At 40.6% G+C, this 69218-nt stretch overlaps 1 protein-coding gene across 1 annotated transcript; it reads right to left on the bottom strand.

The window, feature by feature from the left end:
* Positions 1-14292: 14292 nt before the first annotated feature.
* CRLF3 (cytokine receptor like factor 3) lies at positions 14293-58609 on the bottom strand. The gene is made up of 8 exons (XM_055337950.1): positions 58400-58609; positions 44057-44264; positions 41091-41178; positions 40426-40603; positions 37136-37358; positions 36160-36292; positions 17238-17350; positions 14293-15764 (listed from the first exon to the last, which is right to left on the bottom strand). Exons 1-8 carry the CDS (start codon positions 58514-58516, stop codon positions 15508-15510), a joined length of 1317 nt encoding a protein of 438 aa, XP_055193925.1. The 5' UTR covers positions 58517-58609; the 3' UTR covers positions 14293-15507.
* Positions 58610-69218: the final 10609 nt, after the last annotated feature.

The following is a 69218-nucleotide window of genomic DNA, read 5'->3' as shown; positions in this document are numbered from 1 at the left end:
ATAAAAAAATTCTGGGGAGAGTGGATGGGAGGATTGAGCATGACCTCAGACTAAGAAGCCAAAGTTATCAAAAAGGAATGAGCAAGAACACCCATGGATTCAGCTTGCTGTCAATAGAAAGAGGTTTCACTACTGGCATATTAACAAGCACTCAAGACCCTTCTGGTGGCAAAATTGGTACAATATTTGTTTTTATTTTTTTAATTATTTATGATAGACATAGAGAGGAGGGGGTGCAGAGAGACAGGAGGAGGGAGAAGCAGTCTCCATGCCGGGAGCCCGACGCGGGACTTGATCCCGGGACTCCAGGATCGCGCCCTGGGCCAAAGGCAGGTGCCAAAACGCTGAGCCACCCAGGGATCCCCTGGTACAATGTTTAGAGAGCAATCTGGTACTTTCTATCAAAATCACAATGCATTCAGCCTTTGTCCTAACAATAACATCATTAGGTAGTTATCCTACAGAAAACCAGAACATATACCAAATGACAAATTGTCATCACTGTTGAAAACATTAGATACAAGTCATCGGTTGGGAATTGGATACATTTTTCATACAATCCATTTAAGTGGAATACTATGCAGCAATAAAGGATTAAGAAAGTTTGTTTTGTTGTTTTGGTGAAACAATGTGGACCAGATGCCAAAATAAAAGGTACACAATTGTTTCTAGTATGCTCCAAATTTAATTGAAAAATTATGTGCCTATATTTGCTTGGGTTATAGAGTATGTCTAAAGGATACAGAGCGCAGCTGGGTGGTTCAGCAGTTTAGCGCTGCCTTTGGCCCAGGGCTTGATCCTGGAGACCTGGGATCGAGTCCCACGTGGGGCTCCCTGCATGGAGCCTGCTTCTCCCTCTGCCTGTGTCTCAACCTCTGTGTGTGTGTGTGTGTGTCTCTCATGAATAAATGAATGAATGAATAAAATAATACACAAAAACAGCTGATTTTAGGGAGAATATCTGGAGAAAACAGACGAGAGGTAGGCTTTTCACTTTGCCATTTTTGAGATCTCAATTTACTACCTATAAGAATTTTAAATTCTTAAAGTTTTTATATTTAAAAATTTAATATAAAAAATTAATACAGGGCAGCCCCTGTGGCGTAACAGTTTAGCGCCGCCTGCAGCCCAGGGTGTGATCCTGGAAACCTGGGATCAAGTCCCACGTCAGGCTCCCTGCATGGAACCTGTTTCTCCCTCTGCCTGTGTCTCTGCCTCTCAGTCTCTCTCTCTCTCTCTCTGAATAAATAAAAAATCTTTAAAAAATAAAAAAATAAAATAAAAAATTAATCCAGAAAATAGAAAAGAGTTAAGAAAGATGATGTCCTCACTGTGAAAAAGGCAAAAGGGATAAGTGCCTGGCACAGAACTTGCAGCACAGTAAATTTCTATTAAGTAAAGCAAGAAGTTCATTGTCAAAAATAGTTTCTAAAAATTCAATTTATATAGTTAAGTAACATAACATTATGCCACTCCTAGAAAAGTGAAACACATGAGGTTCTATTGATTACACCAAGTACCATATTAAAGCAGAGATCTTACCATTAATGGTTTCTGGGTTGTTGTAAGAATAAAAAAAAAATATTCTTGCTGACCTGATTTCATTTATCTTTCCAACCTTATCTCATGTACACAGTCCCCCCTCCAACCAGGTGGAGTACCAAGTCACAGTGGAATTCAAGTACAACATTCACTCTGGTGTCCTCAGTATGGAGCCTGTGGTCCAACTCCTGGACAGTCTTCTGTTCCTACGTCCTAGCTCCTAAGAGGGTAAGGTCGAGTTTTAGGAATAAACATCCACTCAAGTACATTCTGAGACAAATAGGAAATTGTTACTTAAGTGTCACATGGGATTGCGCTATAAAGCTGATTCTAGAGAGCAGGATTGATACTTCTCAGACTACTGCATTTTACCATCTTTTCCCATTTTGGACTGCCATCCTACCCACAAGCAGGTGCCCCATCTATTTGTTTTTTTTTGTTGTTGTTGTTGTTTTGTTTGTTTTGTTTTGTTTTGTTTTTAAAGATTTTATTTATTTATTCATGAGAGACACACAGAGAGAGGCAGAGGCACAGGCAAAGGGAGAAGCAGGCTCCATGCAGGGAGCCCGACGTGGGACTCGATCCCAGGACTCCAGGATCATGCCCTGGGCCAAAGGCAGATGCTCAACCACCGAGCCACCCCAGGATCCTGCCCAATCTATTTGTGTCCAAGATACTCCGTCCTTTCTCAGGAGCCAAAGAGCTTCTATCTGCTCTTCCAGCATGCTGCCCCCTGCAGCCATTCTCCGTCTATTAAATGTATACCAACACTTTGTCCCAAGCACTGGGAATGAGGTGTTGAATAAAAAAGTCTCAGAACATGTTTCAAGAATTCTCCCAGGGCCTCATGGGGTCAAAACCAGGGTCACTTTACTCCTTCCTTCTGTCTCTGATTGAGCAGATATTTGCTTACAACTGCAGAGAATGGGTGAAGTTATAAAGGTGTCAGAACAAAACCTTTTTATATTTTGACACTTAAATTTATGAATCACCTGGTACACTCCCCAAACTACAGCAGGGATCCAATCAATCAGCCCCTTTCTGTGCTAATCCAACTAAAATTTTCTTTTAGGTGGATTCTGTCTATAATCCTTACTTCTCTTATTTGTGGGATTGGTTCTTCTGTGAGGCTTTGTAAGAGGACCACAGTTACCTAATTAGGTAATTAGGTAACCCTAATTAGGGTTATGGAGACTTATTTTTCAAAGGACTTCCTGAGGTCTTACTATCTTACTATGGCTTTTGCCTTAGCTAGGCATAAAGATGAATAAGCCAGACACTGTTCCTGTCCTCATGAATCTTAAATTCTAGAGAGGGAAACAGTCAATTATTTTTCAATAAGCCTTGTTCCAAAGTATCTAATCTCCAGTTTGTGTCCTGGGGGACAAGGGATGGTATGGACACTACCCTCTGAGTGGTGGAAGAACTGAGACTTGACAGGCTTGGATGTGAATGCCAACTTTGGTGCTTTCACAGAGTCAAAATGCAGAAAGTTAAATACACAGAGTTGTTTTCCTCAACTATAAAATGAGATTAAAATGCCTCCTTCATAAAGATATCTAGCGCAGTAAACTGCTCTTGGTTAACATCCCCATTTCCTTTCCTACAACCATACAGTGTTGCCAACTTCAATTCTCCATTCTCACGTCCAGAGAGAATCACATGCTGCACTGTATAAGCTTGCTTCTTCTGCAGCTATTTTAAGAACACAGAAGAGAGAGTCTCCGGATATTATATAGACAGAGTCTAATTCTACAAAACAAGTTTTCTAACGTTGCCTTATGTAAGATTAATGAATAGAAGCGGCATAGAAAGGTCAATTTTGTTTTAATCAGTATTCAATTCCATGAGATTAAAAGCTTTTATGAGAGGTTTGTTTTATTTTACTGAATACAGGTTTTGTCTTTTAAAAAAGACTGGTCTTCGTTGAAAAGAGTTTATCAGGGGACCGCCTGGGTGGCTCCGTTGGTTGAGTGTCCAACTCTTGATTTTGGCTTAGGTCGTGACCATCAGAGATTGAGCCCCATGCTGGGCTCCATGCTGAGCGCAGATTTGGCTTGTCTCTCTCCCTCTGCCCCCCTCGCACCCCACTCGCACACACGCGTACGTAAACTCTTTCAAATAAAAATCTTAAAAAAATTTTTTTTTCTAGATTTTATTTATTTATTCATGAGAGACACACACAGAGAGAGAGAGGCAGAGACACAGGCAGAGGGAGAAGCAGGCTCCACGCAGGGAGCCCGACATGGGACTCAATCCCAGGTCTCCAGGATCACACCCTGGGCTGTAGGCGGCACCAAACCACTGAGCCACCCGGGCTGCCCAAAAAATTTATTTTTAATTTTTAAAAAGTATTTTTCAGATGGCCCTATATCAGGCAACGTAGGTAGGGTGTTGAGTCGACCTAAGAGTTGTATACTTCACAGACCAGTAATACACATTTTTCACATTTCTGACTTTTTTGTTCTGCCTGGTAAGAGGATTTGCAAACAAAACAGTCAAACCTGATTGACATCTACTGGCATTCTCATTTTATGAAAGTACCAAAAAAAGCAAGAAAGTTTATTATTTCAGAATAAAGGACAGTCTTTTCAGTAGAACACATTTAGATTTGCAGAAAAATCATGATGGGGGCTGACTCTGAGTTACTGTGGAGCAGTTACTCCCAAATCTGCTTTGGTTAAAAAAAAAAAAATCATTTTGTTTCTTTTTTTTTTAATTGACTTTTATTATTTATTTATTTATTTTTTATTTTTTTAATTTTAATTTTTAATTTTTTATTTATTTATGATAGTCACACACAGAGATAGAGAGAGGCAAGGCAGAGACACAGGCAGAGGGAGAAGCAGGCTCCATGCACCGGGAGCCCGATGTGGGATTCGATCCCGGGTCTCCAGGATCGCGCCCTGGACCAAAGGCAGGCGCTAAACCGCTGCGCCACGCAGGGTTCCCTCATTTTGTTTCTTAAAACACACACACACCCCAAAAAAAGAGTGAGCTCCACCGATCCCAATTACATTAGAATTTTTGCTATTTTTAAAAGCTCTTAAAATAAAATAAAATAAAATAAAATAAAATAAAATAAATAAAATAAAATAAAATAAAATAAAATACGGGATCCCTGGGTGGCAGCGATTTGGCCCCTGCCTTTGGCCCAGGGCGCGATCCTGAAGACCCGGGATCGAATCCCACGTCGGGCTCCCGGTGCATGGAGCCTGCTTCTCCCTCTGCCTGTGTCTCTGCCTTTCTCTCTCTCTCTGTGACTATCATAAATGAATAAAAATAAAAAAAATAAAAAATAAAATAAAATAAAAGCTCTCCAGGCATTGGTAATGTGCAGCCAGGGCTGTGAACAACTGCCATGGAAGATACTGGACCTCAAGGAGCTTCTAACCTGGCAAGTTGAAATCCGGTATCACAAACTGAAATACCCACAAGGTCAGCAGGGAAGTGGGTTATGCAGCTGAGTGTTACACCAGCTCGGGAAGACCGGGAATCGATGTTTTCCAGGGACAAAAAAATGTACAACATACAAATGAAGAGGCAGCGTCAGCCTCGGCCGCGCCGCAGCAAGGACACGACAGGGCACTGGCTTCCAATCCTAGGGACAGGGATCTCCCACCCAGGTTCTTAGCCAGTCACCACCAATCAAGGGGACATAAAAGTTAGCAGTTTCCAGGTCTCCACTTCTCAAAACTTTCGCCCCTTGGGGACTGATTCCCAGGCAACGGAGGAAGTGCTTCACTGAAACGCTGGAATAAGCCAACAAAGCAGCCCTGGACTAGTTGGGACCCAGAGGTGCAGCCGGGGGAGCCGGCGGGGCGACTGCAGTCCGGGCACCGCCTGAGGTGTAACGTGTGGCTGGTGCAGCCCGTGGAGGAGACGCGTAAATGACGGTGTTTCTGTCAGTCACAGTTGTCACAATAGCTAGCTGTTACCAATAACTGCTTATATTTCACTTCTTTTTTAAAAAAAGAAGTTTTGGGGGATCCCTGGGTGGCGAAGCGGTTTGGCGCCTGCCTTTGGCCGGGGGCGCAATCCTGGAGACCCGGGATCGAATCCCACGTCGGGCTCCCGGTGCATGGAGCCTGCTTCTCCCTCTGCCTGTGTCTCTGCCTCTCTCTCTCTCTCTCTCTGTGACTATCATAAATAAATAAAAATTTAAAAAAAATAAAAAATAAAAAAAGAAGTTTTTATTTATTTGAGAAAGAGCCCAAGCAGGGGAGCAGGAGAGGGAGAAGCAGGTTCCCCGCTGAGCAGGCAGCCGGAGGCAGGGCTCCATCCCAGGGCCCTGAGATCATGACCTGAGCCGAAGGCAGACGCTTAACCCACTGAGCCACCCTGGAGCCCGTGTTTTATTTCTTGATCTTGGACTAATCCTTCACATATAACAGAGGCCCTCGGATGCTTACTTTTTAACGTCTCTACAGAGAAACCCCTCACAAGGACTGTATTTACTGTTTGTCTCTACTTACTGTTCTATTTTTGTATTTTTGATATTAAAATCTGTTATATAGCTTCAAAATTTATGCTTCTCTGAGAAAATAGAGTACAGCATGCTTTCTCTTTTCCTCTTGCTATGCATAACTAAAAACCGTGGAAAGGGGCGCATGGGTGGCTCAGTCAGTTGAGCATCCAACTCTTGGGTTTTGGCCCAGGTCATGATCTCAGGGTCCTGGGATCAAGCCCCACACTGGTGCTGTTTAAGTCACAAAGATTGTGGAAGTTTGTGTTGGAAGCCCTAGTAAACTGTAACAACTACAGAAAAGATTGTGTCCTTGGCCTGTCCCATTCTGGCAAGGGCCAAGTGGAGAGCCTAGACTTCTACACTCATGATGCTATAATGAGATACCCCAACACCTCTGCCAGATAGTGTCAGCAAAGACCAAAGAGGCAAAAACTTTCACCCACTGGGCACCAATGAAGCCACCCACTTCCATGGTGAGAGAGGAGCCTGGACCTCCACCCCCACCAGTAATAAAGGTTATCTCTCACTTTTTCTGATATGAAGGCCAGAAGAAACCTAGTGGAGAGTCTAGACTTTTACCGCTGCCTAGAGTAATGGGGCCACCCCACTGCATCGTCAGTGGAGATCACACAAGGAATTGAACTCTCATGCTCATGCAACCAGTAACAAGACATCTCCTCTTGGCTGTCAATGGAGGCCAAGGGGAAGCTACCCTTCCAACTCCACATGGTAGTAATGAGGCAGTGCCCTTCCCCCTCAATCTTTTCATGTCGGACTAGTGTCAGAAAGCCAGCTGAAAGAGACTTTTTTTTTTTAAGATTTTATTTATTTATTCATCAGCGACACAGAGAGAGAGGCAAAGACACAGGCAGAGGGAGAAGCAGGCTCCATGCAGGGAGCCCGATGTGGGACTCGGCCCCGGGTCTCCAGGATCATGCCCTGGGCTGCAGGTGGTGCCAAACCGCTGTGCCACCAGGGCTGCCCCGAAACAGAAGGTTTAAATATGATCCAAAGTCTTAGAACATTACACAGAATGTCCAAGCTTCAATAGAAAATCAATCACTTGCCATACCAAGAACCAGAAAAATCTCAAACCTAATAAAGACAGATAATAGATGCCAATGCCAGGCTGACAAAGATATTTGAATTATCTGACAAAGATTTAAAAGCACTGCGTTAGAGTTCTCCAGAAAAACAGGACAAATAAGTGAATATAGAAGTGGAGAAGTCCCAAGATCTGCTGTCTGTAAGCTGGGAACCCAGGAAAGTAGCTGATGTAGTTCAAAGGCCTGAGAGCCAATGGTGTAGATTCCCGTCCAGATATGAAGGCCCTAGAACCAGGAGCACTAAGGCAGAGATCCAAGTCCTGGCCTAATAGGCAGAGAGCAAATTCAACTTTCCTTCACCTTTTTGTTTTATTTAAGCCATAGCAGACTGGATGAGGCCCAACACATTGGGGAGAGCCACCTGCCTTACTAAGTCCATCAATTCAAATGCTAATCCTTTCCAGAAACACCCTCACAGAACACTCAGAATGATGTTTTAATTAGCTATCTAAACATCCCTTGGCCCAGTGGAACGGATGCAGAAGACTAACCATCCCCAAAGTCATGATTACAATGTTTCAACAAGCAATTTATGCACAAGCTTGAAACAGATGAAAAAAGAACCGCCTCAGCAAAGAATATAAAAAGTCTAGCCCAGAAATAGAACATGCAAAGACAATCCAAACGAACATCTTAGAAGTGAAAAATACAATAACCAAAACAAAAAACAAAACAAAACAAAACAAAAAAACAATAACCAAAACAAATAACAAAATTTAACAAAAAATCGGTAGATGGGCCCAACAGTAGAATGAATGTGACAGAAGACAGACTCAGTGGACTGGAAGTAGAACAGGAAGTAGAACAACAGGAATCACCTAATACAAACGAGAGAAAACCAACTTCAAACAAACAAACAAAACTTCAGGAATCAGTGGGAATATATAAGAGATGTAAAATTTGTGTCACTGGAATCCTAGAAGGAAAGAAAAAGGACAGGGCTGAAAAAAGTACTTGAAATAATGGCTGAACACTTTCTAAATTTGGCAAGTTACATAAACCTAACAATTCAAGAAGTGGAAGAATCCAAACAGGATAACCTCAAAGAAACCCATACATACAAAGATACATCATAATTAAACTTCTAAAAACTGAAGGCAAAAATATATATATTGAGGGATCCCTGGGGGCGCAGTGGTTTGGCGCCTGCCTTTGGCCCAGGGCGCGATCCTGGAGACCCGGGATCGAATCCCACGTCGGGCTCCCGGTGCATGGAGCCTGCTTCTCCCTCTGCCTGTGTCTCTGCCTCTCTCTCTGTGTGTGACTATCATAAAATATATATATATATATATAAAGCAACTACAGAAAAATGACACTTTATCTACAAGGAAAAACAATTAAAATGACACTGGATTTTCATCAGAGGACATGGGAGGTAGCATAGTATTTCTCAAGTATTGAGATAAAAGAATTGTTGGGGCACCTGGGTGGCTAAGTGTCTGACCCTTTTTTTTTATTTTTAAAGATTTTATTTATTTATTCATGACACACACACACACACACAGAGGCAGAGACACAGGCAGAGGGAGAAGCAGGTTCCGTGCAGGGAGCCTGAGGTAGGACTCGATCCGGGGTCTCCAAGATCACACCCTGGGCTGAAGGCGGGGCTAAACCGCTGAGGCCCACCCGCCCCCCCCAACCCCGCCTGCCCTGACTCTTGATTATCAGCTCAGGTCTGGATCTCATGGTCATGAGTTCAAGGCCCACCCCCACCCTTCACCCAAATAATTGTCAACCTTTGATCTCTACTCAGTGAAATATCCTCCAGGAATTAAGGGAAAATCAAGATATTCTCATATAAAAGAAATCTGAGGATTTTTCACCAGCTGCCTTATAAAAGAATGGCTACAGGAAGTTCTTGAAAAAGAAAGGAAATGGAACAGAATGAAACTTGGAATACCATGAAGGAAGAAAGAACGCAGTGAGCAGAAATACATGTATATACGATAGTCATTTCTTCTCTTGAGTTTTCTGAAATATTTTTTATGGTTATGCAACATTTTCTGATATGGTTCTAAATGTATATAGAGAAAATATTCAAGAAAGAAAATTGTGCTGTAAATGGGGAAGGATAAAGAATGTAAGGATCATTTCATCTGATCTGATAAAATGATGACACCAATCAACTGTTTTATAATCCCTGCTATCCAAAAGTGGACCATTCCTATGAAATTTTTCACAAGCTGAAAGGGTGTAAAGTTAACAATATCCCCTGCTTTCTGAAAGTTCACTTTAGACCATTTCACTTTACAAAAGACCTACATTAGTACCTGTTTTCACAAATGCAAAGAAACCAAAGAGGACTTCTGCATTTATGAAAAAAGCCATTAGTATACTAATGTAGATATATGTATACCTACATATATATCTGTATAAATACACACACACAACATAAATATGTAATATATAAAATACATATATATCCATTCATGAATATACATGTGTATATATGGTATAATACCATATATTATTACCATAAGTAATAGGTAATACCTATTGTAATGGGTAATATACACATATGTATATATGTATATTTTATATATATTATAATACATATGTGTATATTATATATGTGATATATATAATATGATTAAAAATACCTAGCATTTTTAATACCTACAACAATTACTAAAGAACCTACAAAAATACACTCAAAACACTTCAGACAAATCAAAATGGAATTCCAAAATATGCTGAATCAACCCACAAGAATGCAGAAGAAAGAAAACCAGAGAGAACAGAAAACAAAAAAGAAAAATGGCAAACTTAAGCCCTAATATATCAAGAATAAAATTAAATGTAAATGGTCTAAGTAGACCAAACAAAACTCAGAGACTGACAGAGTAAATTTAAAAAAAAAAAAAAAAAAGACTCAGCTATTGGCTATCTACAAGAAACTAACTCCAAATATATTAATATAGAGAAGTTGAAAGCACAGTATGAAAAATATATATCATACAAACCTTAATCAGAGGAAAAGAAAGGCTAGATTAATATCAGATAAAGTGGACTTTAGAGGAAAGAAAATTAACAGAGACAGAGAGGGATATTATGATAAAATGGTCAATCCACCAAAAAGATATAGCAATCCTAAGTGTATATTCATAAGACAAAAGAGCCACAAAAACTGATAGAACTAAAAGGAGAAAGACAAATCCACAATTACAGTTGGTGACTTAAAAAAAAAATGGTGACTTTAACACTCCCCTTTCAAGAACTGATAGAGCAACTAGATGGAAAATCAGCAAAGATATAGAACTCTACAAACTCAAAACATTCTACCCATTAACAGAATATGCAAGTTTTTTTAAGTGCCCACAGAACACATAAGAAAACTGACCATCTTTTGGGACATAAATCAATAAATGTAAAAGAATGGAACTCATATAGACTGCTCTCCAAACACTATATAATCAAATGAGAAGTCAGTAACAGAAAGATAAGAGGAAAATTTCCCAATACTCAGAAACTAAATAACACATTTCTAGGAAATCCATGGGTCAAACAAGAAATCTTGAGGGGGAAAACAGAGTTCAGTAATTCAGCAGGATACAAAATAAACATACACAGACACATTATATATTAGGAATGAGCATGTGGAAACCAAAATTAAAAATACAAGATCATTTACAGTCACTAAAACAAAACAAAACACTTATGTGTGAATGTAACAAAACGTATAGAACTTGTATGCTGGAAACTCCGAAATGCAGATAAAAGAAATCAAAGACCTAAATTGATGGAGAGACATACTATGTTCATGGATTGAAAAGACTCAACATAATAAGGATGTTGACTCTTCCCAAATTGATAGACAGGTTTAATGCAATTCCTATCGAAATCCCAGCAAGATTTCTTAGAGATAGAAACATCCTTCTGGGGCACCTGGGTGGCTCAGTGGTTGAGCATCTGCCTTTGGCTCAGGTTGTGGTCCTGGGGTCCTAGGATTGAGTCCTGCATGAGGCTCCCCATGGAGCCTACTTCTCCCTCAGCCTATGTATCTGCCTTTGTGTGTCTCTCATGAATAATAAAATCTAGAAAGGAAGGAAGGAAGGAAGGAAGGAAGGAAGGAAGGAAGGAAGGAAGGAAGGAAGGAAGGAAGATTGATTTTAAAATCTACATGAGAAGGCAAAGAAACTGGAATAGGTAAAACAATTTTTTTACTATGCATTTATGTATATATGTATGATTTTCTAAGTAATTTCTACACTCAACATGGGGCTCAAACTCACAACCCCAAGATCAAGAGTTGGATACTCTACCAACTGAGCCAGCCAGGCATCTCATTAAAACAATTTTTAAAAGGATGAATAGGGCAGCCTGGGTGGTTCAGCAGTTTGCTGCCTGCCTTCGGCCCAGGCTGTGATCCTGGAGACCCAGGATTGAGTCCCACATGGGGCTCCCTGCATGGAGCCTGCTTCTCCCTCTGCCTGTGTCTCTGCCTCTCTCTCTCAGTGTGTCACTCATGAATAAATAAATAAAATCTTAAAAAAAAAAAAGATAATGAATAAAAGAGAGATCAGTCTACTGGATTTTAAAACCTTATGTGTCTCCAGTAATTATATTGTGTGGTACTGACAGAGGGGCACAACCATAGATCAAAGTTAAAAACAGAGAACCTAGAAAAAGACTCACACAAATATGTCCAATTAATTTTTGACAAATGTGGGACAACAATGGAGGACAGACAGCCTTTAAGGGTGTCTGGGTGGCTTGGTGGGTTAAGCATCTGCTTTCGGCTCAGGTCATGATCCCATGGTCCTGGGATCAAGCCTCGTATCAGGCTCCTGCATAGCACGGAGTCTGCTTCGCCCTCCCCCTGCTTGTGTTCTCTGTGTGTGTGTGTGTGTGTGTGTGTGTGTAAAATAAATAAATGAAATCTTTAAAAAAAGAACTATTAAAACTTAACAGTAAAAAACCAATCTAATTAGAAAAATGGGTAAAAGACATTTCCACTGGGATGCCTGGGTGGCTCAATAGTTGAATGTCTGCCTTCAGCTCAGAGCGGGATCCCAGAGTCCCGGGATCAAGTCCCAGATCAGGCTCCTCACAGGGGAGCCTGCATCTCCCACTGCCTATTTCTCTGCCTCTTTCTCTGTGTATCTCATGAATAAATAAAATCTTAAAAAAAAAAAAAGATATTTCCACCAAAGAGAATTTACAGATGGCAAATAAGCATGTGAAGAGATACTAAACATCATTAGCCATTAAAGAAATGTAAACTGAAACCACAGTGCGAGACCACCACACATTTAGCAGAATGGCTCAAATAAAAAGTGGTGACAACCAATCCAGGGAGGATTCAAAGAATATGTTGCTGGTGGGCATGTGAAAATGGCTTAGCCCCTCTGGAAATCAGTTTGTCAGTTTCAAAACACACAACATGCAGCTTTTCTGCAGCCCTCAGACCTTCACTGCAGCCACACATACCACTACCACCACCATGACATACTGTTCTTACCTCCATCAGACAAGTGCTTTGTCTTCTGCCTCAGAGGACTTAGCAAATTTCTACTCACCTGTTAAGGTTGACTTTGCTCCCTGATCTTCAGGCAGATATGGTCTGAAGATATGGTCTGAAGATATGGACCAGATATGGTCCGCCCCCTTCCTTTCTTGGTGCTACCATTGATCCCGTGGTTGATTCTTACCTACACCTGAGGCTGTCCCCTTAGTGTCCACTCCTCCTGGAAGCAGGGGCTCCAGAGTGAATCAGGTCTGGGCTAGGATCTTGACTACACAAGTCACTAGTCATGACCTTACACAAATTAGTTCACATCTCTTGAGCCTAAGTTTAATTGTCTGAAAAGTAGAATAACAAAAACAGTAGGGGATCCCTGGGTGGCTCAGCGGTTGAGCATCTGCCTTCAGCCCAGGGCGTGATCCTAGAGTCCGAGGATCAAGTCCCACACTGGGTTCCCTGCATGGAGCTTGCTTCTCCCTCTGCCTGTGTCTCTGCCTCTCTCTCTCTCTCTCTCTCGGTCTCTCATGAATAAATAAATAAAATCTTTTAAAAAAATTTTTTTTAAAAATTTAGCATTGTGCCTGGCACATAGTAGGGGCTCAATAAATGCCAATTCTTATCATTGCTGTAATTCTCATCAGGCGAACACTCTCATCCCTCCAAGCACACAAGCAGATTTGGAATACTGGGCTCCTTTATCTGTTTAAACAAAATGAGTCAGCTGTGAACAAAATCTTAAGTTCACAGTCCAAGGGAAAGAAAGCAGGGGCGCCTGGCTGGCTCAGTTGGTGGAATGTGAGACTTGATCTCAGGGGTTGTGGGTTCAAGCCCCATGCTGGGTGTGGAGATTGTTTAAGAATCTTTTATTTATTTTTTTTTAATTTTTTTATTTATTCATGATAGACATAGAGAGAGAGAGAGAGAGGCAGAGACACAGGACAAGGGAGAAACAGGCTCCATGCAGGGAACCCTACGTGGGACTCGATCCTGGGACTCCAGGATCGTGCCCTGGGCCAAAGGCAGGCACTAAACCGCTGAGCCACCCAGGGATCCCGTTTAAGAATCTTTTAAAAGAAAGCAATATTTAAATTAGCTTCAGAGGACAAAATATTACAATCCATGAATATCTAGAATTAAGTTAGGTTTTAGTCATTTCTGTGAAAAGGCAGATTCTATAGGTATAGATTTAAGATGCAACTCTCCTATGGAGGATAAGAAATAAAGATGTTCAATAAATACTTGACAGATGAAAGGAATGAGATGAAGATGTTCTGGAGAAAATAATCTATTTGCATTCATTCAATGCAACATTTACTCTACACATGTTATGTATTCAGGCACTATGCTTGGTATCAGATACACAGAATATGAGAAAGTATAAGTAATTTGTCATGAGTTACAATGATATCTGCATTAAAATGACTGGAGACAAGGAGTGCCTTGGTGGCTCAGTTAGTTAAGCATCTGACTGAGGGTCATGATCTCAGTTCCTGGGTTCAAGCCCCACATCAGGTTCTGCACTCATCGGGAAGTCTGGTTCTGCCTCTCCCTCTGCTCCTCCCCCAGTCTGCGTTCTCTCTCAAATCAATGAATAAAATCTTAAAAAAAAAAAAAAAAAAAAAAAAACTAGAGACACAAGAAATCCTTTTCTCCCTCTACTGAAAAGATTAAAATTGGATTCATCAAATCTCACAGAAGAAAAAATACACACATTTAACTTTTAGTTTTTTATTTTGTTTCAGACAGCTGGACGAGGCATCTACATTCTAGCACATCTTCTTAACAATCACTAAACAAATGAAAGACGACTTACTTATATATAAAAAGGCAAGGGAAAAAGGTCATGATTGTCTAACAGGGAATTTGAATCCCCAAATAAATTATCTTACAAAAATATCAAACTTGCTTTTCCACATCTCTACTGTTAAAAATGAAGGGAAAAAAATTCACATTAAAAAAAGTCTGCAGGCTGGTATAGCAAGATAATTATTTTTACATACTAAGTAAGTCCTTCAAATAAATATTTTAAACAAATTTAAGTTTTTCAAAAAAATAGGTCAAGTATTTACCCTATATTTGTTTGGTCCACCAGAAGACCGTTTATAAAACTGACATTAAACTGGACTGTATGTAGCTCATACCCTATGAGTAGTAACATACATATCACTGAGGCTGGGTATGCACAAGTGCATATTACATATATGTGAATGGCTACTGCTGTACATACTACTTTCATAAGTAGTTTTACCCTGTAAAAACCCTATAGCCTATCACGAATCAAACTGCAAGGAAAGAAAAAAGAAAATACTTTGCTTATTGTAGACACTTGTTCAGTAATTTTTAATAACGCAAAAATTATCACACTTTTGGGACTTAAAGATTACTGAACATGAGATAAAATTCAATACTGCTGACAAATACTTGAATATGGAGAGCATATTCACCACTCAGGTGGAGAGCACACAAGTGAACGTATATTATAGAACTCTGGTGTCTCGCTGGTCTCTTCCTATTGCTTGATCCTAGAGTTTTACATGACCTTGGATCCTTAGAAGATATAAATTTAATCAGATAATATTAAGTTTTTCTGTTCTAACAATCAACTTTCCAAGAAGTACACAGTGGAAGGATATAGGGCTTTCTGTATCTCCTCATACTTTAAAGGCCAATTTCATTTTTTATCGTGATGCTGAAATTTCAATTAACACTATGCTACAAGGAAGGCTGACCATCCTACAGTTTTGTCCATAATAGTCAAATCTCTTATTGCTGATATATTCCAAAATAAATCCAGTAAACTATTTCCACTTCCAATGGCTTAACTACGAGATGAATCTAACAATTTTTTTAAAACCAATTACAATTAAACTGAGCTGGGGACAGCTACGTTTAAAACCCTGTAAAACCACAGCCAATCACTCAAAAATCTAGAATACCAACACTTTCCATCCAGGATAGAAAAAAGAGCATCCAAAATAAAGAGAACAACAGGACTGCTCAAGTAACCAATCAAAAACCACTTCTCTGTTATTTGAGCTAATAGTTACTCGAAGCTTGAAGTTTCCTCCTTCGTTATTATTGGTGGATCCTAGAGTCACAGCTTCAATGTCAAATGTGACAGTGGACCCAGAAGTAACTGCTGGCAACTGATTAGTCATTTCTTTTCCATTTACAAAAACTGCACCTAAAATGTTAAGGTAAAGAGTCATTTACACATGAACAATAACAAAGAACTGAAACGGATTCAAGATGACTGATAACACAGGTCATTTCCCAACTCAGATCAAGAAAACATTTTAGAGTGCCAACTGGTCAAAAAGAATGAATTTCAATATGATAATTAAACCCCATCCCCAAGGCAGGAGAAAAAGTTAAAGCTTTAATCACTTCTTAGAGTTTGGTCCAGGGTTCTAATGTTTTAGAATAGAGTTTCCCCACATGGACAGCATCAAAAGAAACATAACTCAATTACAAGATTAGATCTTGTGGAATAGCAACATAGTTGAATATGAAATAAACAAGAATCTTGTTCTACTACTGCTTGACCCATACCACAAAATTTTAACACATCTCAAGAGGGGATTTTATTATTATTATTATTTTTTAAAGATTTTATTTATTTATTCATGAGAGACACACAGAGAGGCAGAGACACAGGAGGAGAGAGAAGCAGGCTCCATGCAGGGACCCCGATGCGGGACCCGATCCTGGGACTCCAGGATCACACCCTGGGCTGAAGGCAGGTGCTAAACCGCTGAGCCACCCAGGGATCCCTCAAGAGTGGATCTTAAATGTATAATTACTGTAGGGGTGCCTGGGTGGCTCAGTCGGTTAAGTGTCTGTCTGCCTTTGGTTCAGGTCATGATCTCAGGGTCCTGGAATGGAGCCCTGCTTTGGGCTCCCTGCTCAGTGGGGAATCTGCTTCTCTCCCTCCCCACCCTTCTCATTCTCTCTCTCTCTCAAGTAAATAAATAAAATCTTTAGAAAAATAAAATTAAATAAAAAATAAAAATGTGATTACTATAGAGTAAGAGGTCAAAGAACTCTAGGGAGATAGAACAAATTAACTAAACCTTCATTTCTGTTCATCAGTCGATGTTGAATTTAGATGACCTATACACACAGAATCCAGAGACAGAGGGCAGCCCCGGTGGTGCAGCGGTTTAGCGCCGCCTGCAGCCCAGGGCGTGATCCTGGAGACCCTGGATCGAGTCCCACATCGGGCTCTCTATGTGGAGCCTGCTTCTCCCTCTGCCTGTGTCTCTGCCTCTCTCTCTCTGTCTCTATGAATAAATAAATAAAATCTTTAAAAAAAAAAAAAAAAAAAAGAATCCAGAGACAGACTGCCTGGTCCAAATCTCAACTCAGTTACCTCTAAGGTATGGGAGTTTAAGCCACCTCTCTGTGGCTCAGTTTTCATCATCTATAAAATGAGTATAATACTTCTCCCTACCTCAACAAGTTGTTAAAAGGATTAAATGATTTATTATTTGTAAAGGGAATAGAATAATGCCTGATACACAGTAGCCATACAGATATATCATAAAGACTTAAACTTTCTCATCTCCTGCTACAAATGTGTGATGTTAGGACAGATTCGTATCTTATTACTGTAATTCATGTATTTCAAAAATAATACCAGTTATGTATCTCTTACCATTTGTACTAATGCACACTGCTTGATCACGCTGCAGAGAGTCATATCCATTCTGTTTTTCTGCACACACTCCTATACTGTCTCTTCTGTCTGGCTGTCCCACAGTTTCAACTCTGTAAACATGGAAGAAAGGTCGTTAATTTTTTTTAAAACATGATATCTAACAGTTACTAAGGTTAAAAAGAGTAATCTCATCATAATTGCTCTTAATAATATCTAACAATGATTCAGTACTTCCTAAATTCCAGGCATTGATCTAAAAACTTGTATCAGTCATTTCACTGAATTCACCGAACAACCCATGAGGTAGGTGTTATTATTACCATACCTCTCTTATACATAAGAAAAAACAAGATTAAAAAGAAGCTAAATAACCTGACCCTGATCACCTAGCTGAATGCTGGACCCAAAATAGGAATTCAGGCATTCTCATTGTAGGCTCTAGAGTAACTACTTACAGCTATGACAATGCATTCCCATTTTATGTTCCATTTCTAAACAATAGAAAATGTGTCATACTTGCCAATATAGAAACTGTTATAGTTTCTAGTGACTGTTAACTGCCATCACCATTCAATGTGAAAGTCTATGCAGTTGTTTGTGTACTGTTATCAAATATTTAAAATCTTTAAGAATAGACATTATAATTTGTATAAAATGGATAATACAATTATTAACATATTTTGCTTGGAGAACATCATATGTGGAAGGTTTAAACATTTCTTTGTGTTTTAGTCTCAAAATACATCATCACGCACTCTGGAAATAGGAAACTTACATATAGTCAACCTACATCTCTACTACCAGATGCATCTTTCCCTCTGTTCCAGAAAGCCAGACTTCACAAGGACAGAAAAAGAAAAACTAGCAAGGAACAGAATGTAGCTTTACCCAAGGAAGATGGGATTATTTATACTTGGCATGGCCTCAAAATGTCTTTTGCTGCAAAGTGGCAAACATGCAGGATCAAAATAAATAGTCGGCGGGTTTCTGAAGTCATTTCACTTCTAAACCAGCAGTCTTAAGAAGTGTGCGGAAAAGGAGAGCCATGCCAGCAATCCTCAGTCCCAGTCCTCCTACCACAGAAACACTGCTGTTAACAATGAGATACAGACCACAATGGCTTTATGAGATTCCAGAACCCAGTTAAGAAGCTGCAGTACCCCAGGAGCACCTGGGTGGCTCAGTGGATGAGCATCTGCCTTCAGCTCAGGTTGTGATGTGGGGTCCTGAGATCGAGGCCCTCATCAGGCCTCCTACAGGGAGCCTGCTTCTCCCTCTGCCTATGTCTCTGCCTCTGTGTGTCTCTCTCATGAATAAATAAATAAAATCTAAGAAAAAAAAAAAGAGAGAAGAAGAAGAAGCTGCAGGACCCCAAGGGAGCACAAGCTGAAAACAGTGACATTGAAATGGGTAAGAAAAAAAGATTTCACTTTCCCATGTCAGTCCCTGTCCCAAGCTACATAGCTCTGTGCCTGGTAAGAACTACCCCAGCTTCTGGCTTTTCCTTTGGGATGGGGAGAGAGAAAGGAGTGGACCCTGCATCCAACGTTCCAACTCTTCAGAAGGTTGCCTGAAGGGCTGATTTCCGTTGTGTCTGAATGCTTTTAAGACCAAAGAAATGGAGGGGTGGCATCCAACAGCCAGTACGACTTGGTGTGATTGGAAGCAGGTGCATAACTTAAGGCTTCTCTCCTTTGGAAGAAAAGAGAAGAGCTGCATGTGCTTCTGTACCAGCTTTTCACAGGGCTGCTCAAGGGAATGGTATCTGTCTGACTGCATGTAGGCACTGCTGGGGAGTTGGCAAGCTCTGGATGCCTGGTAGCCACTGAGTACAAGAGAACAAAGCTGCCTGCTGCTGTCACATCAGAGAACAGGCAGCGCCACACACAGGCACCAGAGGGAGCAAGAGATTACAAGCTCCTGAAAGATGCACAAGCCCAGGGAAGTAACATCCTCCCAAAGAAGGTTGCAGAGGCCCCCCACATGTCTAGCTGAGTTCATTTGTAAGGCTCTTTTCCTGTACAAAATCAAGTCATAAAAACTGGGAGAGGGGGCTGTTTTCTCAGATGTATAGAGCCTAACACAAAATTATAAGATGTATGGAGAAACAGGGAAACATGGCCCAAACAAAAAACCAAAATACACATAGGGGTGCCTGGGTGGCTCAGTCATTTAAGCATCTGCCTTTGGCTCAGGTCATGATCCCAGTGTCCTAAGATTGAGCCTCACATGGTGCTCCCTGCTCAGCAGGAAGCCTGCTTCTCCCTCTGCCTCTGTCTCCCTCTGCTGCTCCCCTTACTTATGCTCTGTGAAATAAATAAATAAAATCTTAAAAAAAAAAAAACAACAAAACAAAACCAACAACTAAAATAGATCTCAGAAAAATTATCCTAATGGGGGTGCATGGGTGGCTCTGTCAGTTGAGTGTCCAACTCTTGATCTTGGCTCAGGTCATGATCTAGGGGTTGTGAGATCAAGTCCCATGTTGGGCTCTGTGCTCAGCTCGGAGTCTACCGGAAATTGTTCCTCCTTCCTCTCTCTCCCCATACTTGAGCTCCCATGCACTCTCTCTCTCTCTCTCTAATAAATAAAATCTTTTTAAAAATTATCCTAATGAAATAGAGACATTTGAATTACCTGACAAACTATTCAAAACAACTCTCAAAGATGCTCTACAAGCTCAAGAAAATAAGACATGTGTAAAATAAGAATACCAACAAAGAGATGCAACAACAACAACAACAACAACAACAGAACAACTAAACAGGTATTTTGGACCGGAAGAATACAATAGTAACTAAAAAATTCACAGGAGGAGTGCAACATCACACAATCAAGTAGGAGAAAGAAACATCAAATTAGAAGACAGGTCATTTAAAATTATCCAAGAAAGGCTGCCTGGGTGGGTCAGTTGGTTAAGCATCTGTCTTCAGCTCAGGTCATGATCCCAGGGTTCTGGGATCGAGCCCCGCATAGGGCTCCCTGGTACGTGGGGAGCCTGCTTCTCCCTCTCCCTCTGCCTGCTCTTCCCCCTGCTTGTTCTCTTGCTTTCTCTCTACCTCCCTGTCAAACAACAAAATCTTAAAAAAAAAAAAGTTACCCAATGACAGGGACAAGAGAAAAAAAATGAAAAAGAATGAAGAAAAGTCTAAGGAACTTATGGAGAAGAGAGAAAGGGGCAGAATATTCATTTAAGGAAATAATGGTTGAAAATTTCCAAAATATGGAGTAGGCAATGGACATCTAGATTCAAGAAGCCTAATGGAGCAATGCCTGGGTGGCTCAGTGGTTGAGTGTCTACCTTTGAATCAGGACATGATCCCAGAGTTCTGGGATAGTCTTGCATTAGGCTCCCTGCAAGGGGTCTGCTTCTCCCTTTGCCTGTGTCTCCGCCTCTCTCTGTGTCTCTCCTGAATAAATAAATAAAAATCTTTTTTAAAAAAATTTTTATTTATTTATGATAGTCACACAGAGAGAGAGAGAGGCAGAGACATAGGCAGAGGGAGAAGCAGGCTCCATGCACCGGGAGCCCAAAGTGGGATTCGATCCCGGGTCTCCAGGATCGCACCCTGGGCCAAAGGCAGGCGCTAAACTGCTGCGCCACCCAGGGATCCCAAAAATCTTTTTTTTAAAAAAAAAAAACATTTTATTTATTTATTCAGGAGAGAGAGAAAGAGAGAGAGAAAGAGAGGCAGAGACACAGGCAGAGGGAAAAGCAGGCTCCATGCAAGAAGCTGGATGTGGGACTCCATCCCGGGACTCCAGGACCATGCCCTGGGCCGAAGGCAGGTGCTAAACCGCTGAGCCACCCAGGGATCCCCCAATACATAAAAATCTTAAAAAAGAAGAAGAAGAAGCCTAATGGACACCAACTAGGATGAAAGAAATCACATTGAAACACATTATAATCAAATTGCCCAAAGTCAAAGACAGAATTTTTACACCATCAAGAGAAAAGTGATTCATCATACACAAGGAAGTTCACATAAGACTATCAGTGAGGGCTTCTGGGTGGCTCAGCTGGTTAAGTGCCTAATTCTTGACTAATTCTGGCTCAGGTCATGATCTCTGGGTCATGAGATTGAGGCCCTGCATCCATCTCATGACCCTGAGATCCCTGCACTCAATGGGGAGTCGGCCTGTCCCTCTCCCTTTCCCTTTGTCCCTCCCCCTGTTCTCTCTTTCTCTCTCAAATCAATCAATCAATCGATCGATCAATCAAATCTTTTTTTAAAAGGCTATCAGCGGACATCCCAGGTGGCTCAGAGGTTTAGTGCTGCCTTCAGTCCAGGGCGTGATCCTGGAATCCGGGATTGAATCCCTCATGGGGTTTCCTGCATGAAGCCTGCTTCTCCCTCTGCCTGTGTCTCTCATGAATAAATAAATAAAATCCTAAAAAAAAAAAAAGACTATCGGTGTATTTCTAAGTAGAAACTTTGTAGTCAAGAAAGGAGTGGAGTGATATATTCAAAGTGCTTAAAAGGGAAAAAAACTCTGCCAAGCAAGAATACAATATCTAGCAAACTGTCCTTAAAAAAGAGGAATAAATAGACATTCCTACAAAAGCTGAGGGAGTTCATCAACACCGGACCTGCTTCACAAGAAAAGCTAGAAGGTAAATACACAGATAAATATAGAACACTATAATACTATAATAATAGTAGTGGGTAAATCAGCCTAAAAAACATTGTTATAACTAGAAGATGTTTTATGTAAGCCCTACGGTAATCACAAATAAAATACTTACAGAAGACACACTACAGAAAATGAAAAAGGAATAAAAACATGTCACTACAAAAAACCAATGAAACACAAAAGATGGCAATGAGAGAGGAAAAGAGAAACCAAAAAGCTACAAGACAGCAAATAATGACAAAATGACAATAGTAATACCTTAGCTATCAATAATCACTTTAAATCTAAATGGATTAAATTCCATCTATGTATTAAGCTCTATCTATGAAAGTTAGAATAACTGATAAGTATAAAAGATTCAATTATATTTTGTCTAAAACAGGCTCACTTGAGATTTAAGGAGAGGGTGGGAAAAGATATTCCATACAAATGGTAACCAAAAGAGAACAGAGATGGCCATACTTAAATCAGACAAAATAGATTTTTATGTCACAAAATAACAAAAGAAGCAAAGACATTATATAATGATAAAAGGGTCAACTTACTGGTAAGATACAATAATTATCAATACATATGCACCTATGGGCAGCCCCAGTGGCCCAGCGGTTTAGTGCCGTCTTCAGCCCGGGGTGTGATTCTGTAGACCCAGGATCGAGTCCCATGCCAGGTTCCTTGCATGGAGCCTGCTCCCCACCCCCCTCTGTCTGTCATGAGTAAATAAATAAAATCTTTTATTAAAAAAAAAATACATATGCACCTAATATCAGATCACTCAAATATATAAAGCAAATATTGACAACTAAAAGGAAAAATAGTTACACAATAATAGGAGATTTCAATATCCCACTTTTGTTTTTTTTTTTTTAAAGATTTATTTATTTATTTATTTATTTATTTATTTATTTATTTATTTATTTATTTATTTATTTATTCATTTATGATAGGCATAGAGAAAAAGAGAGGCAGAGATTCAGGAGGAGGGCGAAGCAGGCTCCGTGCCGGGAGCTCGACGCAGGACTCAATCCCGGAACTCCAGGATCGTGCCCTGGGCCAAAGGCAGGCGCCAAACCGCCGAGCCACCCAGGGATCCCTCAATATCCCACTTTTGATAATAGAACATACAGATAGAAAATCAGTAAGGGCAGCTTGGGTGGCTCAGCGGTTTGGTGTCGCCTTTGGCCCAGGGTGTGACCCTGGAGACCCGGGATCGAGTCCCATGTCAGGCTTCCTGCATGGAGCCTGCTTCTCCTTCTGCTTGTGTCTTTGCCTCTCTCTCTCTTTCTGTGTGTCTCTCATAAAAAAATTAAATTAAATTAAATTAAATTAAATTAAATTAAATTAAATTAAAAGAAATTAAAATTAAATTAAATTAAATTAAAAAAAGAAAATCCGTAAAAACAGAAGATTTGAACAATACCATAAACCAAATGGACATAACAACACCAACAGAACATTTTGCCCAGCAGAAGTAGAATACACATTCTTCAGAAGCACACGTAGAACATTGTCCTAGACGCATCACGTTAGGTCAAAAATCATAACAAATTTTAGAATGTTAAAAATCACACTATGTATATTTTCTGACAATAGAATAAAACTAGAAATTAATGGCAGAAGGAAAACTAGAAAATTTCAGTACTGTCATGTTAGATGGCCACATATCTCTCAGAACAATGGGAGCATCATGTTTGGAACTCCCCAAGATCTTGCCCTTTGTTGGGTTATGATTTATACCCTTTTGCTATAAACAAAACTATAATCATAAATGTATACTTTCCTAAGTTCTGTGAATCATTCTAAAAAATTATAGCGTTTGAGGGTGGTCGTGGGAACCCTGGAATTTGTAGCTATCTCTGTAGTTAGAAGTGAAGGTGGGCCCTGGGGACCCCTGAACTTGCAGCTGGTAGCTGAAGTGAGGGCAGTCTTTTGGTGGACTATGCTTTTCTTATCCTTGAGTTTGGCCAACTTGTTGCAAGTACACTTTTTCAGTAAAGATTTATTTATTTACTTATTTAAAGATTTATTTATTTGGGAAGGGGGAAGGGCAGAGGGAGAGGGAGAGAATCTCAAGCAGACTCCCAGCTAAATAGCAGGGCTCACTCTCACGCCCCTGAGATCATGACATGAGCTGAAACCAAGAGTCAGATACTTAACTGACTGAGCCACCCACATGCCCCATCAGTAAACTTTTTACATCAATAATTCAAACAAAATTTCATTAAATCAACTACAAGTTGTAAAACAGAAAAGACCTTCAATACAGTGGAAAAAAAAATCCTGGAAAGAAGGAAAAAACCCTCCTAATTTGAATAAATTACAAAGTAATTCCTAAAGGCATCTTTCACCAAAACAGCATGTAATAAATAAGTTGCTCTGAACATGGAATGAACCAGGTAAGTAAATGCTAATATACCTGAGACACAGAAAATTATATTCATAGTTGACTAAGAAGTAGAATGGAATTTTAAAATCACCGAATTTTTAAGTTGCAAGACAAGTAGTCAGTACATTATATCCTAAAACTACTGTAGTTGTTCTCTCACATAAAACAAGTTTTGTAAGAAACTACTTAACAGGGCAGCCCTGGTGGCATAGTGGTTTAGCGCCGCCTGCAGCCTAGGGTGTGATCCTGGAGACCGGGGATCAAGTCCCACATCAGGTTCCCTGCATGGAGCCTGCTTCTCCCTCTGCCTGTGTCTCTGCCTCTCTCTCTCTCTCTCTATGAATAAATAAAATCTTAAAAAAAAAAAAAAAGAAACTACATAACAAAGAAAAATGCTATACAAAATAATTTATGGCAAGGTAGAGTGACTTCCTCTAATGCAAGTAAGTACAACTGAAATGTAATTAATAGAAAACTGACTTATGGGCAAGTTACTAGAAATACATCCACTGCATTAAAGGAAAGGAGTAGAATGTCCTTCGTAATAATTTTTCTCAAAGTAAAATATTCTGAGAGAGAACATGGCCCAAAACAGGAGCAAATCTATGGCAACAAGAGGGCTAACCTATTATTCCTATTACTCTGCACTTTGGCTAATTTTGATTAGATTTAAGTGACACAACCTCTTTCCTACACAATCTCAAACTTTCACATCACAGTGAATGCTTGCAGCAAAATAAAAAAAATTCAGTTGCTTAGCTAATTAAATATATGAAAAACATCCAACTTTATAATAAATATAATAAAATGAAATTTTTATTTTAGCCTAGCAGCTACAGATTTATTAAAAAAACAGCAATATTTAATACTGACAAGGATTCAGTGATATCAGTATCCTCACACACTGCTGGGAAGAGTCTAAAGTGCTTCCAGGAACACAGCCAATTAGACCATGTGTCACTAACAGGAAAACTAGCCCAAGGAATAGAAAATGACCATGTATCAACAAAGAGGGTCATGGCACAGCTTGATATATCAGAAGTAAGAGACAGAAGTACCTTGTCAACTGATGGCAAAGAAGGATTTCCGAAATATATTTGAAATAGAAATACATTGCTTACTATACAAATCCTAAAATAGCTTTTATCCTTTCTCAAAACAAAACTGATGACCTAAATTAGTCCTATATCTACTACAGAAATTGGAAATCTTCCAACAAAGAAAATTCTAGGATGGCAAATTGGTGAATTCTACCAAACATTTAAGGAAGAAAAAATACCAATTTTACACAAACAGTTCTGGAAACAAAAGAGGAAGAAACACTTCACACCTCATTTTATAAGGCTGGTCAAAACCAAAACCAAAAACATCATAAGAAAAAATGAAATACCTCTCTCATGAAGAGTTATAAAAATCCCCAACAAAATATTAAAAACCAAGTTTCACAATATACATAAATAATAATATATGACAAAGTGAAGTTTCTCTGGGGAATGCAAAACTGGTTCAATGTTCAAAAAATCTATCATTGCAATTCACAATATTAACAGAAGAAAAATGGTATGATTACCTTAACAGATGTATAAAAATAATTAGACAAAATTAAATATTCGCTTATAGATAAAACTCTCAGCAAAGCACAATTAGAAGGAAACTTTCTTAACCTGATAGAAAGTATCTACAAAAAACCTACAGCTGAGGCACCTGGTTGGCTCTGTCAGTAGAGAATGCTACTCTTGATCTCAGGGTTGTAAGTTTGAACCCCACCCTGGGTGCAGAGATTACTTAAAAATAAAATCCTTAAGAAACCAAAAGAACCCTACAGCCAGCATCATTCTTAATGTGAAAGACTGAATGCTTTCCTGCTGAGATGTGGAACAAATATGTCTACTTTCAAAACTGCTATTCAGTCATACTTTTTTTTTTTTTAAGATTTTATTTATTTATTCATGAGAGACACAGAGAAAGAGAGAGAGGCAGAGACATAGGCAGAGAGAGAAGCAGGCCACGCAGGAAGCCCGACATGGGACCTGATCCCGGACTCCAGGATCACGCCCTGGGCTGAAGGCAGGCACTAAACCGCTGAGTCACCCAGGCGTCCCTAGAGTCATACTTCTTAGCCAGTGTAATAAAGACAATAGAAAGAAATAACAAAACACTGATGAAAAACATTTTTTTAAAAAACTAAATTAAGAAATATACCATATCCATAGATTGGAACAATCAAAATATTAAAAAGCCAATTACTTCCAAACCGATCTATAGATTCAAGTCAATCTCAATCAAAATCCCAGTAAAAGAATTTTTCTTAGAAACGGGCAAGCTAAATCTAAAGTTAAATAGAAAGAAGAACTAGAATAGTTAAAAAGAGAATAAAGTTGGAATAATTCTACTTGATATCAAGACAATATAAATCTACAGTAATCAAGATTATAGTTCTAAGAAATGAGAAACACACAGATCAATGAAATAGAGTCCAGGAACAGATCCCACACATACAGTCAATTCATTTTGACAAAGGTGAAAGGACAATTCAATGGAGAGAGGACAGTCTTTTCAACAAATAGTGCAGGAACTATCTAATCAGATACAAAACAAAACTCAATTCAACCCATATTTCACATATTATACTAAAAGTAATTCTAAATGGGTCATAGATCTGAACGTAAAATTTAAAAACATAAAGCGTCTAGAAGAAAAAAAAAAATCTTTTGACCTTTCATTAGGGCAAAGATTTCTTAGATACAACTCCAAAATGCACTGGATGTATTTCATCAAAATTAACAACTTCTACTCCCCAAGAGATATTATTAAGAAAATGAAAAGACAGGGATGCCTGGTGGCTCAGCAGTTCAGTGTTTGTCTTGGGCCCAGGGCATGATCCCAGAGTCTGGGGATGGAGTCCCACATCGGGCTCCCTGCATGGAGCCTGCTTCTCCCTCTGCCTGTGTCTCTGCCTCTCTTTCTCTCTGTGTTTCTCATAATAAATAATAAATCTCATAATAAATAATAAAATCTTAAAAAAAAATGAAAGGACAAACCTTAGACTGGTAAAAAAACAAAAAACAAAAAACAACTAACATTTTAGAAACGTGTAACAAAAGACTTATATTCATCAAATTTCAATAGCCTGGGTGGCTTAGTCAGTTAAGCATCTGCCTTTGGCTCAGGTCATGACCCCAGAGTCCTAAGACTGGCTCCCTGCTCAGTGGGGAGCCTGCTTCTCCCTCTCCCTCTGCCCCCTCCCCTGCTCCTGCTTTCTCTCTCTCTCAAATAAAATCTTTTTAAAAATTTTTTTATAAATAGGCAATAGATTTGAAAAGACCCTTCACCAATGAAGATATACAAATGGCCAATAAGTGAGCACATGAAAAGATACTATCTTTGGCTATCAAAAAGAAAATTAAAACGACAATAAGGTACAACTACATGTATACAGAATAGCTGAAGTTAAAAGCAAAAACAAAGGCCTGGCTAGCTCCATAGGTGGAGCATGTGACTCTTAATTTTGAGTTCTTAATCCTGAGTTCAAGCTGAATATTGGGTGTAAAGATTACTTAAAAAATAAAATATTATGGGACACCTGGATGGCTCAGCGGTTGAGTGTCTGCCTTTGACTTAGGGTGTGATCTCGGGGTCCACGATTGGGTTCCTGCGGGGAGCCTGCTTCTTCCTCTGCCTGTGTCTCTGCCTCTCTCTCTCGGTCTCTCATGAATAAATAAAATCTTTAAAACTAATTAATAAAAAGCAAAAACTAAACAAGTGACAATATCAAATGCAGACAACTATGAAGGACAACTGAAAATCTCATATATGCTGCTGGGAATGTAAAATGGTGCAGCTATTCTGGAACACAATTTGACATATAAACACAATGGGACCCAGCAATCACAATCTTAGATATTCATTTAATCTAAAAATTTTTTTTAAAGATTTTATTTATTCATGAGAGACACGGAGAGAGAGAGGGAGAGGCAGAGACACAGGCAGAGGGAAAAAACAGGCTCCATGCAGGAAGCCTGACGTGGGACTCCATCCCAGGTCTCCAGGATCACACCCTGGGCTGAAGGCGGTGCTAAACCACTGAGCCACCGGGGCTGCTCTAATCTAAATGGTTTAATCTAAAAACTCTCAAATTAGTAAATCCAGCCTGTTTTTCTCCACCGAACTCCTGATTTGTGTATCCAACTGTCTGCTCCTCATCTTCACTGGTAAGTCTAACAAGAAACTCAAATCTACTTTGTGAAAGAACAAACTGATTCTTCACCCAGAAATATGCTCTTCCTACACTCTTACATACCTTGGTAAATGACAATTCTGGCCCAATAGTTATTTAGACCAAAAGTCCTGAAGTCACACTGGACTCTCTTCTTTCTTACCTATCACAAGCAATCCACCAGCAAATCCTGTCAGTCCTTCCTTTAAAATATATCCAGATTCAAAAAAAAAAAAAAAAAAAAAATCCAGATTCAGGGGTGCCTGGGTGGCTCGGTCGGTTCGGCATCTGCCTTCGGCTCAGGTCACAATCTTGGGGTCCTAGGATTGAGCCCCATATTGGGGTCCCAAGCAGGGAATCTGCTTCTCCCTCTGCTCCTCTTCCTGCTCATTCTCTCTCTCTCTTTCTCTCAAATCGATAAATAAAATCTTTAATATATAGGTAGATAACTAGATCCATCCATCCAGATTCTGACCACTCATCATTACCTCCACTGCCACATCCTGGTCCAAGCCACCATTAGCTCTCACCAATATTATTGCTATAGGCTCCTACCTAATATCCTGGCCTGTACCCATACCACTTTACAGATTGTTCTCCACACAGCAGCCAATCGACTTGTAAAACATGTCAGGTGATATCACTGGTTTGCTCAATATTCTCCAAAGGCCTTTCACCTCACTAGTCACAGCAGAGTCCTACAGAGCTAGACTGTCAAGATTAGAATCTCGGCACTGATATTAATCTGCACAACTTCGGGCAAGTTGCTTAATCTTTTTAAGTAGGCTCCACCAGCGTGGAGCCCAATACAGGGCTCAAATTCACAACCCTGAGTTCAAGACCTGAGCTGAGATCAAGAATCAGGCACTTGACTGAGCCACCCAGGTGCCCCAAATTGCTTAAATATTTTTACATCTTAGTTTCCATATCTCCAAAATGTGTCTACCTCATGAGGATGTAATGAGGATTTACAGACATTGACTCATTAAGTACTTAAGAACTAACACACAGTAAGGTTCCACAAATGTTAGCCACCTATTAACATTTTGTCTGCTCAACTTGTGAATTCATGAAGTCAAACGGAGAGCATGCCCCCCTTCCCAAAATAATGGAACATAAGCCTGACTTGGTGAGGCCTTTTCTGGGAGGGAAGAGTAGAGGTGGGTCTCTGTTTGCAGTGTCAAATATCCTTCCTGTAAATAGGCACAGGTGACCTCCAAAAGGGTATTTCTTTGAGTAATTAAAAAAGAAATATAGACAGCCTATTCAAAAGTATATCCTACTTTTCTGGGATCCTCTCTGACTATACTGCCTGTCTCCATTAATCCAATCCAGACTCCCTACTTGCTGTTTGTATTTTTCTACTCCCTATCTTTGGTTCTTGCTTTGTTTCCCCACCTGAACTGTCCTTTCACCTTTAGCTGCACTAAGCCTTCAACAACCCCTCATCTAGAAGTAACTTTTCCTTCCTCTATATTGCAGAGCAGTCTAGATCTCTCTTTCTTTTAAGATTTTATTTATTTACTTAGCTGTGAGAGAAAGAGCAAGTGCATGACAAGTGGGGGAAGGAGCAGAGGGAGAGAGACAAGCAGACCCCGCACTGAGCTCAGACCTGACTCAGGGCTCTATCTCATGACCCTGAGATCATGACCGGACACACCTTCATGATATCATGTAACCCTCCATATATAGACAAACTAAAAGCTAAAAGCTAGGGTACAAAATCCTAAAGGAGATCTACTTAGGAAACTAGCAGACTTACCTTACCTAAGTCTATATAATCAAGAGTCTGTGGGGAAAACTTCTGTCTGGCATTCCCCACATCTATCATAATAGCCAAAATCTAACCTGAAATGACTATACATCATATTTCTAGAGGGGACCACTTTGCAAAATATAAAACCCAGCAAAGCTGTATTCTTCCCAGAACAATGCGTTCTGTCTCAATATCAGCAGAAATCAACAAAATTTCAAAGACCCTAAATTACCTTTTTTTTAAAAAAAATATTTATTTAAGTGATCCTTACAACTAATGTGGGGCTTGAATTTATAACTGTGAGATCAAGAGTCGCATGCTTCTTTAACTGAACCAGACAGGCACCCCAAAACAAATTAACTTTTTTTTTAAGATTTTATTTATTAATGAGAAACACACACACACACACACACACACACACACACACACACAGGCAGAGACACAGGCAGAGGGAGAAGCAGGCTCCATGCAGGGAGCCAGACATCGGACTCGATCCCAGGTCTCCAGGATCACACCCTGGGCTGAAGGCAGCGCTAAACCGCTGAGCCACCTGGGCTGCCCACAAATTAACTTTTTAATCCTAGTAGAGGCTATGCCTTATTCCTAAACTTCCTAAGAAAGATTAAATTAGTAAGATTTTTTTAATTTGAGGTGCTAACAGAATTGAAGATACATCTAGTATCTGGTAATGACAGAGACCAGCCTTGTACAGAAAAAGAAAGATCTCCTCAAGCTTAAATTTATTCAGGGGGATCCCTGGATGGGTCAATGGTTAACACCTGCCTTTGGCCCAGGGTGTGATCCTGAAGACCTGGGATCAAGTCCCGCATCAGGCTCCCTGCATGGGGTCTGCTTCTCCCTCTCTCTCTGCCCCCCCCCCCACTCTCTCTCTCTGTCTCTCATGAATTAATAAAATCTTAAAAAAAAAAGTTTAAATTTATTCAGAAAAAGTAATGCTAACACTTAACCAAAGGTAAGCATTAAACCAAGTAACCCTTTTTTAAAGATTTTATTTATTTATTTGACAGAGAGCAAGCACACAAGCAGGGGAAGGAGCAAAAGAGGTAGGAGCAAAGGAGGGGGGGAGGAACACAGGGAGAAGTAGGTTCCCCTCTGAGCAGGGAGCCTGATGTAGGGCTTGATCTCAGGACCCCAGGATCATGACATGAGCCAAAGCTTAATGCTTAATCAACTGAGCCACACAATCACCCACCAAGTGATCTCTAACAATTATCAACCCTAGTGCTTCTAAAATAAAGCCCCTAAATTCTTTGACACTTCTCACATCAAGAAGTGGGATCTATGTCTCTTCTCTGGAACTCAGCCACCACACTGTGAAGAAGCCCAAGAAAGAAACCACCCAGAACCAGAATCAATTTGCTAGCTATGTGAATGCGCCATCTTGAAAGTAGATCTACCATTTCTAACTAAATTACTAGCTACTAACACATAAAATCTATCCTTGCCAAGACATGCAAATTGTAGTTTCCTGAGCCAAATAAATGACTATTGTTTTAAGCTTCTAAGTTTTAGAGTGATTTGTTACACAGCAATTGGTAACTGTAACATTAGTTTTTAATGTTCTTTTATTTATTTTTCAAGATTTTACTTATTCATTTGATACAGAGTGAGAGAAAGAGCATGAGGGAGAAACAGACTCCCCACTGAGTAGGCAGCCTGATGTAGGGCTCAATCCCAGGACCCTGGGATCATGTCCTGAGCCAAAGGCAGCTGCTTAACCTGAGACACTCAGGTGCCCCTTACGTTTTTTCATTTTATTTATTTATCTATTTTTCTTCCTTATGTTTTCTTTTTTAAGATTTTATTTATTTATTCATGAGAGAGAGAAAGAGAGAGGCAGAGACACAAGCAGAGGGAGAAGCAGGCTCCATGCCAGGAGCCCGACGTGGGACTCGATCCCAGGACTCCAGGATCACGCCCTGGGCCAAAGGCAGGCGCCAAACTGCTGAGCCACCCAGGGATCCCCCTCCTTATGTTCTTTTAAAGAAAAAGTCTATAACAAAAAAGTTAGCCTATTGCCCCTTGATTTACCACCTCATGTGACTTGTGGGAGGCAGGTAGCACAGTGGTTAAGAGCACAGACTTGTAGGGCTAGACTGGCAGGATTTGAATAGGGGGAAATCACATGGTCCCTGTACTTTTGTTTCTTCATCTATAAAAGGAAGACAGGAACCTCCTAGGCTCTTAGGATTAAAGAAGGCTGTTGGAAAGGAAGCTATTTTAAAGAAAGGAGGTGGGGGATCCCTGGGTGGCTCAGCGGTTTAGCGTCTGCCTTTGGCTCAGGGCGCGATCCTGGGGTCCCGGGATCGAGTTCCACATCAGGCTCCCGGCATGGGCCTGCTTCTCCCTCCTCCTGTGTCTCTGCCTCTCTCTGTCTCTATGTCTATCATAAATAAATAAATCTTTTAAAAAAAATAAAGAAAGGAGGTGGTAGCGAAGAGAAGCAAAAATATGGTTTAAAAAAACGGTAAGCAATCAGAATGGCTGAATTAACAAATCAGGAAATGACAGATCTTGGAGAGGATGTGGAGAAAGAGGAACCCTCTTAGACTGTTGGTCGGAATGCAAGCTGGTATGGCCACTCTAAAACAATATGGAGGATCCTCAGAAAGTTGAACACAGAGCTACCCTATGACCCAGCATTGCACTATTAGTGATTTACCCCAAACATATAAAGGTAGTGATCCAAAGGGGCACCTGCACACAAATGTTTAGAGCAGCAATGTCCACAATACCCAGATTATGGAAAACAGCTCAGATTTCCATTATCAGATGAACGGATAACGAGGACGTAATACACACACACACACATAATGGAATACAATTCATCCACCAAAAAAATGAAATCCTGGCATTTGCAATGACATGGATAGAACTAAAGTGTATTACGCTAAGCAAAATAAGTTAATCAGAGAAAGACAATTATCATATGCTCTCACTAGTGTGGAATGTAAGAGACCAGAGGATCATAGGGGAAGCGAGGAAAAAAATTAAATGAGATGAAATCAGAGAGGGAGACAAACCATAGGAGACTCTTAATCATTGGAAACAAACTGAGGGTCACTGGAGGAGAAGAGGGTGGGGGGATGGGGTAATTGGGTGATGGCATTAAGGAGGCCATGTGATGTAATGAGCACTGAGTGTTGTATAAGACTGATGAATCACTGACCTCTACCTCTGAAACCAATAATACATTATATCATTATACGTTAATTAACTGAGTTTAAATTTTTTGAAAAACCCACAAAAATGGTAAGATCAGGAAATCTTGGAAGGAAAGGGAAAGTCGGAATGTTCAGAAAAAAATCAAGGAGAGGGACGCCTGGGTGACTCAGTGGTTGAGCATCTGCCTTTGGCTCAGGTCATGATCCTGGGGTCTTGGGATCAAGTCCCGCAGGGAGCCTGCTTCTCCTTCTGCCTATGTCTCTGTCTCTGTGTCTCTCTTGAAAGAAAGAAAGAAAAGAAAAGAAAAGAAAAGAAAAGAAAAGAAAAGAAAAGAAAAGAAAAGAAAAGAAAAGAAAAGAAAATCAAGGAGAAGCCTACCAGGAGGGGGTTGCTTAGCAGACCTGGCCACCAAATGAGACTGGGCTCTAGAGACTGACAGAGCTGCCAGGAATGCATTCCAGCAACTACAGCAGGAATAGACTGGGCTGAGCAACAGGGCACTGCCTACAGGAATATAATCTTCCTTCTAACTGTGAGGCCTTCCAACATCCTCAAAAAACTGAATAGTTTACCTTTATTCAAGTAGACTCATCTGCCCCTCCCCCATTCAGCCCCCTACCCCCACCATCATCTGACTTCATTGCTGATGCCTGCAGTTTCTTCCAACAAGGAGAGAAGACATTTTCATTCCACATTCAAAAGAAAAATGACAAAAATGCAAAGGTCTGGCTACAATAATAGTGAGCTGAATGAAGATTCAGTTAATCACCCTGCCAAGTGGGGCCCAAGTGGGGCCCACTCAGACATCTTTGGAAGGAGAGGAAGGAACTAATGGTTTATTGAGGCCTACTAAATGTCAGGCCACGGTCCTTAGATAGCAAGTAGATTCACATCAATTTGGATAATTTCCAATGTCTTAAATATTTATTGAATAACAGAAGAAACAAATCTAAAAAATGCCATTTATCACGCTTGTGGTGACAGAGGAAGTATCTAAAAGCAGGAGAGTATCAGGTCACCATCACTGGGGGAAAAGGTCATAGAATAGGGAAAAAGAAAAGATCTAAGGATATTGATGCAGAGAAACTATTGATTTAAACACTAACTAGAATCACATTTACTCTCCCACGAAGAAGACAAAAATGATAGAGACTAGCTTTGCCATTTACATGGCTTTGGGTAAGTGATTTAACTTCTGTGTGCTTCATCCTCATCCCTAAAATGGGTAATTACACCTATTTCACTGGGTTATTGTAAGAATCAAATGAGCTAACATAAGTAAAGTACTTAAAATAGGACCTCGTGCGTAATTAATGCTATTTAATTATTGCTTGCAATTATTATTATTACTATGGTTACCATTCTTCTTGTCTGAGATATCTGACCCAAATATATCAACTCAGGAAGACCTATCATTACACAGAAGCACACTGTTCTCAGGAGATTCACTAGTGGCAGTAAAAGCAGAAAAAGGGTTTTTGTAAGCATATAAAACCCATGAATTCCTCTTTGGGGAATAACTAGGTAGACTTCAGGTATTAGACTCTTTTTTTTTTTTTAAGATTTTATTTATTTATTCATGAGAGACACAGAGAGAGGGAAGCAGACATAAGCAGAGGGAGAAGCAGGTTCCCTGCAAGGACCCTGATGTGGGACCAGATCCAAGACCCCGGGATCACACCCTAAGCCAAAGGCAGACAGACGCTCAACCACTGAGCCACCCAGGTGTCCCAGGTATTAGACTCTTTATTTCTCCTTCTCTTCGTTGGTATTTTTCTGGTTATTAAGTCATTCTTCATAACATAAGGGGTGGGAGGAGATGTGAAAAATGAGACAAAGTATAAACGAAAAAAAATGAATAAAAAAAGTGAATGCATAAAGTGCATTCTGAGAACTGCTGACAGTTCAAACAACTTAACTGGTGGAGAACATGGCCACATTAATTTAGATAAATACTATCCATACTTCGTATGACAAGGGATTGAGAACAATAGGAACTAGGAACTCTAGCATTCACCATAAAATCTGATGATCTCAAGGCCTAAAAATGAGAGAAGAGTTTGCTCCCATGCTTTTCCTAATCAAAACTGGGCTTTGGTTTCTAAGAAGAGCTATTCAGAAACAAGACCATAGAGAATACATCTCAGATAACATGAAAACAGGAAATTATTCTAATACAAGAAGAAATGGATAGAGAAATAGAAAAGAGACTAGTGGTAGTGGTAGGACACCTTGCTTTCAGTTTTATTTTAAAGAGAAGTATACACATATGTCTATAACGATATATTTTACAGAGAATTATATATGTTATGCATGTAATTCTCAGTATGTTTACACTGAAAGGTTGTCTCTCAGAGACCTGCTCACACCGATTCACAAAGGAAAAAAACTCTTGGCCTCTGCTTTTTAAGAGTGACTTTTGAGAGGCAGACTACTTACCTCTATCTTCCAAGAAGAAAAGAGACATAAACATATTAAGTGCATGCTACGTATCAGGCATAAACAAGGCATCTTATATACTTTATCTCAGTTCATCTTCATGATAGCTCTATGAACACTTATGAGAAAACCAAAGCAAAGAGAAATGAGGAACTCTTCCCAACCAACATAACACTACCTATAAATGATGAAATAAACTCAGGTGTACTTTCAATCCAAAGCTCATATATGTTCTATGCACTTCACCTTACTGCCTAAGGCATGACAGATACTATACTAAACAGATACTATAATATCTACTTGCCTGAATGTCAATGTCTGCCCACAGAAATAAGTTGGAGCACTGGAGTAGAGCACACCCGAGGACTCAGAATCATTCCGGAGGGCTATATTTCTTCGACTACTCAAGCTGTACCCCTCAAAGCCAGCTGTCCACTCTTTAAAAAACAAAGATATTGAAATTAAAATCTTTTGAGGAGTATCTTCAACACAGACACATTAAATAAAAGTTGGAAGTGGGGGCAGCCCTGGTGGCGCAGTGGTTTAGCGCCTCCTGCAGCCTGGGGTATGATCCTGGAGATCCAGGATCTAGTCCCACATCAGGTTCCTTGCATGGAGCCTGCTTCTCCCTCTGCCTGTGTTCCAGCCATTCTTTCTCTCTCTCTCTCTCAATGAATAAATAAATAAAATCTAAAAAAAAAAAAAGTTGGAAGTGGAAGAGGCTACTCTTAGGGGTAATGGCAAGTTCCATAAAAGAAGAGATTCAGTGACAGGGGATCTTGGTTAATCCTAAAAAAATCATAAAAAATGTTAGTCTATTCCTGCACAATTCTGGCATGGAAGATTGGAAGATCAAGCGAGCGTTATCTCCTAACTAATAAAATCAGAGTGTAGCATGAAAGTTTGAGCTGATTCAAACCTGATTAATAACTAACGAATGAGTCTGAATATTTTTTAAAAGACCAATTTCAAATCATAAGACTTCCATCCAGATACTCATTGAAGGTTAAAAATCAGTATCCTGATGCAACATTTAAAATCTTTGGATTTAGGGGATGCTGATAATCCTGCCTGGCAGTATTTCTGGACTCTGGAGATAAGAACTAATGGAAATTTCTCAAAATCCACATGAAGTAATTTGAATAGGACCTGTTCCATGCCGTTCTCACCAATTCAGGTTTTACTGTCAGAAAATATGGTTGTCAGTGCGCTGCCCTGAGCACAGGCACAAGCATTCTGAGACATAGTTATGCTTCAGGAGTGAGAGGACAACAGCATACCATGAGGCACCAATGTGGAGTGACCCATCTGGGGGACACTCCAAGGACTCCACTCCTGTCGGCCATCTCCTCGGGCGCAAACTCTGAACTGATAATCAACGTTGGGGTCTATGTGCAACACAATGAACTCAGTTTCAGAGCCTACGTATACGTCTTCAAAATGATTTGAAGTGCATTTGCGGAACTGGAGCCTGTAATCCTGGGCTGTAAAGTCGTCATCCACCTAAGGAGAAAGGCTTTGTTAGGTAAAAACCAGGAAATGAATGATTTCTCTCAGCATCATGGCTTAAGAACTCTGAGGCCAAGCAGAGAAGCCCACGTGCTGATTATGGGCTACTCTCAGGAAGGACAAAAGAATTATGCCATAACTTTTCCCTTTATTTCTTTACTGAACCATGTGTTCTATACTTCCTACTCTGGTTTGTAGAACTCTGTTTCCTTTGAAGAAATGCCATGTTTTCTTTTTCTTTCTTTCTTCCTTTTTTTTTTTTTTTTTTAAGATTTGTTTATTCATTCTAAAAAGAGGAGAGAGATTGAGCAGGGAGGGCAAAGGGAGAGGGACAGAGGGAGAATCTCCAAACAGACTCAACAAACTGAGCCACCCAGGTGCTCTGATATGGCACATTTTCTACACAATAATGCCAAAGATAAAATATTCAAAATATAAAGATAGGAATCCCACAACTAACTACATCATTCACAAAACCAAGATAATTAATACACAAAACATATAAAAGACTCCCCTAAAACTTAACAGGCGAGAAACCACCCAATAAGAGAATAAACAAAAGGCACAAATAAGCATCCTAAAAAAAAAAAAAAATAAAAAAAAAATAAGCATCCTATAGAATTAGAGATATAAGCAACCAAAAATACATAGAGGGATCCCTGGGTGGCGCAGCGGTTTGGCGCCTGCCTTTGGCCCAGGGCGCGATCCTGGAGACCCGGGATCGAACCCCACGTCGGGCTCCCGGTGCATGGAGCCTGCTTCTCCCTCTGCCTATGTCTCTGCCTCTCTCTCTTTCTCTCTCTGTGACTATCATAAATAAATAAAAATTAAAAAAATACATTTAAAAAAAAACAAAAATACATAGAAATAGTCAACGAAATTTGTAATATAGACAATGCAACCTGAAACCAAAATGAGATACCCTATTGGCAAAAATGTAAAGTCTGACAATGCCAAACATTGGTCAGGATGCAGAGTACCAGAACTCATACACTGCTGGTACAAGGAAACACTGGTACAAAAAAAAGAATTTGGTATTTCTAGTAGAGTATAAATCCAATACTCTAAGACCTCATAATTTTACTGGGTATATACCTGAGAAAAAAAAATCTTATATGTGTAAACAAGGGAACATGCATAATAATGTTTATAGCAAAAAAACTGGAACTCTAGGCCCACTGACAGGCAAAAGAATAAAAATGATAAGTCTTGGGCAGCCCTGGTGGCACAGCGGTTTGGTGCCGCCTGTAGCCTGGGGTGTGATCCTGGAGACCCGAGATCGAGTCCCGAATCAGGCTTCCTGCGTGGGGCCTGCTTCTCCCTCTGCCTGTGTCTCTGCCTCTCTCTCATTCTCTCTGAATGAATAAATAAATAAATCTTTAAAAAAACAACAAAAAAATGGTAAGTCTTTGTTTTGAACCAACACAAACATCTCTACTTCTTTCTTCTATAACAAGCCTTCAGGGATCCCTGGGTGGCTCATTAGCACCTGCCTTCAGCCCAGGATGTGATCCTGGAGTCCCTGGATCGAATCCCACATCAGGCTCCCTGCATGGAGCCTGCTTCTCTGCTTCTCTCTCTGCCTATGTCTCTGCCTCTCTCTCTCTCTGTGTCTCTCATGAATAAATAAATAAATAAAATATTAAAAACAACAACAACAAAAACAAGCCTTCAGTAAAAACAATCCACTTAAGGGGCCCCTGGGTGGCTCATTTCGTTAAGCATCCGACTTGGTTTCAGCTCAAGTCTGATCTCAGGGTCATGAGATCCAGCCCCATGTTGGCTTCCATGCTCGGCAGAGAGCCTGCTTGAGCTTCTCTTTCCTTCGCCCTCAGCCCCTCCCCTTTCTCTCTCTCTAAAATAAATAAATAAATCTTTAAAAAGAAAAATCATTTAGGGGCACGTGGGTGGCTCAGTCAGCTCAACATCTGCCTTTGGTTCAGGTCATGTTCCCAGAGTCCTGGAATCGAGCTCTGCATGGGGCTCCCTGCCCAGTGAGGAGTCGGCTTTTCCCTCTCTCTATGCCCCTCTCCTCTGCTCATGCTCTTTCTTTTTTTTTTTTTTTTAAGATTTTATTTATTTATTCATAGAGACACACACAGAGAGAGGGGCAGAGGCACAGGCAGAGGGAGAAGCAGGCTCCATGCAGGGAGCCCGACGTGGGACTTGATCCAGGGTCCCCAGGATCAAACCCCGGGCTGCAGGCAGCGTTTAACCACTGCGCCACCGGGACTACCCTCATGCTCTTTCTCAAGCGCAGTCATGCTCCCTTTGAAATGAATAAATAAAATCTTTTTTTAAAAGTCCATTTAAAGGGATGCCTGGGTGGCTCGGTTGATGAGTGTCTGCCTTTGGCTCAGGGCATGATCCCAGCGTCCAGGATCAAGTCCCACATCAGGCTCCATGAGGGCAGCCTGCTTCTCCCTCTCCCTGTCTCTGCCTCTCTCTATATATATATCTCTCATGAATGAATAAATAACATCTTTTTAAAAAGTCCATTTAAGAAAAATCAATCATTTCTGGAAGCTGAGCATCCACTCTGAATGATGTATTTGTCAATAGCCAAGACACTTATGACTCATTTGGATATGGTTTCTATCTATAATATGGTAACTTATTTACATAACATGATTTAATACAGAAAATTCTCAGCAATGCTGAGAATGTAAAGAAACCACAGTTTAGGATTTTATTTCAGAATTATCAGTTCAGTGTGGAACAGAAAATATCAGACACCCAGTATTTGCTATTATCTTTTGACTTTTGTAATAAACAGAAATGGAAGAGATCTTCAACTCACTAATAGTGAAGTCTAGGAAATCTGTGATGGGAAATACTGCTGTGATACAGAGATTTTTAAAGGTATTTTTTAGAATTATTTATATCAAACTGGAAGACCTACCTTCATTCAAGTTCCCTGTAACTTTAATCGTAAAGGAAGAGGGACTTTTGTTTGTGAAGAGAAGAAAACGTTCAAAGATAGTTAATAAGAAAGTCTAAAAGGCCCTCAGATCTCGAATGCATCATATTGAAGCCATTTCTACAATTCTTAATTACGCACCTTACACCATCGAACAATGATGCCTCCAGGTTTCTCTATTAGTTCTTCTATCTGTACTGGTGGGCGAGATGCTACTGTTCCATGCTTGAAAATGTGGTCTTTCACTATGTTCAGAATTGAGTCATCCAACTGAGCAGACAAACAAGGCACATCAACCAGTAAAGGCACTTCTGGTAAGCTGAGGAAACAAAGTTCATGTGTTTATGAGACTTTTAATTGAGTGTTAAAAATATGAAGCATAGCTTAGATCAGTCACATACTATAATGATGCTGAAGCCCCCAAGAAATAATGCTAATGCCAGTAGGGGCTTTGTAAAACATTACATAAAGACTCTCTTTCCAAATAAACATAAGTAAGAAAAGAGAAAATTGGTAGGATCACCACTGTCTAGTTTATACCAAAAGATCTGGTGTGCTCAGTTCCCGTATAGTCAGAATTTCTAAAATTAAACAATTCTTTTACATGTTAGAATTGAAGAAAATCTACAGTCATACTATACCAAAAAATATAAGCACAACTATTTCATACCACTAATACTGTTATTGGGCAGTGAACCTTGAAATACATATTCTCTATCTCATTAACTCAGAATCTTAAAGCGGGGGAGGGGAAGCAGGCAGTTTAAATGTTTAAAACTAAACCTGAAAGGTGCTAACTCCTTTACCTGTCCAACTGAATGTGTGAGGCCTTTTTGGTAAAGTTCCACAGTTTTTCATTCTGTTCTCCTATGCCACCAAGAATGGCAATCTCCCCTACAATCAGGAATGAGAGAACAAATACAGCAAAAATGGTCACATTATAAAGTAATCATTATAACCCATGTCTACGTGGGTCACTGGTTTTCTTGCAAACAATTCTTAAGTGATTCCACAGTCAACTTCCCAAAAAGTAAAAGCAGAAACTATTTTAGAAGTGACTCTATTGTGAAGCTCACAAGGAAAGGGGGTACATAATGGTAACATTTTACCAGAGACAAAAGATTCTGCTCTATACAAAGAAATCTAGTTTGTTGACCAATTTTATACAAAGAAGAAGGTCCATGTACTTTTTTCCATCTTTCCTACAGAATCTTTATTTACAGAAACCCAACAGGAGCTGGTACAGATATTACCCTGACAGAAAAATAGGGCTTTTTTTTTTTTTAAGATTTTAGATTTTATTTATTTATTTGAGAAAGAGAGAGAGAATGGGGGGAAGGAGAGAAAGAGAAGCAGACTCCCTCTGAGCAGGGAGCCCAATGTGGGGTTTGATCCCAGGACCCTGGGATCATGATCTGAGCCAAAGGCATCACTTATACCATTTGTTATGCCCTGGAGTAATTCAAGTTTTTTGGGACCACATAACATGATATTCTCTTCACCAAAAGGAAAATAGGAATATTGAACACTGCCTCGAAGTCCTCAAAATTCCATAAATAAGTTTTTATCCCTTGGGATGTAGGAAAGAGACTGAAATTACAAAAAAAAAAAAAAGTATAAGAAATTTTAAGCATCAGATGCTGTAACAAACAAGTTTGTGCCTCAAAGGATTTATTTTCTAAAATAAAAACATTTCTCAGTCCTCAGGGTGATGGGTGTACACTCCTGACCTGTGAACTGTTTCTGCGTTTGTTTCCAAATGCAAAGCCTCTAGGGAAAGACATTCTGTGGTCCCACTAAAAAGAATTCTCTCAAAGGCACTGTTAGGGTCAGTGGCAAATAAGCAGTTCTCACTGAAGAGAAGACAAAATGTAATTAGCATGTAAAGATAACACCATACCACATTCTAAATGGGACTAAATAAAAGGGAATGAATTTCCAGTTAGAGCAACAGACTTGTGAGCCATGCACCCTTTTTATCCCATGCCACTCATACCACTTAATGCAGAAGGGTAGTGGTATTTCAGTCTCCTTCTCTGGCTTTTTCCTTACTTGTCCTTTAAATGCTGGCATCCAGGGCACTTGGATGGCTCAGCGGTTGAGTGTCTGCCTTTGGCTCAGGGTGTGATCCTGGGGTCCTGGGATCGAGTTGCACATTGGGCTCCCCAGAAGGAGCCTGCTTCTCCCTCTGTCTATGTCTCTCTCTCTGTTCTCATGAATAAATAAATAAAATATTTAAAATAAATAAATAAATGCCAGCATCTTCTGCCACCCTCTCTTCTCCCATTAGCTTTGGAAGATTTCCTTACTCCCATGGATTCAGACATGATATGTACACCATCATTTGACATACTGACATACTGATCTCTCTCCTAAGCCACATGCCACATTCCCAACTCCTTCGGGGCATCCTGAGCACCTCACACTCAACATGCCCCAAACTGAAGGCCTAACTACCCACTGAAGCCCATCCTTCTTTGTTTCCAATGTCAGTAAGACAGCACAACTCACCTGGTCATCCAAAATTAGGCTGGTTTTTGTCTTCCTAAATTCCTCCCTTTATTCTTCAATCTATCTCCAAGCAATGACCAATAACTAATACTTATTGGTAGGTAAAATAATCAATAATTTTATCTCTGAGAAGTCTTCAAATCAGCTCCACTTCATCTCCACCTGTCACTGCATTCATTATTTCCTGTCTGGAGTGCTAGAACTTCCTAATTGGCCTTTTTTTTTTTTTTTAAGATTTTATTTATTTATTCATGAGAGGCACAGAAAGAGAGAGGCAGAGACACAGGCAGAGGGAGAAGTAGGCTCCATGCAGGGAGCCCGATGTGGGACTCAATCCCGGGTCCCCAGGATCACACCCTGGACCAAAGATGGCGCTAAAACGCTGAGCCACAGGGGCTGCCCCCTAATTGACCTTTTTTACCTCTAGTCTTATGACCTCAAATATAGTATCCAAACTGCAGGCAACATCGTGTTTTTCTTTAATGCAAATCTGATTGTGTAACTTTGCTGCCTAAAATACTTCAATAGACCCTTGATAAGCCATTCACTTCACTCGTGATGTTACTTCCACTACTGCTTCAAATCATGCTGTTACTTTCTTTTCTTCTGCTTAATGAATTCCTTCAAGCCTCTGTGGAACTCCTCCTACAGAGAGCTATCCTATACTACCCCACAGTTAAGTGCTTCTCCTTCTGTGCCCCTGTAGGTCTTAGAACTCTCTCAGCATGTATGCCTCTTACTGTGCTGTGAATCCCAAAGGGCACAATCGTTACCTTTTTATTTAATGTACTTGACAAAGATCTATGTGAAGGGAGGAAGGTGGATGTGAAGACAGGAAGATAGCAAAGCAAGATCTGGGCATGCTTTAAGCACAATAATTGGCTGCAGACAAGTATATAACCACTACAACCAGTTTTTAAGCTTCTAAAACTAACAATGGAATTAAATTCTATGGACACTCGGAAAAATATTTGAAGAAACTCATAAGGACCTCGAAATCACTGTGTTACAAGTGAATTAAGATACTATCATAAAACTATTTGAGAAAAACCATTTACCGCTGGTTTTGTAAATCATTATAATTAACACTTTAATTGCACTCATCCTGAGATATCTCACTGTATATCTATTATCCTATCTATCCTGAGGTAGGAACTTTCTAAGTATTCCACAGATGCCAAGAAGACCGCCTGGTACCCTGAGAAATCAGCAAAGTGCCAATCTGAATGTGCCACACTTAATAGGCTCCTTGGACTCCCACCTTCTTGGACTAAGTCCTCTGCAGTATTAACTCCATGCTCTATGAGCTTCTGGCAGTCATCTAGAGGTTTAATGGTTTCCTGTTCAATGGTATCCACCTCTTGCAAAAGGGTTACCAATCGCTCATCCAGGAGCTTCCCAAGAGTTCCCTTTAAATCATTAAAATGCTGTTTGAGGACATCTCTTGTCTGTGATGCACTCTCTTTGATCTGAAAAGGAAGAACATAAAAACTCAGAATAAGAATCCTAGAAAAGGCTAATTCATGGGCATCACCCAAAATCTCAAGGCACTACACAACAATCATCTTCCATTTGTTGATAAATGGAATGAGATTCATTTGCACAAATTTGCAGAAATGCATAGTACTGGCCTTCAGATATACAGAATGGGCTCAAACCCTGGTTCCATCACTCACAAACTACATCAATTTGGTCATGTTAAGTAAGCACTCCACACCTCAATTTCCTTACTTGTCATATGAATATGCTTACTTTATGGAGTTGCTGTGAAGATTAAATAATCTATGTATTATACTTGGTAAAATAAGTGGCACATTGTTGTTCCCAATTTAAAAAAAAATGTCAGAAAGTATTATTATCTGCATAAAGTAGTTCTTGGCCAGGATGAGCACTGGGTGTTATGCTATATGCTGGCAAATTGAACTCCATTAAAAAAAATACATCAAAAAAAAAAAAAAAAGTAGTTCTTAGCAACAGGTTTCAGTACAAAAACATTTTTCTAATTAAAATTAAGAGGGGATTAAAATTCATCTTGATAAAAGCAGTATATGGTAAATTAGAAAGCCATAATACAGGGGTGCCTGGTGGCTTAGTCGACTGAGCATTTCACTCTTACTTTCAGCTTGGGTCATGATCTCAGGGTCATGATATTGAGCCCAGCCCTATGCTGGACTCATACTGAGTGTGAAGTCTGTTTGAGAGTCTATCTCTCCTTCTCCCTACCCCCTGCTACTCCGCACTACTCTCTTAAAAAAAAAAAAAAAAAAGTCATAGAAAGCCATAATACCAAAAAAAGAAAAAAAGAAAAAAAAAAAAAAGAATCACCTAGTGGATAAAATGCCCTCATTATGCTAAAAGAAAGCTAGGAATTTATTTAAAATTCAAAGAGGCTCATAGAAGGCAGAAAATGTTCACAAAACCATACTTCTTAGACAATATTTTAATTTTTTTTTAATTTTTTTTTTTTATGATAGTCATACAGAGAGAGAGAGAGAGAGAGGCAGAGACACAGGCAGAGGGAGAAGCAGGCTCCATGCACCGGGAGCCTGACGTGGGATTCGATCCGGGGATTCCAGGATCCCGCCCTGGGCCAAAGGCAGGCGCCAAACCGCTGCGCCACCCAGGGATCCCTATTTTAATCTTTTTTGAGTCCTGTTCCTCTTTGCAAATCTCAATGAGAGACTTACAAACCCTCTCTTTCCAGTAAAATGAAAAATACATATCTTTAAAAAATTAATTTAATTTCTGAAGTTACAAATTCTTTCATATCTCAACCATGGTTTGCCTGCAGCAGTAATTCTGAAACTTGGTTTGCAGAAGAATCATGTAGGCTGCCTGATATAATTTAGACTGCAGGGCTCCATCCCAGACCTACTGATCTAGATCCTCTGAGGAGGGCTGGAGTGTATGGATGAAGTTCTCATGTTTCGCAAGCACACCGTGATTTTGTAGCCCATACTTTGAGAAACACTGACCTCAGGTCCACAGAGCCCAGATTAACAGCTGCTGTTCTGTGAGATATGATAGAGAAATCTTTACAGGTCACACATATTTTGAAAACAAACCAGTTGTCTACACAGATACAACTTTTTTTTTTTTTAAGAATATAAACACATAATTCACTCTCACTTAACAGGAAAATTCTAACAAAAGCCAAAAAGTTGAATCAAAATAAACACATACTTTACTTTGTAGATATTGTCATATTAGTTTCATAATGACACATCACATTTACTACTCTAACCCTTTTGCTAACTTTATCTAGAGTGCTTGAAGTCCAAGAGGATCCACAAAGCACAGAATTTCAACAGTTAACAGAGAAATTTAGAAATTTTTCTATTTATTCTCTAATACTAAATTTATTTTTTAAAGATATTATTTATTTATTCATGAGAAACACAGAGAGAGAGAGAGGCAGAGACATAGGCAGAGAGAGAAGCAGGTTCCTCGCAGGGAGCCCGAAGTGGGACTCAATCCCTGGGCCCAGGATCACGCTCTGAGCCAAAGGCAGATGCTCAACTGCTAAGCCATCCAGGATCCCTCTAATACTTTTTTTTTTTTAAGATTTTATTTATTTATTCATGAGAGAGACAAAGAGAGAGAGAGAGGCAGAGACACAGGCAGAGGGAGAAGCAGGCTCCATGCAGGGAGCCTGACGTGGGACTCGATCCCAAGTCTCCAGGATCACACCCTGGGCTGAAGACAGCACTAAACCACTGAGCCACCCAGGGCCGCCCCAGGATCCCTCTAATACTAAAGTTAAAAAAGCAGAATACAAAATTGTTTTCCAGAAATGTTCACAACCATATAAAAACAAAAGAGGTCGATGCTCAAGGAGTACAAAGAAATACAGAGGGAAAAAATGGGAACAGTTTGGCTGAAGTGACAGGATCAGGTAGCATGGATGGCTCAGTGGTTTAGTGCCGCCTTTAGCCCAGGGTGTGATCCCTGGAGACCCAGGATCAAGTACCACATTGGGCTCCCTGCATGGAGCCTGCTTCTCCCTCTGCCTGTGTGCCCCACCCCTCTCTCTCGGATAAATAAATAAAATCTTAAAAAAAAAAAAAAAAAGAAGTGAGAGGATCATGGAAATAATTTTTTCTCCTTTTGACAATAAGTTATAATAGTGTGTGTGTAGTAAATGAAGGAATTCCTTAAATCAGAGCGAAAAAGAGAGACCCTAATATAAGTAATTAACTAGTCTCTGTATAGTTACTAGGGTACTTCTATGAAATAAACCCCAGACAAAATTTAAAAAGAAAAGGGATGGGGGCTGTACTCAAAATGTTTAGGTTCATTACTCACCTATGGGGTCCTTAAAAATTAGGCCCTAACATACACAGCACCTGGCAAGTAAATGTTGTTGAATAAAAATGAAGTTAATTGTGTACGTTTTTAAAACCTTTTTTAAAAAACCAGGGAGAGGGCAGCCCAGGTGGCTCAGTGGTTCAGCTCTGCCTTCAGCCCAGGGCGTGATCCTGGAGACTCAGGATCAAGTCCCACGTCAGGCTCCCTGCATGGAGCCTGCTTCTCCTTTTGCCTATGTCTCTGCCTCTCTCTCTCTCCCTCTCTCTCTTTCTCTCTGTGTCTCTCATGAATAAATAAATAAAATCTTAAAAAAAAAAAAAACAGGGATCCCTGGGTGGCGCAGCGGTTTGGCGCCTACCTTTGGCCCAGGGCGCGATCCTGGAGACCCGGGATCGAATCCCACATCGGGCTCCCGGTGCATGGAGCCTGCTTCTCCCTCTGCCTGTGTCTCTGCCTCTCTCTCCCTCTCTGTGTGACTATCATAAATAAAAAAAAAAAAAAAAAAAAAAAAAAAACAGGGAGAGAATGCCTTATGATTTTGATACATCACCCAGAATATTGTTAGAAATGCAGGGCAGCCCTGGTGGCTCAGCGGTTTAGTGCCGCCTGCAGCCCGGGGTGTGATCCTGGAGATCCAGGATCGAGTCCCACGTCAGGCTCTCTGCATGGAGCCTGCTTCTCCCTCTGCCTGTGTCTCTGCCTCTCTCTCTGCATTTCTATGAGTAAATAAATAAAATCTTTAAAAAAGAAATGCAGATTGTGGGGATCCCTGAGTGGCTTAGGGGTTTGGCGCCTGCTTTTGGCCCAAGGCGTAATCGTGGAGTCCCGGGATCCAGTCCACATCGGGCTCCTTGCAGAGCCTGCTTCTCCCTCTGCCTGTGTCTCTGCCTCTCTGTGTGTGTGTGTGTGTGTGTGTATCTCATGAATAAATAAATAAAATCTTAAAACAGAAATGCAGATTGTTAGGTTCACCCAGGACTACTGAATCAGAACCTACATATTATTTATTTTTTTAAAGATATTTATGTAAGTATGTGACAGAGCAAGAGAGCACAAGGAAGGGGAGCTACAGAGGGAGAGAGAGAAACGGGCTCCCCGCTGAGCAGGGAGCCCAATGTGGGGCTCAATCCCAGGACCCTGGGATCATGACCATACCTGAAGGCAGATGCTTAACCGACTGAGCCACTCAGGCACCCAGAACCTACATTTTAAACAAGACCCCCAGGTAAATTATGATAGACCTTACAGATACCAAAATAAATGAAGACAACATGTCAAAGCACTGTAATACAGTTCACACTCCCACCACCAAGAGGAAATTCTGCAGTTGAGAAGTATACCAATGAGGTCGTGTCTCACTCTAACGGATACGGCACACACAGGAAGTGCATTGGTTAGGTAAAGTCAGTTTCCTCTTTAGAAAGAATTCAAAAGCTCCTTCAACAGTTTCAGAGATCAGCTATGTTTTGTTTTTGTTTCAGAACCTCAGGGAAAAAAAAAAAAAGGAAGTATGTGAACATAAAGCAGTGAGAGGGCCAGTGGAGGGGAGACTCCATTTCCAAATCCACCTCCTACACTTCCAGTGTAAACGTAGTCCCTTTTGTTCACTGAATACCAACCGCTGCTGTTTCATTTGCTTGGCTTTATGAAACTAAATCATGCGGACCACTCAATGCTGAGTGGTTTCTTCTTATTTGATGTGGTACCATGGTCTATGTGTTCACTGTCAGCTCACTAACTTTACAATGACTCCAGTGGGTCATTGAAGGAGGTGGGTCTCTACTGTCTACATTGAAGAGGGTGAAACTTGAAGAAGTCAAATAACTTTCTCAAGGCTTCACAGTACCAGAAACAGTCTGATTCCACTTTTCCCATTTTCAGGAGTTCCCGGGCAAACCTATCAGTTATGTACTGACTGCAAACACTTCCTGCTATAACTTATATTTCTTATCCTTGCATCAAGAATCCTGCAGTTGGGCAGCCCAGGTGGCTCAGCGGTTTAGCGACGCCTTCAGTCCAGGGCCTGATCCTGGAGACTTCGGATCCAGTCCCATGTCGGGCTCCCTGCAAGGAGCCTGCTTCTCCCTCTGCCTGTGTCTCTGCCTCTCTCTCTCTGTTTCTCATGAATAAATACATAAAATCTTAAAAAAAAAAAAAAAGAATCCTGCAGTAGACAACTGCACAGCCCTAATGCTACCTAGCCAATCTAGGGCAAAACAACTGTGATCATTAGTAACAAAGTAGATTTATGTAGAATACAAATGATATACAACTCAAGGTCTCAAAAAGGAAAATGTCATATACACTGCTTATGCTGATGAATAATATTCAAACCAGTTTTCCACTAAAACCTCTACTGTAGTGTACTTACTGGGGCACCTCAGTGGCACAGTCAGTTGGGCTTCTGACTCTTATTTCAACTCAAGTCATTACCTCAGCATTGTGAGGTTGAGCCTTGCATCAGGCTCTGCACTCAGTGCAGTCACCTGGGACTCTCTCTCTCTCTTTCTCTCTCCCCCTCTGCCCCTCCCCACTGCCCTCACTTGTGCTCTCGCTCTGGTTCTCTCAAATAAATAAATCTTAAAAAAAAAAAAAAAGACCTTACCTCTACTGCAGTTTAATCTAATCCCTAAGCAACTGTATTTTAAAAGTTGTAAAAGGAGGGTGAGTTCATAAAATGTCAAAAAGTAAGCAAGTTTTACACATCAATACTAAGGCTTACAAAAAAAAGCCTAGTAAACATATACTTCATAGCCTTTCAAGACAACAGTGCCTGACATTGTCCTCCAGAGTTAGCTACTAAAAAGAGTAGCTACTAAAAAAGTCATAAAGAGTTTAGCTACTAAAAAAGTCATAAAACCTATGTAGAATTTGACTTAAAACATCTGTAGTCTTCAGTGGCTAGACACAGTTCCTCTATCAATACAATATAATAGCAAATTTTAGGAAATTAACCAGACTCTCCTCTATCTCCTGTAAAACATGCATTTTTTAACTTTATAGAAGAAAATAATTTTTATCCTCCAAGTTTAAGAATTGATTTTCCCAGGATCCCTGGGTGGCGTAGCGGTTTGGCGCCTGCCTTTGGCCCAGGGCGCGATCCTGGAGACCCGGGATCGAGTCCCACATCGGGCTCCCGGTGCATGGAGCCTGCTTCTCCCTCTGCCTGTGTCTCTGCCTCTCTCGCTCTCTCTGTGTGACTATCATAAATAAATTTAAAAAAATAAAAAATAAAAAAGAATTGATTTTCCCAATTGGTAATAAGAAACTAAAACTATTTTTTTAAATATTTTATTTATTTATTTGACAGAGAGAGTGAGCAAGCACAAGCAGGGGGAGCAGCAGCAGGAGAGAGAGTAGCTCCCCACTGAGCAGAAAGCCCAACACAGGGCTCAAAATAGGACTCCAAGATCATGATCTGAGCAGAAGGCAGACGCTTAACCAACTGGAGTTACCCAGGCACCCCTAGACACTGGCTCGTTCGTTCGTTCATTCATTCATTCGAGACACAGAGGGAGAAGCAGGCTCCCTGTGGGGAGCCTGATGTGGGACTCCATTTCAGGACCCCAGGATCACGACCTGAGTTGAAGACAGACACTCAACCACTGAGCCACCCAGCCCCTAGACACTGGCTTTAAACGCTAACGAGAACACAATGATAAAAAATAAAAGACAAAGTAAATATACAAAGTAGTCAACTGAAATAGAAAAACCTAACTAAAATGTTTCTTCTCAGTTTGTGTGAAATGTACTGCATTAGCTACTTGTCTTCACACTGACACCAGGACGTTGGTCACTGAAGATGATGATGATGATGATGATGATGGCAATAAAAATATAGCAATAGCTATCATCTACCAAACACCTACTATGTGCCAGCTATTTACACCCGTGGTCTCATTTAAATGCTACCACAACCCTATGAAGAAAGCATCTGTAGATGAGTAACATACTGGAGAGAGAGATAAACATGCCCACATCAGAAAGCTAGTAAAGTAACAGAGAATTTGAATTGTATGACTCATTTATGAAACTATAAGTGCTGCTACATTTCCTTCTTGCCTTTCTTACGGTTAGACTTTTTTTTTTTTTAATAATGCCCATTTGAAGACATTCAGAAAGAAATCTTTATTATATGATTTGGTAGTCTGATACATTAGTGGTCCCCAGTGAACCACAAACCACATGTCCTGATACTCTATCATTGTGCAGTCCTCTCCCAAGAATATAGTTGGGCTGTGATGAGCACTTGCAAGCACAAGTGCATAGTTGCTAAGTGGAACAGATGCTGTGGCAGTTCTGGGTCTCAGCCTTCAGAAAACCTAGCAAGTACTGCTTTTACACTTCTGTAAAAAGTGTAAAAAAGTGTAAACATTTAACACTTTTTAACTTACACTTTTGAGGGTCCTGGCCCACCACGTAAGATGTCTGGCTACCTTTCTGGAGAGTGGAAGTGGGAGATGAATGGGAAGGGTGTGAGGATGGGAGGGAAACTGGCATCCAGGCCCCGCCATGCCAGCATTACAACTGAGTTCAGCTGTCACTAAGTCTCCAAACAGGTAAGTGAACATTCTTTCTTGAACATTCCAGCCTTAGCTGCCATCTGATTGCAATTACATGAGTGTTGCAAGCAAAATCAGAACTGCTTCACCAAGACCCAGTCAAGGCCCAGAATAGTAAGCAAATAAGAGTGCTTTTTAGTCATAATGCTTTGGTACAGTTTATTATGTGGCAACAAATAATCAAACCATATGATAAAACGAAAGTTTAATTCTTGATTATCTGCATTAACGAATAGGGTGCATATAATCAAGACCACAAACAATCTAAAAAGAATGCCTACAAAATTACACCCACAACATTCATAAGGGCACTTATTCTATATTTACTGAGGTCTAGTATATGCCAGTAGCTGGGGTTATAAAGATGAAGAAAGCTTGGGCCTAACCTCAAAAAACTGTCATTCTGGTAGAAGAGATAGTTGCCTGCAAACGTAACTACAATAAAATGTATTAAGTTCTTACATAAGTGGCATAGCCACAAACTGCCATCTGAGCTTAAAAAGCACATTCTTCTGGGAAAGACAGTAGGAAAAATTTAAAGAATAAGTTACCATTTGGAGAAGTAGGAGATGTCATCCTGAATAACAGTAATAATTATTGGTTTTATTATAATACAATAATATATAATTATATATTATACTAATTATATATAATTAATATTATTATGGCTAATATTTATTAAGTGCTTTGTATGTCAGGCATGGTACTAAGCATTTTGAATACATTTCTCATCCTATTATTTTTCTTTTTTGAAGATTGTATTTATTTGAAAGAGAAAACACAAGTGGGGGGAGGGGCAGAGGAAGAGGAGAAGCAAACTTCCCACTGAGCAGGGCCTAACTCAGCTTGACCCCAAGACTCCAGGATCATGACCTGAGAGGAAGGCAGACACAATCGACTGAGTCACCCAGGTGCCCCACATTTCTCATCTTAATTCTCACATTAGGCAAGCAAAGCAGATACTATCCTTACCTTTACCGTATAGATAAGGCAAGAGAGGATCAAAAAAGAGAAGTTACTCAAGGTCTCATGGCTAATAGGAGCAAATGCTAACAAAGTAAAATAATTGCAAACATAAGTGGTTTGTTTGATGTTTTAGATCATAAATTAGTCATATGATTCACCAGATTTATAGTAATAATAGTTTTTCTCTATCAAAATTATATGTATACTATAATTACATTGAAAAAAATATCTACACAGAGAAAACCTGGTACCTCTGTGACATCCACACACTTTTTAATTAACATCACTGATTTTGGGCAGCCCCGTGGCTCAGCGGTTTGGTGCCGCCTTCGGCCCAGGGAGTGATCCTGGAGACCCAAGGTTGGAGTCCCACATCGGGCTCCCTGCATGGAGCCTGCTTCTCCCTCTGCCTGTGTCTCTGCCTCTCTCTGTGTGTCTCTCATGAATAAATAAATAAAATCTAAAAACAAAACAAAACAAAAAAAAAACCACACGTCACTGATTTTCGTATTACTGATTCAGAATGCATGTTTTAATTCTCATCTATATCCTTTATATTTCAAGTGAGTTTTGGACTCAACAGGCAGTTTTCAGAGCTCCATGTTTAAAGACATTTGTTAAAAGACTTGAGAAAAGATTATTGTAGAGCCAATGTAAACATGTGGTCCTCTGCACACAAATATTATGTGCAGCTTTTTCTTCCCCTTGTCTTGGCTATTGATTATTTAGTTTTGTTTCTAGAGCATTGCTTCCAGTATTTCGGCATACCTAAATCAATATATCTCAGCTTACCACCAACAAATGCTCTGTAAGTTACTAAATACTCCATATAATATTAAACAAAAGAAAAAATATGGTTATGACGTTGCATATATAGTAGTCCCTCAGTTTTGCAAAATAATATGTCTGGAAGGATACACCAAATGTTAACAGTGGTTGTCAGTAAGTAGTAGAATTATAGGTTATTTTAAAATTATTTAATCTGTTCTTGGTTTTTCCCCAGCTCTAGATTTAACCTTTTCTTAGGACACTACAATAAGTACTACTGCAGTAGCATCATTTTCAGACAGATTTTTGAACTGTTTTGAAAATGGGTAACAGAAGGGGAAGTGGGAGATAAGAGAAGCAATAATAGCTCTTTTTTCTTTGCTGAGCTACTAAGACTTCCTGCCTGGCTTTCTGAAATAACTTTTTCCCCCCACTGACTACTAGATCTGTCCCAGTCTTTAACTAGTATGATATGTGTTTTCAAATCCTGTGGGAATAATGATCTATAGGATACATGATATCATATATTAAGAATATCAAGATTGCTAGTTAAATCTTCAAAAAATTGTCTGAAATCAACTATTAAAAAATTGAAAACAAAATACTATATAGACAAATGGTCACATTACAGATGTTATGATATGCTAGGATAAGCACTAGCTTGAGATTATCAATTAGTCATTTGTGTATCATATAATTATCTAACAAACATATTTCAAACTATTTTGTTTTTTTTTTTTTTTGAGATTTTTTTTTATTTATTCATGAGAGACACAGAGAGAGAGAGAGAGACAGAGACACAGGCAGAGGGAGAAGCAGGCTCCACACAGGGAGCTCGACATGGGACTCCCCAGGATCAGGCCCTGGGCTAAAGGCGGCGCTAAACCACTGAGCCACCCTGAGCCACCCGGGCTGCCCCTGTTTTTGTTTAAAGGAGGCTCGGGCCTAACCCTGGGCTTAAACTCACAACTGCAACATCAAGATTGCATGCTCTATCAACTGAACCAGGCTCTCAATGTTTTAATCTTGAAGATAAACGACAGCAATTTTTGATAATACATTTATGGTTAAACTATAGAAATCAGTAGAGCTGACAAAATGGTAATGGTATACACTAAGGCAGTGTGCCTCAATTTTTAATGTGCATACGTATCACACTTGACAATCTTATTCAAGTATAGATTATGATTTAGTAGGTCTGGCCTGATTCTTACATTCTTCACAAGCTCTCAGGTCACAGACCACATTTGTGGTAGCAAGGATCAAAAGGACACCACTGGCCAGATCGAGGGAGGCTCCTCACCAAATAGTATCTTAATTAGGTAACAGGATCTGGCCCTTTACTCTGAAAGAGAGGAGACTTGCTTGCTCTCATCAATGCCCCCAAGAGACACTGATTCACTCTAAAAGGCACATGAAGGCCAACACATTCATTTTCTGGTGTGAATTATAACTGTACACAGACTAGAACATTGGTATTTCTCACTTTAGGCACCTCCAGTACCTCAAACTAATCCCCCTTTGATAATGTACAAAATGGAGTTTCTGGATCTGCAAAGTTTAAGGATTAGGCCCCAGGCAATGGCAATGTCATCAAGGTAATGTCACTCAGTGAGGCAAGTCTGACTGGCCAGTTGACATCACTATGTGACATCTTTATCAGCTATCTCTACTTAAAAAGAGCAGGAAAGCCAACCCTGTAAAAATAAACAAGTAATGAAAACACAATGGAAGTGAAATCTAAAAATGAATACACAAGAATTTAGGTTTTTCCTATCTGTTTTGTTTTTAGGAGTAGTAGTAGCCAATGACCCACAAACAAAGGGAAGAGTAAATCCATGAAAGCACTGGTCTATTTCCCTCACCATGGTATTTCTAAGACCTAGAAGTATCTCTGACCCATCCAGTAAACATTTATTGGATGAATAAACAAATGAGTATTTAAGGAGGGTGTTAATTTCCTTGGTATTTACATCTTAATACCAAGGATTCCCAGGAACTATAGAGAACTATTCTTAATTATTTCAACACCATTTAGGCCAGACTGGCTGTAAACATTATCTGATTTCCTGAAGACAATGAATGTATCTCTCTAGCCTTTAACTTATTTACACAGTAGGAGTTATAGACTACCCTTGCATTCCTACGCAGAACTTCCTTTTTTGTAAAGACAGAGGGCAGGGCCTAAACTTAACCACAAGAGAAGAAACTGCTACACGCTGGCAGTTGTTTTTGACAGAATAACACAAAACATTTTTATTCCTCTTCCTTCTAGATTCCCATAGACATGGTTTAACATGCGACAAATTTCATGAGAGATTTTTCAAGGGTAAGAAACAAAAGCAAAGACAAGAAGTATGCTGAGTGCTCAAAAGGGTTAAACAATGAGTTACCATACAACCCAGCAAATCCTAAGTATATATACCAAAAGAACTGACAACATAGCCACATAAAAACTTGTACATGAATGTTCCCAGCAACACTATTCAAAATAGCCAGAAAGTGAAAGTAATCCAATTGGTTATCAATTGATGAATGTATAAATAAAATGTGGTTTATCCATGCAACAAATATTATTCAACCATAAAAAGGACTGAAGTACTGATACATGTCACCACATGGATGAACCTTGAAAAGATGCTAAGTCAAAGAAGCCAGTCTCAAGGGAGCCACATATTGTATGACTCCATGTATAAAAAAAGGTTCAGAATTTAGGCAAATCCAAAGAGTGAAAGTCATTTAGTGGTTGTCAGGGGCAGAGGGAGTGACGGCTAATGCGTACGGGATTTCTTTTTGGGGTGATGAAAAACGTTCTGTAATTAGTAGTGAAGGTTGCACAATTTTGTAAATATACTAAAAAATGCTGAATTGCACATTTTAAGGCATGAATTTTATGGTATGTAAATTATGTATGAATAAAAAAATCACATGCCAAAAGGAAATAAAATCAGCAAATAAAAAATATACACAAAGGGGAGCATCTCTCCTTTCTGCTCATCCTTCCCCCATGCAGTCTCTGACTATAGAGTCAAATTTTATGTAGCTATTCTGCAAATGACTAGAACCCTAAAAATATCCTAACCACTACACAAAAGCGGTTGCTTATTTTGATAACATTTTTGTAACACAGATCTTCCTTAAAATCCAAGTTGACAAAGGATTTATTCTACAAACCCAATCGTATACAATCCACTAGAATTAGCTTTGAGGAGACGTGCCTTGTAACTGGCACTGGCACAAAACACATTTCAGTTCACAAAAGAAAACTACACTATTAGTCTAGTCAGGAGGCAGTATCATCGGGGACCTAACTGTGATGGATGTTCTCTTGGTGTTTTCTGTCTCAAGCCTGAGACAATGGGCCTCAAAAACAAAACAAAAACCCATACTGAACTACACTAACTTATAGGAAAGTATGTCCTGTGTTTACATTAAGTGAATTCAAAACTACACAAGAAATTAGTAAGTACTACTCCCAGGTGCTAAACTCATTCATTTAGTGTCAACTTTACTGCTTCTTAGTTGCAGATGCAGTTAAATAAAAGTCCTGCTCATACACAAGATTTCTTATCTGGCTGAAACATTAGTCATAGAATAAGAGATACTTTAATCTCTTCTGAAACAATGTCCTAGTTTAGAACCTCTATTTCAAAACAGCAGAAAGAATAATGCAGAGGTTTTCAAATGGAAATCAAGATGAATACACTGGAAGGCCAGGAAAAGCATTCACCGAATTGGATTTTGCTCCCAGTTTGCTACTAAATAGTGCCTGGCCTAGAGGAGCTCTACAAGGTTTTCAAAATACATAAAACCTAGAACAACAAAAAACAAACAAAAACAAAAACAAAACAAAAACAAAAAAAAAAACCTAGAACATGCCAAGAATTCTTAATGATGAAAATATCCAAAGGCACTGTTCTCACACTATTCTATCAGTTGTACATTTTCAGATTCTGTGCAGCATGGGAGTTACTAGAATGACAATATAGACCAAGTGCCGGTGCCTGGCTGGCTTAGTTGGAAGAACATGCGATTTTTGATCTCGGGTTCGGAGTTCCAGCCCTACATGGGATGTAGAGATTATAAAGAGAAAATCTAAAAAAAAAAAAAAAAAAAAAAGGTTGTGATATATAGAAAAATCCCATTCACTCAAATGATGCATGGATTCATGCTCAAACTCAGGTGGAACCCTACTCAAAGAGACTCTATGAAGCCCCTGTATTAATAGTTGCTTGAGGATTATCTGTCTTACTGCACATCGGCAGTGGGTTCTATCTTTCCTCTGTATATGTTCCGGGGTGTTCCTTTACCTTTGATAACCATGTCCCCATAGAACAGATAATGCTGTCACTTGAAAGTATAGTTAGCTTTATAACTTTATAGCACTCCTTTCCTTAAATCTGTTTTTCCATTTCCCTACACTTTTGTATTCTCAAATGTGTGCTCAAGAGTATTTCAATGTCCTTCTTTTGCCCTTCCGACACAGCTCCAACTTCAAATTCTAAAACATCTAGAATAGGGTTAAATGTCTTTTTTTTTTAACGCACTCAAGATTACATGAGACCATGAAGTACTACTTTCAAGCATTAATCCCATTCATTTGGTGTTAACTCTGCTGCTTCTCAATTCCCCTGCGTCTGCCTCTAGTCCTCCCCTTACAATACCCCGTGCAGGCCCTCTAAGGCCTCCTGCGCCCGCAGGGCAGGTTTTCCCCAAGAACCCCCACCTCCTCCGACTCCCCCCAGTCCTCAGCGCCCCGGGTGACGCCCTGGGTGTTTGCTCCCTCGCTCTCCCCACCTCCACCCCAGCCCCACCGCCGGCCCGCGCAGTTCAGGGGGCGCCCCTCACCCTCTCCCTGGAGCCCCCAAACTTGTCTCTTCCCCTTGAGACTCCTCCCCCTCCCCGCCCGCTGGGTCCCCGGGCCTTGGGAGGGCACCGGCACCCCGGCCCCTCGGAGCCCTCCTAGCCCTCCGCCCCGCCGCCGGGCGCGGCCCTCCGACCTGCCTCCGCGCCTCCCGCAGCCCCTGCAGCCTCTGGCCCAGCTCCCGCCGGTAGCTCTGCGCCGCCTCCACGCTCTCCCGGGCCTCCTGCAGCAGCAGCTCGGGCTCCAGCTCCATCGCCCCCTCGTCCGGCCGCGCGGCCGGCGGCTGCGGGCGCGGCTTCCCCACTGTCCCGGGCGCCGGCAAGCGGGGCCGGCGCGACCACGCGCAGGCGGAAGCACCGCCCCACCCCGCCCCACGGCCGCCTGATTGACAGCCGCGCCCGCTCCTGGCGCGAGCCGCCTCCGGGTCCTAGCGCCGACCTCGCCGAGCCCCCGCGGCCGTGGCCTTGTTCCAGCGCAGCGCGTGAGTGCGGTGCTGCTCTTCCAGACACGCTCCGGGGCAGGGAAAGATCCGTAACTACGCCCCGCGGAGTGCTGCCCGCATCTTCTCTCGTTCGGGCCTCGCTACCAGCCCCCCTTGCGTCTCCATTTCACGGAGCAGGAAACACAGAGGGGGGGGTCGAGCCGCAGGTATTTAAACTCAGATGGCTTTTTTTTTTTTTTTAAGATTTTGTTTATTTATTCATGAGGGACCCACAGAGAGAGAGAGGCAGAGACACAGGCAGAGGGAGAAGCAGGCTCCAAGCCGGGAGCCCGATGTAGGACTCGATCCCAGGTCTCCAGGATCAGGCCCTGGACACCTAAGGCAGGTGCCAAACTGCTGAGCCACCCGGGCGTCCCTCAGGTGTCTCTTAAATCGTCGCTGCCGTACCTCCCTAGCAAAGGAGGGTCCTTGAAGCGGCAGGCGTCTCAGAAGGTCACCGTGAACCAGGCACCCCGCTCACAGGGTCAGGCAAGAGCTCACCACCCAGAAGGTCGCAGTGCAACGAGGGAGCCAGGACGATGACCAGCAGAGGTACAGCAATCTGGCCAGAAGAGCAAGCTGGCTGTTAGCAAGCTTTTCCTGTAAGGGGGCAAGTGGTAAAACTTGGGAGCTAGGTGGGCCATCCCGTCTCTCTTGCCTTGTCGGAGGTAAGTGAGCGTGACCCTGTGCATATAAAACCTTATGGATACAGATGTGAACTTCACATAATTTTCCTGTGTCACAAAATGTTCTTAGCACCTTTTTAAAGCTATTTAAAAATAAAAATACGGGTTCCTGGGTGGACCAGTCAGTTAAGCAGCTGACTCTTGATTTTGCTCAGGTCCTGATCTCAGGATTTTGAGATAGAGCCCTGCAAAGGATGCTCAGAGGGAGTAGGCTTGAGATCCCCTCTATCACTCCCTCTCTCCCTCCCCCCACTTGGGCTCTCTCTCTCTCTCTCTCTCTCCCCGTCCCTCATAAATAAAATCTTTCAAATAAAAAAAGCATTAGGTCAGATTTGGCCAGGGCTGTTGTTTCCTGACCCCTAGCCTAGGATGTTAGAGCTGAAAGTTGGCTTAGCCAGGAAACAGAGACAGAGCGTGTTTTGCTAATTTTACACAACAAATCTGTATTAAAAGCTAGATTGCAGTTTCCCTGGGCAGAATAAAGCTCTTTCTACAACACTGTTTTGTGCTAAGTAAATGGCACTTGGAACTAGAGAAATTTTAAAAAGGGAAGCACTACTGGAAAAAATGGGAAATTAGCTTTATCTTGAAGGTAAGGTAGTTGAGCACTTAGTAAATACTCAACAAATGCCTGTAGAATAAATCAAGGTATTAGCTAAACAAAAGGGATGTGGAATGGTACTCTAGGTAGGACAAAACTAAGGAAAGGTATAGGTCTTGGTAATAGTAATATAAGTGGATTCTTTAAGAAAGAAGGGACAGACCACTTTGGGGAGGTGAAACAGAATAACGTACTAGGAGATGAAGTTAAAGAAGAATAAGGGCCATGGAGTTCAGGTTAAGAAGTTTTGACTTTAGGCATTCCAGGTGGTTCAGCAGTTTAGCGTCTGCCTTCAGCCCAGGGCATGATCCTGGGGACCTGGGATCGAGTCCCACATCGGGCTCCCTGCATGAGGCCTTGCAGGGAGCCTGCTTCTCCCTCTGCCTGTGTCTGCCTCTCTGTCTTTTGTAAATAAATAAATAAATAAAATCTTAAAAAAAAAAAAAAAACTTCTGACTTTAATGAATAGACATTAAATGTTTTTCCAAGTGCATTGACATTTACAAAGCAATGCTTTAGGAAGATAAATGATAGGGATGGCATTTGGGTGTATCTAAAGATAAAGTAGGGGAAGGGGTGCCTGGGTAGCTGTCAGTTAAGCATCCAACTCTTGGTTTTGACTTAGGTCATGATCTCAGGGTCGGGAGATGGGGCCCTGTGATGGCTCCATGCTCAGCAAGGAGTCTGCTTGTTCCTCTCTCTCTTCTCCCCTCCCCCAATCCCTCTCTCTCAAATAAAGAAATAAAAACTTAAAAATAAAGATAAAGTGAGGTTGGCAATAGTGAATTCTCAATAAATACTTGTTCAGTGAAATGAAAATACATAGGAAAGATGGAGTGGTAAACAAGGAAAGACCACAGGCATTAATTAGTCCAGCTATGATAGGATAGAGGCTTGAATTAGGATGTTGACCTTTACAGAGGTTTGACAGTAAAGCAGAGGAAAAGATAGTTAACTAATTGAAGGGAATAGGAGGGTTTAGGCAAAGAAACAGGATTTAGTAAATGATCTTGAACACAGTATGTTCTGTGTGCTCTCTAAAGCTAACTGAATAGAATTGGATCCCACCCCGGAAGACTTTACTATGTGAATTTTTTTTAAATTTTTTTTTTAAGATTTTATTTATTTGTTCATGAGAGACAGAGAGACAGAGAGAGGCAGAGACACAGGCAGAGGGAGAAGCAGGCTCCATGCAAGGAGCCTGATATGGGACTTGATCCTGGGACTCCAGGATCACGCCCTGGGCCAAAGGCAGGCACTAGACTGCTGAGCCACACAGGCATTCCCTATGTGAAATTTTAAAGAAAAAAGAAAGAAAGAAAAGAAAAGAAAAAAGAAAGAAAGAAAAATTGGGAGCCCCTGACTGGCTCAGTCAGAGGAGCGAGCCTGTGATACTTGATCTCAGGGTCACGAGTTCAAGCTCCATGCTGGGTATAGAGATTACTTAAACAAACAAACAAACAAACAAACAGAGGTACCTAGGTGACTCAGTCAGTTAAGCCTCCAACTCTTGATTTTGTCTCAGGTCATGATCCAGAGTCCTGGGATTGACCGCCGCATCAGGATGTACACTCAATGGGTAATCTTGAGGATTCTCTCCCTCTGACCCTACCTTCTTTGACTGTCCCGCTCTCCACTCAGACTCACATTCTATCTCTCAAAATAAAGAAATCTTTTTAAAAATAAATAAATAAGCTTTTTTAAAAAAAGAAAAATTAAAAAGAAAATGTCTGTAAGGCCAAGACATGAATTTTGGTCTCATTCAACTTCATTTCCTTGACCTGATAGGAGACAAGAAATATGTATGTATGTATGTATGTAAGTATGTATGTATTTAAAGTTTTATTTATTTATTCATGACAGACACACAGAGTGGGAGAGAGAGAGGCAGAGACACAGGCAGAGGGAGAAGCAGGCTCTGTGCAAGGAGCCCGATGTGGAACTCGATCCCGGGTCTCCAGGATCCGGCCCTGGAGTGAAGGTGGCGCTAAGCTGCTGAGCCACCCCGGCTGTCCAAAATTATGTATTTAATATAGCCACATTATACAGAAAAATGATACAAAGAAAACTAAAGAAAATCTTGTGAAACCACTCCTCCCGGGCTTAAAATTTTTGGATGTTTTGTTTTAAACTTTAGAGCAAAGTAAATAGTCTGGTCAGTAACTGGAGGATTGATCTAGAGGTGGCAATGATAGAAGCCAGCAGGTCAGCAGGCAGAGTTTTACATAGTTTTTTTTTTAATATTTTATTTATTTATTCATGAGAGACACACAGAGAGAGAGAGGCAGAGACATAGGCAGAGAGAGAAGCAGGTTCCATGCAGGAGCCCGATGTGGGACTCCATGTGGGACTCAATCCCGAGACTCCAGGACCACGCCCCGGGCCAAAGACAGGTACTAAACTGCTGAGCCATCCAGGGATCCCCAAGTTTTACATAGTTTTATCTCCTTTGCATCACACTGGTCTAGAATCGACTTTTCAAGTTTACCCAGAGGTGAGCAGGTTCAGGGTCACAAGCTCCTCCTGCTAATAAGACTTATAAGAAACAAAGCAACTTGCTTAGTTATTTAGTTACAAGAATGATATAATTGCTTGGAAGATTACAACAGCTGGGAAATCAAGCTGTAACCAGAGAGTTGTTTGGTAAACATGGGTTCAGTCCAGAATACTTTGGTTATCTGGTCAGCCAAAGCTTCCTCTCCCCTCTCTCCAGCCTTTGCTCAGAAAGCTTCTAACTGTATTGGGCACAAACTGACATTTTTCTTCTTAGTCTCTTAGCTCCCCTGTTTGCACACTTAAAACTATTAACACATTCTTTAGAATCAACTGGCTATAATTAAGTAAGTCTTACTACATAGTTTTTTGGGTTTTTTTTTTATTTTATTTATTTATTCACAAGAGACACACAGAGAGAGGCAGATACACAGGCAGATACACAGGCAGAAGGAGAAGCAGGCTCCATGCAGGGAGCCTGATGTGGGACTCGATCCTGGGACTCCAGGATCACACCCTGGGCCAAAGGCAGGCTCTAAACCGCTGAGCCACCCAGGGATCCCCAGTACATAGTTTTTGAATAGGGATTCATATAAAGAAATACTACTGTCCAATCAAAAATAATTAAGAGATAATTCTTTTTTTTTTTTAAGATTTTATTTATTTATTATTAAGAGAGAGGCAGAGACACAGGCAGAGGGAGGAGCAGGCTCCCTGCATGGAGCCTGACATGGGTCTCCAGGATCAGGCCCTGGGCCGAAGGCAGGTGCTAAACCGCTGAGCCACCCGGGCTGCCGCTTAAGAGGTAATTCTAATCTTGATTGTAACTCATAACATTTTAATTAATGCTGTATATTTTTAGTTTGGAGAACTCACATTTACAGAAATATCAGAAGTCAACAGAAAAATTGTAAATACAATGCAAAATTTTTCCTCCTCAATAAACCATTTGAGAGTAAGTTACCAGATTCCTTCAGTATATTCTTCTATGAACCCACAGTGCAATATCAAAAGCAGGAATTTAGGGGTGCCTGGATGGCTCAGTTGGTTAAGTGTCTCCCTCAGCTCAGGTCATGATCTCAGGGTCTTGGGACTGAGCTCCATACTCAGCTCCCTGCACAGCAGGGAGTCTGCTTCTCCCTCTCCCTTTTCCTTTGCCCCTCCCCTTGCTCATGCATTCACAAATTAACTCTCTCAAATAAGTTTTTTAAAACTTTTTTTTTTTTAAGATTTTATTTATTTATTCATGAGAGACAGACAGAGGGAGAAGCAGGCTCCATGCAGGGAGCCCAATGTGGGACTCGATTCAGGGACTCCAGGATTACGACCTGAGCTGAAGGGAGGCACCAAACCGCTGGGCAACCCAGGTATCCCAAATTTTTAAAAACTTAAAAAAAAAAAACAAGAACAAAAACAAAAAACACTGGAGGGGTGCCTGGGTGGTTTGGTTTGAATGTCTGGCTTCTGCTCAAGGCGTGATCCCTGGATCCTGGGATCAAGTCCTGCATCAGGCTCCCTACAGGGATCCTGCTTCTTCCTCTGCCTGTGTCTCTGCCTCTCTGAGTCTCTCATGAATAAATAAGTAAAATCTTAAACACACACACACACACACACACACACAGGAATTTAACATTGAAACCATATTTCTCAGACTCCCATTCAAGTTTAATCGACTGTCACAATGATGCCCTTTATAGCAAATGGATCCAGTCCAGAATCATGGGTTGCATTGAATTGTCATAGCTCCTGACAGTGAGTGTCTAATTCATATTGTTATAGGAATTCCTAATATCCTCTTCTCCACTCCCATTTTTTAATTCCCTATTAGTGCCCTGGAGTTTCTTCCTCAATCTCTTACTCCCTTCTTAATGGAAATCTGATACCCAGCTCCCTCCTTCCCACCTGCCTCATCAGTCATTTCTCTCAATTCTGTGGCACAGGAGCTTGGGAGCAGGTGGAAAAGAAGCTGCAGGTAGAGAGATGAAGGCAAAATTCCCTCTGTAGATAAGCTGGATGTCAGAGCCAAGGATGAGAATATACACATGCTAATACATTTTGGTTTTGTCAGTCTTTCCTGACTTTACCTCAATGGCTTCTTGATTTATTCAGTTTCTAAAATATCATATATATATATATATATATATATATATATATATATATATATCTTTTACACTGGTCAGTTATACCTTGAGTCTCCCTAATATTCCTGTCTGTGACTTCTTTCATCTTGCATTCTTTCTTTTTTAAGAATTTATTTATTTATTCATTTGAGAGAGAGAGCATGCCTGCCCAAATGGGGGAAGGAGCAGAGGGAAAGGGAAAGAATCTCAAGCAGACTCTGCAGTGAATGAAGAGCCCCACATAAGGCTCGATCCCACAACCCTGTGATCATGACCTAAGTGGAAACCAAGAGTAGATGCTCAACTGACTGAGCCACCTACATGCTCCTCATCTTGCACTCTTTTTTTTTTTTAAGATTTTATTTAAAAAAAAAAGATTTTATTTATTTACTGGACAGAGCAAGAGCATGAAGGAGCAGGGGTGAGGGCAGAGGGAGAGGGAAAAGCAGGCTTCCCAGTGAGCAAGAGCCCCATGTGGGGGACTCAATCCTCAGACTCACAATCTGAGCCAAATGCAGACCTTTAACCAGGTGAGCCACCCAGGTGCCCCACTTTGCATTCTTTATAATACTTTCACTTACAAGTTATAGGAAACTCAAACTACTTTCATCAATAAAGGGGATTCATTTATTCACTAAAATATGGTATAACCGAAAAGGTTTTAGAGTCTTTTTAATTCAGAGGTCAGACTTCCCAACACTTTTCTCTGCCATTAAGTACCATTACTTTATTTTAAGGATGTTTAATCTTATCCACCTTCTGGAAAGAGTGCAAGGACCTCTTTCTGGAGCTAAATTAGTAACGCAAACATGCTTATCTCACAGGGGCACCCCGAGATCTCTTGGAATGTTACATTTCCGGGATGGCCTATACTAGGTCACATGCCCACCTTTGAACCCATAACTGTGGCCAGAAAGTGGAATTATATAGATTAGTTTCCAAGGATCCAGAACGGGGGATGGAATTGACCAAGTGGAGGAAGTGTGTACATCAGAATAACAATAGTAATGGTTATCAAGAGAGGGGATATAATATTGGGGAGAAAATGACATCATCCACTGCCTTTCCATGTACTGACTACAACATGTCCCCTCAAAAAAGTGCTGAAATTGAAGTTAAGAGGCTTAGCTAAATGCTAACTTTGAAAACATCTCTGAGCTAGTTTCTCCTTTTTTTTTTAAAGTAACCTCTACCTCCAATATGGTGCTCAAACTCACAACTCTGAGATCAAGAATGCTATGCTCCTGACTGAGCCAGCCAGGCGTCCCTGTGAACTACAGTTTCTACTATAAATTGGCAATAACATAAATGTCTTCCTCACAGAGTTGGTGTAAAGTCTGAATAATGTAGCCATCGATGTAAAAGCACACATTCATTTACAAAACCTTTAAAGAGTACAAGGTATATATTTGGCCCCATGCTAGGTACTGAGAATCAAAACAAGAATAAGACCTAGGAGGACACCTGGGTGGCTCAGCGGTTGAGTGTCTGCCTTCGCTCAGGGCGTGATCTCGGAGTCCTGGGATCTAGTCCCACATCGGGCTCCCTGCATGGAGCCTGCTTCTCCCTCTGCCTACGTCTCTGCCTCTCTTTGTGTGTCTCTCATGAATAAATAAATAAACTTAAAAAAATAATAGATAGATAGATAGATAGATAGATAGATAGATAGATAGATAGATAGAAATTTAAAAAAAGAATAAGGGCAACCCCGGTGGTGCGGCGGTTTAGCGCTGCCTGCAGCCCAGGGCGTGATCCTGGAGACCCTGGATCGAGTCCCACGTCAGGCTTTCTGCATGGTGCCTGCTTCTGTCTCTGCCTCTCTCTCTCTCTGCGTCTCTATGAATAAATAAATAAAATCTTAAAAATAAGAATAAGACCTAGGAGTTGCCTTCGTAGTCTGGAGGGTAGGGCGAGAGGCATTGGTAGGGATTTATAATATAATGCATCGAATGCAATAAGTAGAAGCACAGAGACCTGCCACCTGATCCAGCCTAAGGCAAACTGAAAGGAAGAAGGTATCAAGGAAAGTTTCTTGGAGTAAGTAAACCCTGCACTGACTCTTAGAGCTTTTCTTGCTTTTGCCACATGTGCTTTTTTTTTTTTTTTAACTTTTTCCTTCAAAACTCCATCAAAACAGCAATTGAGGAACTTAAAACCGGAGCAGGGACCAGCAGAACAGTAGAGAACACAAAAAGCACTAGAGAGTTCCAGAAATTTTTAGAAGATGGAAAGTGGATGGAGGGGTAGTAGGAATTACCCAGGCCAACTAGAGGAAGTTACATCTTAATCTTCAGATGGGGAACCATTTAGAATTGGGCTAACTCCCTGAAGATTCCTGAGAAAGTCAGGAATAGGAAAGTCAGCCTAGGAGACCAGAGATACATACCTTTAAAGTTTTAGTCACTTTAGGGGCACCTGGCTGGCTCAGTCAGTGGAGTATGTGACTCTTGATCTTGGGGTTATGAGTTCGAGTCTCAGGTTGGACCCTACTTAAATTTTGGTTTTGAGAGGTGCCTCAGTCAGTTAAGCCTCTGATTCTTGATTTCAGCTCAGGTCGTAATCTCAGGGTCCTGAGATCAAGCCCCATGTCAGTGCTCCATGATCAGTGGGGAGTCGGCTTCAGATTATCTCTCTCCCTCTCCCTCCCTCCGCCCCTCTCTCCCCCTCTCTATCTCTCTAATAAATAATCTTATTTTTTAAAAAGGTTTTATTTATTTATTCATCACACACACACACACACGGACGCAGAGACACTGGCAGAGGGAGAAACTGGCTCTCTGTAAGGAGCCCAATGTGGGACTTGATCCCGGACCCCAGGATCATGTCCTGAGCCAAAGGCAGATGCTCTCTAATAAATAATCTTAAAAATTGTCTTAGTCACTTAAAAAAACTGCAACCCCTATTCTGATATTCCTATTCTTATCCTACTTCCTGCATTTTTTTCTCCTTAGTATTGATCCCTGTCTTACCATATATGTTACTTATTTATCATTTTTATTGCGTGTCCTTTCCAATTTGAATATAAACTCTAAAGGGAGTTTGTTTTGTTTATATCTGCTTCCTTTATAGCTGGCGTAAATCAGGCACTCAATAGCATTTATTGGATGGATGGATGGATGGATGGATGGATGGATAGCACAGCACATGACAGTGAGGTATGAGACCTAAAAAAAAGGGACATCAGTCAAAATTAGAGTTAGTTATTGCAGGTTCATTGCCCTATTCCATGCATTTAGGTGATGCCTCCCCCTGCTTCCACAATTGTAGGTGATACACCACTCCTGCCTCCAAAGAGATTGGAGGACAAAATGAATGCTCCCAGAGGAAAGCCCTTCACCTATTAACCTTGGGAAGTTCTCCAATGTAAATACCAGCTCATCTGATCAATCCTATTGTAGGGAACTGCACCCCACTAATGAGTCTTACCCACAGTGAAAACCTTCAATTAGCTTTAACCATTAAAAAAAAACAGCTTTATTGAGTATAAATGATTTGCAATAAACTGCAAATGAACTTTTTCATGATACCTGTTAAACCATCACCAAGATAAACATTTTCGCCACTCCCCAGAGTTTCCATTTAATCCATTCCCCCTTCAACTTCTTTTTTTTTAAAAAAAGATTTTATGAGATTTTATTTATTTATGACAAACACACACACACACACACAGAGAGAGAGAGAGAGAGAGAGAGAGAGAGAGAGAGGGGGCAGAGGGAGAAGCAGGCTCCATGCCGGGAGCCAACGTGGGACTCGATCCCAGGACTCGATCCCAGGACTCGATCCCAGGACTCCAGGACCATGCCCCGGGCCGGAGGCAGCCGCCAAACCCCTGAGCCATCCAGGGATCCCCCCTCCTTCAACTTCTAAACTCAGGTAAGGACAGATCTGCTTTCTGTCATTAGGGGTCAATTTGCATTTTCTCAAATTTTAAATAAATGGAGTCATACAGTACGTATTCTTTTTTCATCTGGCTTCTTTTACTCAGTATAAGGATTTTGAGATTCATCTGGGTTTCATGTATTAATAGTTCATTTCTTTTTTATTACTGATAGTATTCCATGATATGGAGGTATCACACTATGTCTTTTGATGCAGTATTTTACTATTACAAATAAAGCTGCTATGAACATTTGTTTACAGGTATACAATTCTTTATAATTATATTGGGAAGGTGGGAGGAGAGAAAGAGTGGAGGGTGGTGTTATAAGAGAATTAAATCCTTAACCAACATAAAAGGACATTAACGAGTACTTTTTAAAATTGTTAAATCAAGAAATAGCTGTATAAGCATATTGCTCTATTTAAACATAAGGAGGGACTCCTGGTTGGCTCAGTGGTTGAGCGTCTGCCTTTGGCTCAGGGTGTGATCCTGGAATTCTGGGATCGAGTCCCACATTGGGCTCCCTGCATGGAGCCTGCTTCTCCCTCTCCCTATGTCTCTGCCTCTCTCTCTCTGCATGTCTCTCATGAATAAATAAATAAAATCTTAAAAAGATTAAAAATAAAATAAACATAAGGAGATGGGCACCTGGGTGGCTCAGTTGGTTAAGCAGCCAGCTCTTGGTTTCAGCTCC

The sequence above is a fragment of the Nyctereutes procyonoides genome, unplaced genomic scaffold, assembly GCF_905146905.1.
Source record: "Nyctereutes procyonoides isolate TBG_1078 unplaced genomic scaffold, NYPRO_anot_genome, whole genome shotgun sequence".
NCBI classification, from domain to species: Eukaryota; Metazoa; Chordata; class Mammalia; order Carnivora; family Canidae; genus Nyctereutes; species Nyctereutes procyonoides.
This window is presented reverse-complemented; position numbering and strand designations above follow the sequence as displayed.

Excerpts from the sequence above, each read along its gene's own strand:
- CRLF3 (XM_055337950.1), bottom strand. The coding sequence starts at position 58,516 with ATGGAGCTGGAGCCCGAGCTGCTGCTGCAGGAGGCCCGGGAGAGCGTG. Across the intron at positions 37,359-40,425 it reads TCATTGTTCGATGGTGTAAG|GTGGATGACGACTTTACAGC; the intron begins GTGCGTAATTAA and ends CTTTCTCCTTAG. Across the intron at positions 17,351-36,159 it reads GGGCAGACATTGACATTCAG|AGTTGAAACTGTGGGACAGC; the intron begins GCAAGTAGATAT and ends CCATGTTTACAG.